At 39.8% G+C, this 72,089-nt stretch overlaps 3 protein-coding genes and 2 long non-coding RNA genes across 14 annotated transcripts; 2 read left to right on the forward strand and 3 right to left on the reverse strand.

Moving 5' to 3' along the window:
- Window positions 1–905: 905 nt before the first annotated feature.
- On the reverse strand, window positions 906–26,580 carry LOC103699329 (E3 ubiquitin ligase PQT3-like). Of its 10 annotated transcripts, XM_039120411.1 has the most exons (12): window positions 14,920–15,049; window positions 14,663–14,728; window positions 14,193–14,258; window positions 13,931–14,087; window positions 13,640–13,762; window positions 10,523–10,618; window positions 10,211–10,292; window positions 9,859–10,025; window positions 9,603–9,682; window positions 9,133–9,198; window positions 8,871–9,027; window positions 7,700–8,701 (listed from the first exon to the last, which is right to left on the reverse strand). In XM_039120411.1, exons 5-12 carry the CDS (start codon window positions 13,657–13,659, stop codon window positions 8,641–8,643), a joined length of 729 nt encoding a protein of 242 aa, XP_038976339.1. In that variant the 5' UTR covers window positions 13,660–13,762; window positions 13,931–14,087; window positions 14,193–14,258; window positions 14,663–14,728; window positions 14,920–15,049; the 3' UTR covers window positions 7,700–8,640. The 10 variants fall into 10 exon arrangements, 3 of the variants coding, with proteins under 3 accessions (XP_038976339.1, XP_038976341.1, XP_038976340.1); XR_005509125.1 differs by lacking the exons at window positions 7,700–8,701; window positions 8,871–9,027; window positions 9,133–9,198; ... (2 more) ...; window positions 10,211–10,292; window positions 10,523–10,618 and adding exons at window positions 906–924; window positions 15,274–15,355; window positions 15,582–15,681; ... (1 more) ...; window positions 25,179–25,306; window positions 25,423–26,580 and having other exon boundaries at window positions 14,663–14,742; window positions 14,920–15,086; XM_039120413.1 differs by lacking the exon at window positions 10,523–10,618.
- LOC120107226 lies at window positions 2,565–4,353 on the forward strand. The gene is made up of 3 exons (XR_005509128.1): window positions 2,565–2,777; window positions 3,533–3,849; window positions 3,966–4,353. It is a non-coding gene; the product is annotated as an uncharacterized LOC120107226 (long non-coding RNA).
- A 17,203-nt stretch (window positions 26,581–43,783) lies between the features above and the next one.
- LOC120107232 lies at window positions 43,784–44,326 on the reverse strand. Its single transcript, XM_039120423.1, has one exon. The coding sequence runs from the start codon at window positions 44,324–44,326 to the stop codon at window positions 43,784–43,786; it is 543 nt and encodes a 180-aa protein (XP_038976351.1).
- Window positions 44,327–49,309: 4,983 nt separating this feature from the next.
- LOC120107230 lies at window positions 49,310–51,033 on the forward strand. Its single transcript, XR_005509130.1, has 3 exons — window positions 49,310–49,522; window positions 50,278–50,594; window positions 50,711–51,033. It is a non-coding gene; the product is annotated as an uncharacterized LOC120107230 (long non-coding RNA).
- Window positions 51,034–54,902: 3,869 nt separating this feature from the next.
- Window positions 54,903–57,052, reverse strand: LOC120107233 (E3 ubiquitin ligase PQT3-like). Its single transcript, XM_039120424.1, has 6 exons — window positions 56,729–57,052; window positions 56,378–56,544; window positions 56,120–56,199; window positions 55,650–55,715; window positions 55,388–55,544; window positions 54,903–55,218 (listed from the first exon to the last, which is right to left on the reverse strand). The coding sequence occupies exons 1-6, from the start codon at window positions 56,735–56,737 to the stop codon at window positions 55,158–55,160; spliced, it is 540 nt and encodes a 179-aa protein (XP_038976352.1). The 5' UTR covers window positions 56,738–57,052; the 3' UTR covers window positions 54,903–55,157.
- Window positions 57,053–72,089: the final 15,037 nt, after the last annotated feature.

Consider the following 72,089-nt stretch of genomic DNA (forward strand, 5'->3'; position numbering starts at 1 on the left):
AAGTTTGGTTCATTATATATTGAATTTGAATACTTTTAGACATTTAATTAAATAGCCTAATACTGTGAATGAAGGTCTTAGGGGCTAAAAAGTTTGTCAGGGCAGTCCTTTGAGCGTGTTTTGAAAAGAAGTGGTCGTCATAGAAATAATTTAAAAGCAGCACTGGGTCTAAGGATGCCACGAAGCTCAAGTTCGTCTTGTTTTTCATATTGAATTTTGCAGGCATGGACTTCTTTGGGAATTGATAGCAATTGTTGGGCAAGGTTAAAATTTTGCAATCTTGAATGGAATCATATTTCATATTGAATACCAAGCAAATTGTACAATCCATCAGTGTTGGGTTGAGTTTTGGAGCTTTAGCCAAAAAGATTATGGAAAATCAACAAAAATAGAAAAAATAAGGAAAAATAAAGCAAGTATTTACTTAACATTTTTCTTTGTATTTTATAGTCTGGAATTTCTCGGTATTATATATAGTCTCAATGGATTCATGGCTTTTAAAATATAAGATTTATCAGAAATAAAAGTGTAAAATGTTTAAGAAATTAAAGTTGTAGCACAAAGTTTGAAAATTAAATCAGATACCATTTTAATGTTATAAGACGCTACTTAGAATCTTATCCCAAAATGTGTGTGTGGGCATCAATTTATAAATTTTTTAACTTTTATAAAAATATATCCATATTTGTGAATTTTTGGCCTTTTTGTGATACATGACAAAATGTAGATAAGGTTTACAAAACTCTGTCTAGTTTGAGTCAAATTTAAATCAATAACATTTTTGTTTTAGAAAAATTCATGTTTCCACCAAATGTTTTGCAACTAAACACCTGACTGCTTACAAGCGATTCAAAACTACAAGTTTTGAGTTCAATCTTGCAAATATTGCATTCTAGGGGCTTACTCTTTATCATCCAAAAGTACCTACATGAACAAAGAAGAAATTAAAGTGGCCATTTTTGTTCAAAATTAGGTTCCATAAGTTATTTTCTATCAAAACTTCAAAACTGACCCCAGATTCAGTTTTAGTTTTGGCTAAAAGTGTAGATTTTAATATCGAAGTTGCAGACAAAACTTCAAACGTTGTTTCCATCATCGCTGGATGATTAACTGAACATAGATTTCCCATTCCACTACCTTGCACATATCTTCAAAGTTGTGAATTGTGTGATCATGTCTAGTTGATGTTACCATTTCAGTTAGCATGCAAATGCACCATTTACTAGTACGCTCACTTCCGATAATTTCTCCACCATGATAAAGTTCAAGCTGCTCGAGTCTTTTTTATCATCCATTCCTCGAAAGATATTGCAAGAAGGGACATAACTTTTATTGGTGTGTTGTAGACCCCTATGTTTATGCACAGGTCAGATATATACTACAATTCTTTTTGTTTGCTATTCCGTGACTTCATTACTGGGTGATGCAGAAAGCCTATAACAAAGTCTATTGTGTGATTTTAGGAATTAAAGAAACTAAGATTTGCTATTCTGTGGCCTACAGCTAGCAGACCTAATGGTAAAGAGGAGTAATATTTGATGATTTTTGAGAGTGCTTCGAAGTCAAGATATCATAGAATAAGCCTAGAAAGGGTTACAGAATGGATGAATATTTTGATGCTGTTTCGGAGGATATAAGTTCAACTCAGATTAGACCTGTGGATTGGTTCGGGCACAAATATGATAGAGCTGAATCATTAGCGAAAATTAAGGTTAAAGTGGTGAGGTTGTTATTGGCATGGAGGCTGTCTTTTTCTAAGGAAAAAAATTCCTTTTGGGTTAAAAACATAACATATGGAGGCTGTGTTTATATGGGCTAAATGGAATAGTATTTGGCTGCTTAAAATTGTTTAGCGAGATTCTGGACGGATTCGTAATCAATCTAATGTTCAGATCTATTCTAGGTTGGTGCAAGCAGCTTCCCCTCATTTAAATAATTTGGCTAAGCTTAGTTTACTTATTTGACTTCATTTAAGGTTCTTAGGTTAAACAAAAGATGGAGGAGAAGAAATTAAGCAAGGAGATAGATATCTTGTAAAATCCTGTCTATGTTGGAAATGGACTTGTTCAACAGGCGAACCATGTAGGGTTCAGGTCGAGCTTACCCTTAAGGAATAACTAAAATCACTCATGCCCGGGCCTGGCTTCTGGGCCTACTTACTAGGTCCAAGCTCGGTTACTGGAGCTTTGGGCTAGCCCAATCTAAATAAACAGTTGTTCAATTCCTAAATCATGCTTTTTCTATAGCTGGATGGGGACAACGGTAATTTGAAAACTATACAGAGTTGAAAGATGCAGATCATGTAACCATCCTTTTGTAGGTCAAACCCCAATAAAGAATAAAAAATAATATAAAATTTATCTTTCAATGAACGGCCTTTCCTTGGGAGAATATCAAAATTATGAACGTGCCGTCACTTGGCCAATTGTCCTCCAAGTGGGTGCTGAGTGAGATAAGCTTCACTTGGCCATATGTCCCTTGCACTGATAAAGAATACCAAATTATCACGTTCTTATGCTGCTTGTCGTCGGATCAGGGACAAGAAAATAAATAAATAAAATTTTGATTCTTCCCCTCTCCCTGGGAGAGGGTACTCCCCTCTTTCCCTCTCCCCAGGGAGAGGGAATGGGGAAGGGAAAGCCCGATAAAATCTCATTATGCAATGGAAGCCATCATGCAATCACCTTCCACATGCACAAGCATTAGAGAAAGCCCGATTAGAAGAGTTCTTAGGCAGAAGCTCAGCTTGAGGGAGATCAGCATGGCTCAGAGGAAAGGTGAGTGAAGTTCATTCAGGAACTTTTGATCCACATTGGAGAGTCCTCATTGTGGTCATATGTATTTTTATTGCCATTTGATCTCTTCTTGAGTATGAGCATTTGTTAAAGTTCCTTTTTAACGTTACCTGTTCATTATTTGTCAGTCCGCTCGGCTTGCTAAAGCCCGAAATCCTTAGGACAAGTTCCAGACTCTGCGGGCTGAGCCATGCCCGGAAAACAAACCTGTTTAATAAATAGACCAGGCTCGGACATCAGGATTAAAGCCAGCTTGGCCTGAATATTTTTTATTTTTCTTGTATTGTTTGTTTCTATTTGATCTATTTATTTACTTATTTGACAATTGTTGCTGATACATGAACTTAATAGAACAATAAGCATGTTTAGATTGTCAGCAATATTTAATCATTCATACTTCAGCCAGAAAACCCGAGATCCAACTTAAGGCCTGAAGCTCGAGTAAGGATTTGACTTGGACTTGGAAGATAAGCCTGAATCTATATAAATTATGTTGATATGCGGGCAAAGCCAAGCCCAGCCCGATCCACAAACACATCCACATGTAACATAAGAAGCCATGATGCACAACATGTCACGATTCCTCCAGCACTTTCCATTTCACATTGCTACATCATTAAATTCATATTAAGATATGTATTTCTACAATGTACCATCAAGTATCCTCAAGCATTTTCCGTTTCATGCTGCTACATCATTGAATTCATATTAAGATATGTATTTCTACAATATATTAGAAAAATCCAATCTTCGAGGAGATGCTCCTAGTTCCGGTGACAAAATTCTTCAAGGATCTGCTAAAGAAACCCCTAGCAAGCATGAGCCAAGCCACTTGCCTCTTCCTAAAGTATAACTTGGAGATAAGATGCTTAAGTTAGATATAAAATCGAACGACAAAGGTAAATGTTCAACTACAACAAAGGAGCTTCATATCGTCGATCTGTCAAATGGAACTAAATGGATAATCGATGACAAGATTGTAGTCGATCTACTCAAAAAGTACAAGTCTGCACCTGATCAGAAGACGAAAGATGAAATTATAAAACTTCTTCAGGTCAGCCAAAAGAGAAATTACATTGGACACAAGCTATAAAATATTGCCCATCCTCCTTTATTTTATCCTGTTTTATGTTTATCTAACATTTATTTATTTCCTTGTCTCACTTGCAGTCAAGGGTTGCTTCGTTGAGCACCAAACGTCGAGGCCGGCCAATCCCATGAGATTTGCCAAGCATCAAAGGACAGAGCAGGAGGTGGTTTGGATGGAAATCGTTTGGACTCCGACAAGCCCAAAAATCAAAAATATCAAGAGAGCAAGATAACCAAGGGCCTTCAAAATTTGAAACTCGACACTAATAACAAGGCTGGCAAGGAAAAAGAAGTGGATAGATACAAAATGAAATAAATGATTCGTTAAATAATGTTTTTAGGACCTCAAAGATTTGTGGCTTGCGGTGATTGTGTAGCATGATAACACCACAACTTTTGAGAATCTTGTGGCATGTAGAAGCTTGATGTTATCGCATATAATGAGGCAATGTGGTCTTTTACCTTTGAAGTTTGGCATAACCGTTTATGGTAGGTTTGTGAAAATTAAATTATATGCTTTGGTTATAGGGTGGAAATGGCCTGACTTTGCACGCTTTGAAGATCTTAGATTGCTAATAGAGGATAACAGAACGAAGTGTTAGTTTGGAATTATCAAGGAAGTTTTAAGGAGCAAAATTTTTTGGAAAATCCAAACAAACTATGTGGAATATAGGCTCACTTGCAACATATGGAATGCCAATTACAACAAGAAAAACAAAATCAAGCTTAGAGCAAAATTGATATAGACAAGAAAACTAAAACAAATAATATAAAATTCTATTTTAGTGGGCAAATGAGGAAATATTAGTATTATCAGTAAGATATGGAGCTTGTTAGTTAAGGAGGGAGAAAATATATAAAAAAAAGGGCCTTTTGGCTCTTCGCTTTTTATAAAAAAAATATTAGTTAACATTTTCAATGCTCATTAGAGTAAGATATCTTTTTTAATCTCTAATTTTTATGTCAGCTGATTTTTTTTCCTAGATAAATAGTTGCTGAGCAATTTTTCCTAATATTCTTAATATAATTACAAATGGCCAATAATTTTAGCTAGGTGGATTAGGAAGCATCTTAATTGCAATGCGTGTAGCCTTTTTTTATTTACACGGAGTATAGATGCGTGTGCCTGCTCCCCAAATATTAGTATCTCTCTCAAAGAGAAATAAACCCTGCAGTAAAGAATACCTGGTGGATCATTTTGAAGTAATTTTTATTAAAAAAAATAGAACCCTCACGGAGTCCAAAATAATACTCAAATCTTTTCCTGCCGTGCATTATACGTTCAAATAAAATTAGATGGGAGAAACAATATGCTTCTATTTATTAAATTCACTCTCTTGACTAAGATGACCTTATGAATTTGTTATATGAAAATTGCCTTCAAGCCGAATCTTGTAGCAAAAATCTTCAACGCCACATGCTTTATATTAAAATTCTTGAAGGCAATTGGTGGAAGTACATAAGATTTCCAATCCGTGAAAAGGAGGAGCTATTATTGGCACGTGCTCAGGGCCGGCCCGTCCGTTAGGCGACCGAGGCGGTCACCTAAGGCCTAGGCCCGAAGAAAGGCCCTGCATCGCTGAGAAATAGCTGTCAACTGTAGCTTGTCCCAATCCCATCGCCATGGCTGTAAAGCTGGTAAGCCGTAAACCTATCACCTATGGCATGCGGCTACGGGCTATTCCCCTTGTCCTTGACGTCTCCTTGCCTCCTTGGTCCCAATTCCCACTTTCCAGTTCCCAAATCCCAGCAAGGCAGCACGACTATTCCTTTTTCCTCCTCGGAAGTCAGACCTCATTTCCTTCAGGTATCATCGTCGATCAGTTCTTGATCCGACCCTGTCTCTTGGTTTTCTTTTTTCGATCCGGGCTCTCTATGTGGCCGTAGATTTCTAATTGGTTCTGGCTTGCTTTGCTCTCGTGATCTCTGTTGGCGATGGTTTTGTTTTTCCTAGCTTGGGTTTTGTATTGGATGGATTTGGATGGGTTTTTGTTTCAATTCATTTCTCATAAAGTTTGGGGATTTCAGTCGATCTGGAATTTAGGGGCTGTGGTTGTTGAACCACCATTTCCCCATTTTTATTCGAGTTTGATGGGGCTTTGTTGTGGGGTTTGAATCTTGATGGGGCTTGCCGCGGAGAAAGCTGAATGGCTTTGATGTGGCGCATGAAATGCTCTGTTAATGAGAGCTTCCCCACACAGCAAACAGTATGGGTTGGGATTTATTTTTTTAATCTGTTGAGGGCCAGGTTCCCTGTAGGTATTTGTTGTTGTTGTTGGCTTGCTGCTGCTGTTGTTTTAAGAGCTTAGCCGGTTGCCTGTAGGCTGTGGGTAGAATTAAATCCACCCTGTGTTTCTCAGAAAATAGAGACTCCCTCTGATTAATAATAATTAGAGGCTCTGTCCCTCACCGCTCTTCCTCTCTGATTAACAATGATTAAATTTTGGTTTTATTCGAGTTTTACTAGAGATTTTCATTTTCTTTTTGATAATTATATCGTCTCACTTGCTTACATTATCAGATAACTAGAGCTTATGTTTTGGATGGTGAAATTTGTATTGTATTTTTCTCTTCTCACCGGTGATCATGTTTTAATTTGGACAATCAATGTTCTTTTTTGTAATAATCAGGTTAATGTTATCCTGGTTGTGTAGTTCTTTTATTTGAAACAGTCAATAATATTGCAACAAAAATGGGACTTGCATAGGTTGTCCAAGTTATAGCATGGCAAAAATGAGTTGTTTAAATCAGTTCCGATAGTTTCTATCTTTGTTTGACCTACCTATATACTTCTTATATAATGAAAATTAATATTGAGGATTCTTTAGCCCGAAAGTAGTACATCCAGTGGACCTTTGTGAATTTGATCTCAACTTTTCATGACTTATGTTAAAACTCTCTGACTCTTTAGCTAGTATTTAAACAGCCTAATTTTTTGTTTTTTCCAAAAAAAATAAATAGTCTGGTTTCTAAATATATGAAGTACTAACCACTGTTTCATATGATTATAATCTCTAAGATACATAAATGTCATCATAATACCTTTACAATTTCTCTGGGATTTCAATTCATAGTAATCATTATATGACTATTGTATAACAGTGCAGTAGGAATTTTCATTATTTCAAAAAATGACACCCTTATAATGACACTGGCAAGAAAATGGAAAGATCTTCAAAAGAAAATAAAATTACAATAGCCAGATAAATGTATTGCAAAGCTTATGCTATTTTATAGCACTTCATGAACCCCCAAAGTTAGAGCTATTGTGGCTTGTTGAGTCCTTTTTTCATCCATTCTTGAGCCCTAGCAATGAACCCCGTATGGAACTCCATTCTTAATTAGCTGAAAGGTGATGTCTTATTTCTTTTTGTGGACGTGGGCTTTCCCATAATTGTATTGAAAGATGACAGCATGTGGGAATGCATAGCTAGTACAAATAAAATTCTACCGTTAAGTTATTGAATTAAAGTCAAAGAATGAAACCCAGTGACAAGCTAGTACAAATAAAATTCTACCGTTAAGTTATTGAATTAAAGTCAAAGAATGAAACCCAGTGACAATGGTATGCACAATATAATAAAAATGTTTAGTTTTGGCTGGCACTCATGAGCTTAATGGTAAAGTTATTCCTTTTTCTTACTCTAGTTAAGTTTTCTTACTCATGAGCTATTCGTGACGTGCTCTCATATTTTCCTGGCAATAAATACAGATACCTGGCTACTTCAGTATGGGAGGCAAATACATGATGTATGGGAGGCAAATACATGATGTATGTACCAAGGCCATTTGCCCATTCTGAATCTGGACATCACTGAACTCTGAAGCTCTTGCAGTTTTAACTCATTATTAAAAATGTCAAGAAAAGGGTGGTAGGTCCCAACCAGAGAAGAAACCAACAAAGATAGGGGAAAGGAAATGATATTCAGTGGCTCTTCCCAAAGAGAAGAGAAGCCATGCAAAATAGCAAAGATACAGTTCCCTCTTCGGGTGAGAGAAACCCAATACAAGTTAACCAACAGAACAAAGACAAAAACTCCCCTCACTCCCCCTTCCACTTAATTACTCCCGTACAAGGCGAGCCATCGTCCATCACACCCTATCACGTCCCCCCTCTGCTTCGGAATCCATCAGTGCCCTTTTCCCCCACGTCGACGCGGACTACGGGCCATCACACATCGCTCCCATTTCCCCACGACCACTCCGAAGCCCCTCTGGCTCTCCATCCTTCGTCCGCGTGTGATCCGAGCCATCACGCGTCTCCCCGCCCCTCGTCTCGCGTTCGCTTCAATTGTACTTCTGCTCTTTGAACATGAAGGTCCTTTATCGGTTGAAGAAATCCGGATCCGACTGCTGACAATGAAAAACGGAGAAGATAGAGACAAATTATTAGAGCTTTACGAGATCCTTCACCTTCATCTGGCGAATGTCCGGCTGATAGATGCTGACAAAATCTATGAGGCATTCCTCTACAAGAAAAACAGAGCAGAAACAGATAATTACTGTTTCTGCTCTATTTTTCTTGTAGAGGAACGCCTCATAGATTTTGTCAGCATCTACCAGCCGGACATTCGCCAGATGAAGGTGAAGGATCTCGTAAAGCTCTAATAACTTGTCTCTGTCTTCTCCGTTTTCCATTGCCAGCAGCCGGACCCGGGTTTCTTCAACCGATGAAGGACCTTCAGAAGGAAGAGGGCAAAAACCCTTCTACCTTGTCACGCTTCCATCTTAGATCAGCTTTCTTAGCCTCAAATTCTTACCTGGTCAAATATCCATGCCCCTGGTTCATACCCACGATGCCTAAATCGGACAGATCCCTGCAAAATGTATATTTTTTTCAATTTATGCAGCTTTCCCATATGCTATAAGTGAACTATGCATATAAAATCAAGAGAACTATGACAAAAAAAAAGAGTTGGTCATCAGCTGTCATATCTATCACAATTCTGTAATAACAAGGAACATTGCATGAAGTCATCAACTTACTCATTTGGCTTAAGAACAGCAACAGCACCACCAGGCAATGCATAGGAACCATCAGGAGTTGCCATTAACATTGATTTAGGAATGCCAGTTGGGGGTCTCACCCTTTTAACATCATAACTTGGATCACCATTTGTGGGGCAGTGCTGGATAAAATTACCTGAATAAAATTAAAAAAAACTCTTAACATACATTAACTGGCGCTCGCAAATGCTGAAAACAATTAATTACAATGACCTCATTAGTCAACATATTATAAACGTACCTGGCACTTTGCATCTATGACAAACATAGCCTGCTGGAGGTGTCCTTCGCTCCAGCCCACCTCGGCCTTAATTTAATGAGAAAAATGAAAATGTCAGTATCCAGGAAAATGGGAAGATAAAATAAAGTGATACATGCAACATATATCATAAAACTAAGAATTTGACTGCTCTTGCAACAAAAAGTCTACAAAAGAATGGATAGCAAATGTTTTAATCCTAAAATGCATTTGTGGAATCCCTATCATCACAAACATATACAGGAACCAAGAGAGTATATGCTACTTTTAGAGGAATATACATATATAAAGATGCAATTAACCAAATCCTAGTTCAATTTAAAAAGTTAATGTTATTGTGAGGCTCTGAGTGTAAGACAGTCAAAGAAGGAAAATGACACAAGAATAAAAAGCTATACAAAGACGGGAAAAGAGACAAGCATGAAGAGTTCTACAAGTGTTCATGGGCTTACCAAAACCACGACCAGCCATCATCCTCCCACCCATTCCCCTACCAAAGCCTCTTCCAGCACCATAACCTTCTTGTGTTTGACTGCAAAGTTACATTGACCCAGTGAAAACATTATGTTATAAATGATTCCTCATTGGTAAACAAAATGTGACTGCTATTGCTACTCCATTCTCTCGAACTTCTCTAAACTTTTTAATTTTTAAAAAATAAAACCACTGAAATATAAGAAATATCAATGATCCAATTAAATGTCTCACTGATTCCAGTCAAGGGCAGGTGTGTCAATTAAAGCCTTAATCTTGCTATCCTCATCAACCTTATTTGCAGGAGAAACATCTACCACTGAACAGCTTGACTGAGCAGGAAGGACTTCTGGAATAGCATACAAATCATTACCAAACTCATCCCATTCAGATTCTTCAGGCTGCAAAATGTGATTGAATGTGTATTATCAATATCCTTGCCATCAATCAAAGATGAGAACGTTCAGGAAAGATACACCCATTATCCACTCAAGAATTAAGATAATGGTGGCTGGCACCAATTCAGAATGAAAAAAAAAAAAAATTAAGCACCTAGAGAATCATATTCAAAAATTATTAGTCTTACATATTTCATGGTAGATGGGTCGCCAACCAAAGTGTTACTTGCTGGTGGAAGATCTTCTAACTTATCCTCTACAACTTTTGTCCTGCAGATGGAATGCAAACTTTCAATATCAAAATCCAGTCAGGAAAGTCATCAACATTGTCTCAATTTTTATCTTACAAAATTTGATCCTAATAAAGTTTCAAAATATTTCAGTAACACTACATCCCTCCCACATAACCAAATCTAAAAATCATTAGCAAAAGCATAATGTAAATGCAAATAGAAGAGCTCATCAAATGCTCAAGATTCAGAGTGTGAGATAGTACTCATCTCGTTCCGTAACAATGGGCTTCCATGGCCGTCCTGGGATGCGACAAATCAATACTGATGTATTTTTGGGTATCATAGCAGCTTCGTCTGCATATTCTGAAACCGAAAATGGAAGAACACAGAGTCTATAAAAATCCAGAGTGAGATTAGAGCAACCCACAGTGCTCCCAGCAAAGTAACTCAACAGACACACTATCAATCGAACAGTAGCCACAATCTCACCCCAACTCCATTACCCCTTATCTCTTAATTTTTCAAGCACAATTATCTAAAAATACTCCAATCAATCCTTTTTTTTATTAGTTTTTAGTCTAATGACAATTAATTCTGAATGAACTAAACTATCCTCCTACAAGTAAACTGCATGAATAAACCAATCAAGAGAACCTAGTCTAGAAGAAGAACCAACCTTCATTAGTCTGCGCATTGGAGACCATGAGGTCAAAATCGGTACCCCTTCCCAAATGCTTGGATTCAAAAATTCGTTCTTTCAAATTGGCAACAGATATGAATTGACCCTCAATTAGAATAGATTCGTAATATTTTGCACTTTTAAACTTATAATACACAGCCATTATTTTTTTTTCCCTTTCCGGCCTTCCTCTGATCTAATTGCAGACCAGCTCGACCACAATGAACAAATTGCCCGGAAAAAAGCAGCAAACTGAATTTAAAAGGCCGAAAATTAAAAAGCAGGCCTGATATTAAGGCCTGATACAAGCAATCCTTGATGTCGATAACGCTCAATTATCCCATCAAGAAACGATCTTTCCGGAAGGGAAAAGAGGAAGAGCTCGAGATGAGTTCTCCGCCGACCCCTTTACGTTCCGAACGAATAGAACAGCGATCCCAACAGCAAAGAGCCACGATCCGCAGATAAATCCCCAAGATCGCCGAACGCCCCCAGCCGCTACAAGAGGAGAGAGGCTTCCGCGAAAAGAAAAACCCCTTCGATCAAAGGGATTCAGCCGGAGGAGGAGAGATTGGATCCGAGCTCACTAGACCGTCATCGCCAGAGCAGAATCGCCCGAAGCCGCGGCGCATCCGAGGATCCCCCGAACAACCACTCCAACCGGGAAAATCGAGAAGAGAACGAAGAAACGACGGCTTCTACGATCGAGAGAACCCCAAATCGAACGGCAGAGGGACCTGGATGGATCAACCGGGGAAGGATCCGTAGAGAACTCAAAGCGATGGACAGATTTAAGGGGTGGAATCGGATCGAAGAGAGAGGATGGGGAGTTAAAAAAAGGGGTTAGGGTTAGGGATTCCCCGATCCTCCCCCTCTATTTCTCCAGCGCTCGGAGATGAAGAGGTGGGGAGCGGAAAGAGGGAATCCGGTTTCCTTTATAGAGCATCCCGGCGGCAGGCTTACCTTAATTTTTCACCAAAAAAAAAATCCTTACTTTACCAAAGAGGTGGGGCCCAGAGCAAAATGGTAGAGAATAGAGGCCACTGGAATGGAGATGCAGGCCTCCTTGTCCTTTTCCATTTGGGCTGGGTCTTGCAGGAGTTTAGATGGGACTCTGAGATGATTAGGGTTTCAACTTTAGATTAGAAGAAGGAATAGAGGACTCATGTTGTCACTTGGTTTGGCAATCCATTATGTTCTATTGGATTGTAAGTATTTGTAGTTGTGTTATTGAATTGCATTTGGTTGTAAAGCCAATGACTATTATCTGCGACACCAAGTTTGGCAAAAAGTTGTGAACATCAAGGTCATGTATATTGGCATGACAACATTGCCTGCTTTGGTATTGCAAGAGTACTAGTTTCATGCAAGTCAAAAGTGTTGGATTAGTAAAGCACGACATCGGGTTATTGTAATGACTTGGTGGGTGAATGAGGCATTTCCCATACATAAAATAATTGCTCTTTTGATGCTTTCTAAGATCCATGCACACCGAGTCATATGAATTATGCATGTTGTGCATGACTAAATGTGGATGGCATGCCCTCACAAACAACAACAACAAAAACAAATGAATTATACATGTTTCTCAACATGCTTTGCTATGTATTATAAAACTTACCACAAAAGCATGTTGCCTCACACCATCACAAACCCCCCCCCCCCAACCAACAAAAATACGAAGAAGAAATCTCCTTCACCATTTTAAACTCGAAAAATAGTTTATCGAGCCTCAAAAGTATGCTTGGGCTTGGGTTGATCAACTTGGATTATAAGGCAAAACATAATGCATATTTAGATAGAGCCCCACATGTAGTGAATTTGCTGACCACTTATTATGTCTACAGAGATCATCTTTATCAAGTCATTCCACTCATAAAAAAAATTCAAAATTTAGAATCCTTCTTTATTGGTAGGTTTAGTTCAATTGGTTCGATATTGTAATCAAAAGTATGAGTTCATTATTTTATTGAGTCTAAACAATTTTGTCTAATCATGACTTGTACATAAAACAAGCCTATTTTAGCTTGAAGCAAGACATGTAAGAACTATTATAACTAATGAATGCTTGGAAGAATGAACATTTATAAAGAATCAATGGAACTGTAGACTAAACTATTGCATCTACCACATAATGTCATTTTATTTTTAACTGCCTTTCTTCTCTACATGTTGTAAATATTCACCCATGATTACATCCATCTACACTATGCCTATGAATATATGTGCATATTTTGGTCAACTATTTTATCTTATCTGATAAGTAATTATACTACTAGTTTCTCATGTAATATAGCAAATAAACCACTACGAGAAACTTAAAATTGAAAAAGAAAAAAAAAGATCAAGGAGTATCATGTGCATGTAATGTTATAGCTGTAACATTGTGTATATTAGCTTTCGCATAACACCATTAAAATTCTTATCTTTCAATTCCATTTAAACCACAAACAGCAAGCCTTGAACACATAAATTCCACAGCATAATTTTCATAAAATTACCAAACACCATTCTAGGACCTAGAAGCTGAAATCTCCTCAGCTGCCTAACACAGTTATCTTGTTCATGTGCGCAAATGCGTGTGCGTGCGTCCGTGTGTGTATATACACATTAAGCAACACTTCAGTTTGGCATTGCAAAAACATCAACAAATTCAGAAAAATGAAAAAAAAAAAACAGAACTAAAGAGTAACCATTTGAATTACCTTTCATTGAGTCGGCCCATTTCACGCTTCCATCTTAGATCAGCTTTCTTAGCCTCAAATTCTTACCTGGTCAAATATCCATGCCCCTGGTTCATACCCACGATGCCTAAATCGGACAGATCCCTGCAAAATGTATATTTTTTTCAATTTATGCAGCTTTCCCATATGCTATAAGTGAACTATGCATATAAAATCAAGAGAACTATGACAAAAAAAAGAGTTGGTCATCAGCTGTCATATCTATCACAATTCTGTAATAACAAGGAACATTGCATGAAGTCATCAACTTACTCATTTGGCTTAAGAACAGCAACAGCACCACCAGGCAATGCATAGGAACCATCAGGAGTTGCCATTAACATTGATTTAGGAATGCCAGTTGGGGGTCTCACCCTTTTAACATCATAACTTGGATCACCATTTGTGGGGCAGTGCTGGATAAAATTACCTGAATAAAATTAAAAAAAACTCTTAACATACATTAACTGGCGCTCGCAAATGCTGAAAACAATTAATTACAATGACCTCATTAGTCAACATATTATAAACGTACCTGGCACTTTGCATCTATGACAAACATAGCCTGCTGGAGGTGTCCTTCGCTCCAGCCCACCTCGGCCTTAATTTAATGAGAAAAATGAAAATGTCAGTATCCAGGAAAATGGGAAGATAAAATAAAGTGATACATGCAACATATATCATAAAACTAAGAATTTGACTGCTCTTGCAACAAAAAGTCTACAAAAGAATGGATAGCAAATGTTTTAATCCTAAAATGCATTTGTGGAATCCCTATCATCACAAACATATACAGGAACCAAGAGAGTATATGCTACTTTTAGAGGAATATACATATATAAAGATGCAATTAACCAAATCCTAGTTCAATTTAAAAAGTTAATGCTATTGTGAGGCTCTGAGTGTAAGACAGTCAAAGAAGGAAAATGACACAAGAATAAAAAGCTATACAAAGACGGGAAAAGAGACAAGCATGAAGAGTTCTACAAGTGTTCATGGGCTTACCAAAACCACGACCAGCCATCATCCTCCCACCCATTCCCCTACCAAAGCCTCTTCCAGCACCATAACCTTCTTGTGTTTGACTGCAAAGTTACATTGACCCAGTGAAAAACATTATGTTATAAATGATTCCTCATTGGTAAACAAAATGTGACTGCTATTGCTACTCCATTCTCTCGAACTTCTCTAAACTTTTTAATTTCTAAAAAATAAAACCACTGAAATATAAGAAATATCAATGATCCAATTAAATGTCTCACTGATTCCAGTCAAGGGCAGGTGTGTCAATTAAAGCCTTAATCTTGCTATCCTCATCAACCTTATTTGCAGGAGAAACATCTACCACTGAACAGCTTGACTGAGCAGGAAGGACTTCTGGAATAGCATACAAATCATTACCAAACTCATCCCATTCAGATTCTTCAGGCAGCAAAATGTGATTGAATGTGTATTATCAATATCCTTGCCATCAATCAAAGATGAGAACGTTCAGGAAAGATACACCCATTATCCACTCAAGAATTAAGATAATAATGGTGGCTGGCACCAATTCAGAATGAAAAAAAAAAAAATTAAGCACCTAGAGAATCATATTCAAAAATTATTAGTCTTACATATTTCATGGTAGATGGGTCGCCAACCAAAGTGTTACTTGCTGGTGGAAGATCTTCTAACTTATCCTCTACAACTTTTGTCCTGCAGATGGAATGCAAACTTTCAATATCAAAATCCAGTCAGGAAAGTCATCAACATTGTCTCAATTTTTATCTTACAAAATTTGATCCTAATAAAGTTTCAAAATATTTCAGTAACACTACATCCCTCCCACATAACCAAATCTACAAATCATTAGCAAAAGCATAATGTAAATGCAAATAGAAGAGCTCATCAAATGCTCAAGATTCAGAGTGTGAGATAGTACTCATCTCGTTCCGTAACAATGGGCTTCCATGGCCGTCCTGGGATGCGACAAATCAATACTGATGTATTTTTGGGTATCATAGCAGCTTCGTCTGCATATTCTGAAACCGAAAATGGAAGAACACAGAGTCTATAAAAATCCAGAGTGAGATTAGAGCAACCCACAGTGCTCCCAGCAAAGTAACTCAACAGACACACTATCAATCGAACAGTAGCCACAATCTCACCCCAACTCCATTACCCCTTATCTCTTAATTTTTCAAGCACAATTATCTAAAAATACTCCAATCAATCCTTTTTTTTATTAGTTTTTAGTCTAATGACAATTAATTCTGAATGAACTAAACTATCCTCCTACAAGTAAACTGCATGAATAAACCAATCAAGAGAACCTAGTCTAGAAGAAGAACCAACCTTCATTAGTCTGCGCATTGGAGACCATGAGGTCAAAATCGGTACCCCTTCCCAAATGCTTGGATTCAAAAATTCGTTCTTTCAAATTGGCAACAGATATGAATTGACCCTCAATTAGAATAGATTCGTAATATTTTGCACTTTTAAACTTATAATACACAACCATTATTTTTTTTTCCCTTTCCGGACTTCCTCTGATCTAATTGCAGACCAGCTCGACCACAATGAACAAATTGCCCGGAAAAAAGCAGCAAACTGAATTTAAAAGGCCGAAAATTAAAAAGCAGGCCTGATATTAAGGCCTGATACAAGCAATCCTTGATGTCGATAACGCTCAATTATCCCATCAAGAAACGATCTTTCCGGAAGGGAAAAGAGGAAGAGCTCGAGATGAGTTCTCCGCCGACCCCTTTACGTTCCGAACGAATAGAACAGCGATCCCAACAGCAAAGAGCCACGATCCGCAGATAAATCCCCAAGATCGCCGAACGCCCCCAGCCGCTACAAGAGGAGAGAGGCTTCCGCGAAAAGAAAAACCCCTTCGATCAAAGGGATTCAGCCGGAGGAGGAGAGATTGGATCCGAGCTCACTAGACCGTCATCGCCAGAGCAGAATCGCCCGAAGCCGCGGCGCATCCGAGGATCCCCCGAACAACCACTCCAACCGGGAAAATCGAGAAGAGAACGAAGAAACGACGGCTTCTACGATCGAGAGAACCCCAAATCGAACGGCAGAGGGACCTGGATGGATCAACCGGGGAAGGATCCGTAGAGAACTCAAAGCGATGGACAGATTTAAGGGGTGGAATCAGATCGAAGAGAGAGGATGGGGAGTTAAAAAAAGGGGTTAGGGTTAGGGATTCCCCGATCCTCCCCCTCTATTTCTCCAGCGCTCGGAGATGAAGAGGTGGGGAGCGGAAAGAGGGAATCCGGTTTCCTTTATAGAGCATCCCGGCGGCAGGCTTACCTTAATTTTTCACCAAAAAAAAAATCCTTACTTTACCAAAGAGGTGGGGCCCAGAGCAAAATGGTAGAGAATAGAGGCCACTGGAATGGAGATGCAGGCCTCCTTGTCCTTTTCCATTTGGGCTGGGTCTTGCAGGAGTTTAGATGGGACTCTGAGATGATTAGGGTTTCAACTTTAGATTAGAAGAAGGAATAGAGGACTCATGTTGTCACTTGGTTTGGCAATCCATTATGTTCTATTGGATTGTAAGTATTTGTAGTTGTGTTATTGAATTGCATTTGGTTGTAAAGCCAATGACTATTATCTGCGACACCAAGTTTGGCAAAAAGTTGTGAACATCAAGGTCATGTATATTGGCATGACAACATTGCATGCTTTGGTATTGCAAGAGTACTAGTTACATGCAAGTCAAAAGTGTTGGATTAGTAAAGCACGACATCGGGTTATTGTAATGACTTGGTGGGTGAATGAGGCATTTACCATACATAAAATAATTGCTCTTTTGATGCTTTCTAAGATCCATGCACACCGAGTCATATGAATTATGCATGTTGTGCATGACTAAATGTGGATGGCATGCCCTCACAAACAACAACAACAAAAACAAATGAATTATACATGTTTCTCAACATGCTTTGCTATGTATTATAAAACTTACCACAAAAGCATGTTGCCTCACACCATCACAAACCCCCCCCCCCAACCAACAAAAATACGAAGAAGAAATCTCCTTCACCATTTTAAACTCGAAAAATAGTTTATCGAGCCTCAAAAGTATGCTTGGGCTTGGGTTGATCAACTTGGATTATAAGGCAAAACATAATGCATATTTAGATAGAGCCCCACATGTAGTGAATTTGCTGACCACTTATTATGTCTACAGAGATCATCTTTATCAAGTCATTCCACTCATAAAAAAAATTCAAAATTTAGAATCCTTCTTTATTGGTAGGTTTAGTTCAATTGGTTAGATATTGTAATCAAAAGTATGAGTTCATTATTTTATTGAGTCTAAACAATTTTGTCTAATCATGACTTGTACATAAAACAAGCCTATTTTAGCTTGAAGCAAGACATGTAAGAACTATTATAACTAATAAATGCTTGGAAGAATGAACATTTATAAAGAATCAATGGAACTGTAGACCATGATGATAGAGATGAAAGAAGAAGAAGAAGAATTGTAGATTGAGTGTTTGTCTACTCTCCTTTTGAAAGGATCAAGATCTTTTGTTTTACCAACTCAAAGTCGATAATGGACATTCTAAATTAAGAATACATAACATTGATCATGATATACATTAAGAAACCAAAAATCATGTTTCTTTGAAACCTCCTAACCATTCATCAAATAGCACAACCATCAACAGTTATAATAGTATTAATGTAGCAATGATATATGTAATAACTTATCTAAGCGGCTCATAACCAAAGTCTATACTCATTATTATATTTTACTAGTGGCTTCATCAACAATGACAAATTCTTGATCGAATTATAAACCTAGATTTGAGTTTGCTTTAGCACATTCAATTGTCTCCAATAATTATGAAAAAGATTTAGTAGCCCAATCCAAACATAAAAATTCAAATTACTAGTGTTTTCCACCAATATGAATGCTCTATAACCTTAAAAATAAAATAAAATAAAATCTATTAATAGAAATATACCTATTTATAGTATCCAAAAATGCCAATTACCTATATAATCCACATATAGATTCAACCACGAAGAACACTCCTTTTTGAAAATCTTTCTTAGTTCACTTTAGTACTATGAAAGATCCACATACAAATTCCACTTTAATACTATGAAACTCTTTCTTAGGCGATAAACTAGAATACGTGATCTACATATAGTTTCATTAGAGGTTATTGCCTCACAACTTCTTGCTAATAAATCCAAAATTTGCAACCGAACAATTAATAATAGAACAAGAACGTTATCATGGTTTGCACCCGCATCAAGTTTGGGATTCCAAATCACTTAAATGACGATTGAATAAGTACATATGGCATAATTAACCTACTAATGTAACACTATAATCCATAGCCAAAACCTCTTGCACTCATCTTAGGTCAACCCACTTATTGAAATTAGAAACATATATCATCTAGCCCTTCAGTACTCATCGTTTGCCAAACCCCATGCATAAATGTTATCACAATACCTAGCGATCTTAAACCTAGGCTCTGAATCTATTCTGTTACTTTTGTCATATCCCTAGTGATCATAACCTTAAGCTCTAATACAACTTTTGTCACAGTCCCTAGTGATCTTAAATCTATGCTCTGACACCACTTCTATCATGCTCCAAACCTATCATCCAGGTCGACCACATGACACAACTTGCATACTCCTTAGGACAAGGCTCTTCAGAACATGTAAAGCTTGAAGATTCATTGCAACCTCAATATTAGTAAATAATAATGATCTCGATTCATAACAAGTAATAAACTTGTACAATTTCAAAATTCAATCATCTAACTGGTATCAACCTATTTATCATTTCACCCATGATCCTAACCATAACCAAGTACTAAGAATTCTGCAACTCTAAAAAGAAAAGAAAAAAGTTAGTGTGAGCTTTACAGCCTAGTAAGATTCTCTGCCCATCTGTACCAATATAATATTATAATTTGAGAATAGTAATAAACGATATCAAAATGAAAACATAAATTATGGTACCTCTTTTCAAACATTCAGTATCACTCAATTAAACTGACAAATATCTGCATAAACATACATCAAATATTTGGCTTATCAAAAGGGATATATATATCACAAATACCAACAACCAAAACATTTTATTTAGCATTGGTTTCATATGTCTTATCATCCATTTCTTATTATCTCAATTCTAGGTTCTATAATAATTTACTTTCCAGCTTTGGACTAACCAAGATCATGTCTGAGTCCATGACTGATAAACAAAGTTTTTATGCATAAGCTCGTGGAGGCTACCCCACGTATAAGCTTGTGGAGGCTGTTCTACGTATAAGCTTATGGAGGCCATCTCATGCATAAGCTCATTGAGGCCGTCCCACACATAACCCCGTGAAGGCTATCCACATGACGAGTTAGTCCAAACCGCTTCTTATCTATCTGATTTTATACGTTATTCTTGTCAAATCAACTCTAATTAAATAATGTATTTCTCATAATTTCAAAATAATATGAATTAGAATTTATATAATTATAACTTCAATAGCTGATATCCATATATAATAACACATAAATATGTTCATATCTGAAAATCAAATAAAACATATCTCATACAAAACAAAATTTGTTGATGCAAATCTCACGATATAAACCCAGCGATACAAACCAATCAATCAGTATAAATCCAACCCGTCCTTGACCAAACATTAATATAAGAAATAAATCAATCATTGTTAGTTTCCTATTTTGGAGCTCTAATATCTAAATTACTCTTAAATCTAATTTTTCTTTCCTACCTAATTTGAGATTAAATAAATAAATAAGAAATTAGGGTTCTACCTTGATTGAAGAACTAGAGTATAAAATTCTTTTGTTCTTCTTCTTGTTTGAATGACTGCACCCCCAATCAATCTGTATAAATCCAACCCGTCCTTGACCAAACATTAGTATAAGAAATAAATCAATCATTGTTAGTTTCCTATTTCGGAGCTCTAATATCTAAATTACAGTTAAATCTAATTTTTCTTTCCTACCTAATTTGAGATTAAATAAATAAATAAGAAATTAGGGTTCTACCTTGATTGAAGAACTAGAGTATAAAATTCTTTTGTTCTTCTTCTTGTTTGAATGACTGCACCCCCATACATAACCAAGGCTGACCATAAAGTAGATATGCATATGAAGAAAAATGAGGCCGGTCGGGTGGCGGTGGCGAGTAGTCAGATTCGGTCAGCATAATGTATCCCAATTCATCTGATCAAGAAATCGGTCTCTGATCAAAGCAAATGTAACATGTCATATTTTTAGATAACCGACGAAGGTCGGAGTGGAGGAAAGACATGGCCAGTTAGGTAGTAACATCAGACGACTCCGGTTGATCTGATCTAGGTAATCTCACTAGTCCAATTATAAACCTAGAGTCAGACTATAGTATAGATAGCTCAAGAAAGATTAATGATGATGAAATTAAACTGTGCTTGGCAAGTGCTGCGGTGGGGGCTGACATGCTGCATAGCTACTCAAGGCAATCACAACAATGGTGCTCTAAGACTGTCTACAAGGTTGACCAAAGAACATGGAGAGGAACAAAAGAGGGAGAAGGATTCTCTACTGGATCCGCTTAGAAGCAAACAAAAGAGAGAGGAAGACAAGAGAGAAAGGAAGAGATAGAAAAGAGAAAGAAAAGTGGAAACTCTTTCCTTCTTTCTCAAAATAGGGAGGTTAGAGGTTGATCTAGATGGAGGCGACACTGGCGATCGGCTGCATCATCGTTGGCCTAATGTCTGGCCACTGGTGACAACCACAACAACATCAACGACTGTGTTGGTCAGCAGTGAATGAAGTCTAAATAGGGAAGGTTTGGTAACTTGAACTAGGGTGGAAGAGAGCCGGCATCAGTGGCAACTAGCACCTGCCACAGGCTCAGCCTCCAGTGAGGCTGCGATGGCGGCAGAGACAGCGGTAATGACAAGGTGGAAGAAAGAGAATAGAAAAACAATACAATGGTCAGCCTAAAACATGAACCGGAGCCTCACTCAGCTCAAATCACTCGCCGGCGGTCGAAGTTCCACCATGCGGGTCAAGGAGAGTCCCATGAAGACTTGGCCGAAGGTCCGACTGGCCATCATAAAAAATATCAAAGTAAGAAGGGGTAGATCACAAAAATAGGGGATTTGCTCCCGTTTCCAAGTTCGATGATCTCATGATGAGATCTCGGCTGGCAACGATGGCTCGATGAACGATGAGGTCAGGAGAGGTAGGGGTGTGGTAGCACAACTCCGGCGAGGCCCTGAGAAGAATGACAGCGAGGAAAAATGATGGTTGAGCGAGAGCGAATCTTTTTTTTTCTTCTTTCTGGCAACGACGAACCACTGACCCCTCGAGAGGGTAGAAGCTCGGCTTATAGGCAATGGAGGCTCCCCCCTACTTTTTTTGTTGGACCTATTTTAGCAATGGGCCAGGCCTTACACTATATCTTTTTTATTGAATATTATTTTAAAATTTTCTACCAGGTATACTTTACAGATAGGAATTTATTTTTGTATGTTAGAGAGACTAATGTAATTAAGATGCCTCACAATCCACCCAACTAAAATTATTGGCCACTTGTACTTACATTAAAAAGTAATAGGAAAAATTCTTAGGGAATAACCTTACGCTTTAGGTTATGCTATAAGAAATTTTGGAATAGATCCTAGTAAGCTATAAGATACTACCATAAGACATAAGCTTGGGCATAACCTTGAATCTGCATTAAGATTTATTTAATGGAGAGTGGAAATAACCTTACACTTTAAGGTACCTTATGAAGCCCTTCGCCTGGAGACATTGACTAACCAGCAAGAAGCCAATTGATACTTCCACTGTATATCAGCTCTTTTCATACAGAAATGGAATTGTTATTCATCTGCGTAATTTGCTGGAAGACACCAAATGGTACTTCCACTGCATTTAGATAGGTTGGAGAAAAAGACCTATCTGAGAAAATCAGAAATCTACACTGGCAAGCAAGAAGTCCAACCATTCAATCTGGCCAAAAAGGAAGGTAGGTTGGTTTTCGCCACTCGAACACATTTCGCCACCAGCTTTTCCTTAATTTTCATTCAAGGGTAGCAGTAAGGGTCTGGTTGTCTGCTAGGATTGGAGAGCTTCTAATCTTCTACAGACACGAAATCATATGTAGCCTAGTTGTTTTATATATACAAGTTGTTTAATGGACTTATGGGGGGCTAGTTAGAGTAATCGACCTGAAAGATCATGCATATGGTTGCATATTGAACGCTTACGAGAAAAGTAACATTTGCATAAGAAAGTCACAAGAAAAGAAATAGTTCGTGAACCATGAACTGGAACTCATTCTGATCTAACAAGCTTGCACATCAAACTTCAACAACCACTCTATGAGGTCATACTTGCATCACTAGGTGCAAAGAAAATTAATCCTACTAGAAATTTCACAGTTGGGAAAGCACTTTTAACAATCTGCATCTCAAGAAATGTAAGTAATATGCTCGTCCTTTAAGATCATGTGTTAATGGTCTCATCTGATCCATCTCTACTGGGTTAGACAGTAGCCTACAACAATGAAAAACACGATTCCCCTTGAAATATATGTTTTCATGCTAACAGAAGTACAATTGAAGCAATTTGGCACAAAATTGCGATTTTCCAAGAGCAGGATTTCATGTTCAAAGAGACGTAGTGGGGAACTGGAGTGTCCCTTTTCTTGACATTTTTAATAATGAGTTAAAACTGCAAGAGCTTCAGAGTTCAGTGATGTCCAGATTCAGAATGGGCAAATGGCCTTGGTACATACATCATGTATTTGCCTCCCATACTAAAGTAGCCAGGTATCTGTATTTATTGCCAGGAAAATATGAGAGCACGTGCCAATAATAGCTCCTCCTTTTCACGGATTGGAAATCTTATGTACTTCCACCAATTGCCTTCAAGAATTTTAATATAAAGCATGTGGCGTTGAAGAGTTTTGCTACAAGATTCGGCTTGAAGGCAATTTTCATATAACAAATTCATAAGGTCATCTTAGTCAAGAGAGTGAATTTAATAAATAGAAGCATATTGTTTCTCCCATCTAATTTTATTTGAACGTATAATGCACGTCAGGAAAAGATTTGAGGATTATTTTGGACTCCGTGAGGGTTCTATGTTTTCTTAATAAATATTACTTCAAAATGATCCACCAGGTATTCTTAACTGCAGGGTTTATTTCTCTTTGGGAGAGATACTAATATTTGGGGAGCAGGCACACGCATCTATACTCCGTGTAAATAAAAAATGGCTACACGCATTGCAATTAAGATGCTTCCTAATCCACCTAGCTAAAATTATTGGCCATTTGTAATTATATTAAGAATATTAAGAAAAATTGCTCAGCTACTACTTATCGAGGAAAAAAAAATCTGCTGACATAAAAATTAGAGATTAAAAAAGATATCTTACTCTAATGAGCATTGAAAACGTTAAATAATATTTTTTTTAGAAAAACCGAAGAGCCAAAAGGCCCCTTTTTTTTATGTTTTCTCCCTCCTTAACTAACAAGCTACATATCTTACTGATAATACTAATATTTCCTCATTTGCCCACTAAAATAGAATTTTATATTATTTGTTTTAGTTTTCTTGTATATATCAATTTTGCTCTAAACTTGATTTTGTTTTTCTTGTTGTAATTGGCATTCCATATATTGCAAGTGAGCCTATATTCCACATAGTTTGTTTGGATTTTCCAAAATTTTTTGCTTCTTAAAACTTCCTTGATAATTCCAAACTAACACTTCGTTCTGCTATCCTCTATTAGCAATCTAAGATCTTCAAAGCGTGCAAAGTCAGGCCATTTCCACCCTATAACCAAAGCATATAATTTAATTTTCACAACCTACCATAAACGGTTATGCCAAACTTCAAAGATAAAGACCACATTGCCTCATTATATGCAGGGGCGGCCCAATGCATTTGGAGGCCTAAGGCGAACTTGCTAAGAAAGGCCTTTTTTTATTTTTTATTTTAAATAATAAAAAAATTTTAATAAGTGCAATATACTTTAGGAACCGTCTATTTACCAACCATTTGAAGTTACTAAGAAGGGTAGAAACTTATTTTTCTAATAAAAGCTTATGCTATCACTAGTGTTGGCGCCATCCTCACTTCACACCTCAACTCTCACATACAGGCACAGAATGAAAAACTAACAGCAGCAGCAAGGACAATAATCTTCAATTAATAAGCTATCAGAGAAAATACATACCTTATCCTGTGCAAGCAGAGGAAGATGTAGAAGAATTTCAAGTGGCTCTGTATCCACCGCCATCACAACAAACTCGGAGATGCCCCTGTTCAGAGTCTTCGTCACTGTGCAGTCAAAGAATTAAAACCCAAATATAGATGTTCAACATAAATATAAGTAGCCGAAAAAAATCAAAAATGCAAACTTTTTCCTTCCCGATGCATCAAAATTCAGACTTTTTAAAGAAAAGCAACAGAGAGAGAAGCAGAGGGATGTTTGTGTATATATATATATGGGCGAGAGTGGCAACCTTCATTAGTTTTCTTCTTGAGCTGCTTTTAGTTCGCTGCTTGCTGGACGAGATCGGAGATACAGTATGGTTATCATCAGCTGAGCATCGGCCAAAGGGTACGCCTTTGGATTCACAACCTCGACGCTCTATAAGTGATAGAAATAGAGAACGAATAGAAAAACTAAAACAATCTAATTTACAAAGGGAAACAATGATACATATAAAAACCAGTACAAAACAAAGACAGAAAAGAGAAGATTACAGGGAAGCGAGATCGTGCAGGTGAGGGCAGACCGCTGCTTCTGGACGTTCGCAGACTTCTGCAGGCGTGTGATACCTTCCAGGCTACACATGTTTACAGGGAAGCGAATTGTGCAGCTGATTGGGTCGCTTCCTATGCGGCTCATCACACCGGGGATTTTATCTTGAGGGATTCCGACACAGTGCCGGAATCCCTTTCAGCTTTACTTGCTTCAGATTTTGCAGGCCGTATCCACACCCGTAGGGTGTGAGCCGCCGTTGTACCAAAAAAAAAAAAAAAAAAAAAAAAAAAAGAGAAGATTAAAAGAGTTCTCAAGGAAGAAAAATACGACCGAAAACGCTAAAAAAATAGAAAGAAAACAACGGTCCAAGGGCGAGAAGGGAGAAGAGAGTGGAGGAACAGATCTATCACCATTTTTTTCATTGTGGATGGAGCCCCCCAAGAGAGAGGGATATTCGACTGTTGTCCTCTGCTCTCGGCGAAAGGGAGAGAGAGAGAGAGCATTGTATATCATGCGAGATAAATGCCATTTATTTTTCTATGAATAAACTTTCCCAACAGCTACCCACCTCTCTGAGCTCTCTCTCCCAGGAGAACGAGTATTAAAATGCCTCACATGGGCTCTCCAAAGCAAAAAAAATATTTCCGAACAAAACCATCAAGAAAGCTAAAGCTCGAACGATCTGAGGCTCTAAGCTATACTCCAAACACATCAGCTTTCCATTTTCCAACGAGACAAGATCTAAATCCACGGAGAGATCTTCCATTTCCAATATGTAACAGGATTAGGGATTTAGAATTTATGGTACAGAGTGGACTCACGACGAAGGCGAAGACGGTGCGGTGAAGCACAGAAGCAGAAGAGGAGGACGATGAGGTGAGGACTGAGGACTAGCCATGGTCGGCGGTACTCCTTGTAAGTTGTAACCCCGGTGGCCGGCCGGAGATGACCTCGCCCGCTCGCCGACGCCCTTGTTGATCACGACGAAGGTGAAGACGGTGAAGCAGAACTGCGGAAGAGGAGGACGATGAGGAGGCAAGGAGCAGAGGAGGAAGATACAGGAGAGCTGAAGAGGTAGAGGCGTAGAGCCAGAGGAGCCAGAGGCGTAGGTTTATAGCTTTTTGCCGTGGGCGATGGGATTGGGACTGGCGAACAGCGACTCCGGACTCACACCCTTTGACCCTCCTTTTCACACGTCTTTGTCGAGAGCCGTTGCTCTGCGACTGCAATTATAGCCGTTGCTCTGCGACTGCAATTCACTCATGTAGTGTAGATACGGGTTTGGGCGGGGGCCTTCCTATGGGCGGAGCCTTAGGCCTAGGTCGCTTAAGCTTGGGCCGGCCCTGGTTATGTGCGATTCTACATACCACAAGATTCTCAAAAGTTGTGGTGTTATCATGCTACACAATCACTGCAAGCCACAAATCTTTGAGATCCTAAAAACATTATTTATCGAATCATTTATTTCTCTTTGTATCTATCCACTTCTTTTTCCTTGCCAGCCTTGTTATCAGTGTCGAGTTTCAAATTTTGAAGGCCCTTGGTTATCTTGCTCTCTTGATATTTTTGATTTTTGGCAGGCAAAACTCCATGAGTGCGCTTGTCCATCCAAGCCACCTCCTAAACCACCTCCTGCTTTGTGCTTTGATACTCGGCAAATCTTATGGGACTGGCCGGCCTCCACTTTGGTGCTCAACGAAGCAACCCTTGACTGCAAGTGAGACGCGGAAATAAATAAATGCTAGATAAACATAAAATAGAATAAAATAAAGGAGGATGGGAAATATTTTATAGCTTGTGTAAACCAATGTAATCAGGGGCAGCCCAATACATTTGGAGGCCTAAGACAGATTCAGTGAATGAGGCCTTTTTTTTAATAATAATTTTTTTTAATAAATATAAAATACTTAGAAAAAAGATATAAAAATAGATAGTTATCAAGTACATTATTTCTAAAAAATGCATGTATGAAACAAAGACAGATAAAAAGCTTTTTTAGTTTAATATAATTTTTGAATGAAAGCACGAAAAAGTAATTATGCTTAAAGAAGGGCCATAAAATTGATTAAAAAACTGAGATAATGCTTGGGTTATCCCATGGCACTTCATGGTCAAGGTAAAGGAAAGAATTTGTCCCGGAAAGAATCTCTGTGAGAGAAAGTAGGGGCATTATGGGAAATTCACTCCATCTAATTAATAAAAGTCCCCCCCCCCCTCCTCCCCCCTCCCCCCTTTTCTTTCTCTACCCTCCAAGAAGTCCATCTCCAATCCCCCTATCTTTCTTCCTGATGGCCCGGCTGGATCAGGAGTAATGTGAGGGAAGGAAAACCAAGACCAAAACCAAAAAAGAGAAGGGATGAAAGATAAGAGTGGCTTCAGACGCGCGTGTATCAAGCCAACCAAATCCCTTCTCTCTCTTTCTCCCCACCCAGAACAAAACTACTGTCCCCAACTTCCCAAATTGCCCCTCTGCAGGCCAGGAAACTCTCCACCTCCCTTCCATCAAGAGAGAAGACTCGTAGCCAGCTCCTGTTCCCGTTTTATATGGGGCCTTTGCTTCCTTTTGGTCAGCCTCCCGGAGGCCTTCCATTGGCCCGAGGCCTTAGGCGACCGCCTCGGTCGCCTAGGACTCGGGCCGGCCCTGTCCAAAGCTATTTCTAGATACTTATGAATATAGGCTTAACCCAATCTATAATTCTATAATTTTGCTAGTTGTATTAACCCAATCCATAATTCTATAATTTTGCTAGTTGTATTAGCCCAATCCACGAATCCAATAAAATTTTCAGTCCAATTATTCAAACAAACCCTCAATTATAAGCTGTAGTAGGAAATTCTGGAAGACCAATAAATTCGTTGCGAGTCTTTATTTTCTCTGAACATAACACAGTTAGTTAATAAATTCAATATTCTCCAACTCGCATACATGAGGACTAGGGGCAATATCTCTTGTTACCGCGCTTGTGGCACTGCTCTATATAAATCCAGAAAATGCCTCTGACTTCTCTTGTTTGTGTCACTCATCTCGCTATCGCCAGACTACTCTAACTCAACTTTTGCATTATTGCTTTCCAAGCAGGCTTTGATATAAAAGCCATCCTCGAAAGAAACAATTGCATGTTTAGATCCTTTTTGTCCAGCTATCATCTTTGCAGTTTGTAATGCCTCAAACGCTGCATTCCTGCCAAATGGTATAAGATCACTTTGGCATTGCTCCATGACATGGACTACTTTACTAGAGGCTTTGGAGAGATACTCCTTGGATCCACACACTTCATCAAGAAGTTAATCATCTGAATGGTTGAGAGATGCTGCTGGGAGTTACTCTTTGCAGCACCAACAGATAATATCTATGAGCCAGATCGCATAAGCGACCTTGCATAAAGCTCGGTGATCATACCATTATGCTTCATCAAAGACATCGGCAAGCCCATATGAGTATTTACTTCGGTCACCTTCTCCACCTCCCACTCGATGTTGTGGATCATGCTGTCGGGGAGGACCACCATGTCCAGATGGACCATGGCGGTGAGGTCTACCTGGTTGGTTGCGCTCAAAGGTAAGGGCCTTCTCGATGAGCTCAACCAGCTTGCTACAATGAGAGTCAACGAGGGCAACAAGGATGGATTGGGTCGGCCTAGTCTTTCATCCCAGTTGGGTCAGGTCAACCTTATTGGGTTCTGGGCTAAGATAGGGCTGGGGCTCGGGTGAGATTTTGACAATTTTGAGTCATACTCAACTAAGGGCCTAGCCTGACCCAGCCTGCTTGATTCTAGCTCTAGCTAGTATCCTTGATGTTGGCATGATCGTCATTAATTAGCAAGCGAGATAGGCATCAAAGTAGAATCAAGTATGACATGTGAAGTTCATGTTATATTTTGCTACTGTAACCCTTTGGTTGATACCAATTAAGATGGTTCTTCAAATTTGTGCTCCTAAGGAATAAAGTTCTACATTTATCATGACCTCGCTAAATGTACACAAGTCCAATCATTATCTAGCCACTACCCCACCATAACAGTTCATAAATAACAACAAAAACAATTGCCATTCAAAATTTCTAGTGTTCAATAACATAAAATCTCTATATCTACCGGAAGATATTTATTTTCATCTTATCATGCAACACTTTTTTTTTGGTAATCATCCATTATTTTCAGTTATAATGGGCTGATTACAGTCGGATAGATAACAGCTGTTATTTCTATAACATCCACAATTAACTGTTCCGTAGGAGCCCGTTACGTAGAAATATCGGTGTTATTTGGGTTACGAAACCGTAAACCCTAAAAACCACCTCCCTCTCTCTTATCAGGCCTCCACATCACATAGAGGAGAAAAGAGATGTGGAGATCCACAGGAGCTAGGGTTTTCCTTCTGAGATCCTCCTCGATTCAGAGGCCTCTTCCGTTCCATCCCCAATGTCTTTCTGAAATTCTAACCCAAATCCCACCACCAAACCCGATTCCATCCAGATGGATTCTCCCCACTCCCACCACCAGAACCATAGATTCTTCTTGTCCGGCAGCGAGGCGGTATCCGGAGAGGAGGATGGCAAAAGCACTAGCTTTAATTTTGTGGAGCCGGACAGCGCGTCGATTTCTGAATCCGGTGAGGCTGCAATCGATAAAAAATTCCGGTTTTGGCGACAAATCTAATGCTTCTCCAATGGCGATGTTGCTGAATTTGGTGAAAAAGGCGACACCTCTGGTGAAAATCCAGGCTTGATTTTGGAGGAATCAGAAAGTTGTTCGTTGGATTTTGGTGATGATAAGAGGGAGGTTGAGGGAGAGAAATGAGTTCTTCGTGGGAAGAAGGTCTCCATGGTGATGTTGTGGCGGATATTTTGCGCTAGAGGACAGAAGTGCTTGATAGTCCCAAACATCTAAAAGTCTAAAACAACCTTATCTTGACTGCATTGCTACAATGCTCCAAAGGAATTGCAACAGAACGTTTGAGCTTGCTGATAACATTGATATTTCAGCGGCCGAGTCAGCTAGAGGTCTTCAAACAACTGTTGAGATACTCAGGTATCCTGACCTTCAAAAACCTCTGCTTTAGTGGGAATATTTTGTGACTTCTGAGTTTCTATTGAATAGAAGTGCTCTTTTCATCTTAGGGGTTCACTTCTATCGAATTATGAGTTGGTTCCTGTGTATGCTTTGCTTAGTGATGAAAAACACATGTTTAGGTACACTGTTGGAGAATAATTAGTATATAAATATATGCTTATCTGAAAAAGTTAGAAACTCCACTTCTTGCCCTTTCCAAACTTTACCATAATAGAATTCTGTGTTTACTTGTTAAATTAATTCAAAATTCGTCAGTGTGTTGATGATGTATCCTAGTGTGGACCATCCCCTAAGTTCATCTGGGAAGGATATTGTAAATTCTTTGAGAATTTCTAGATTATCCAAGTTTTAACTGCAATGTTGTTGATGATGTTTGGGATGGCATAAGGCCCTAAGAGTACATTTCTGAATAAAATGCAATTAATTTTACTTTTTCTCTTCCTTTTAGGAGAGTAAACTAATAACTGATGACATGTTAGGGATGTATTTATGCAATTAACTTTGCAGATGTTGGATTCTTTAAAAACACCTGGTATAGTTTATGTCTATTTTACAGGACAGGAAGTTTGTTTTCTCTATGCTTCTTGCTGAGAATGCATTGATACTAATGTGGATCCAACAAACCTGGTTCAAGTGATCTATGCTTCTGCCAGGAAGGCTTTTCAAGAAATGCATGTTCCTGCGACCGAAACTCAGAAGTAGAATTACACTGAAGCTCAAGAAAAAAAATGTGGTCATTTAAGACCTAATATTTTTAGCTAGTGATAGTTGTAAACATGACACACTATTTCTATTATTTTCATACCCAAAGCTTGATCTCATGTTAGGCCAGCTTGATAGGTCTCAGGCAGACTCATTTCTAGCTTTATTTTCTGTTACTAATTCAATGATCCTAAGTTGTGAGGACCTGGCCCTCTCATTAATTTGGCTCACCGGCCCATCTTGAGATAGGCTCATGTGGCCCGCATGTATGCATGTATGCCAATTTATGACCACATGCAGACTGAAAAAAAATAGCAAATCTTTCAATAATCTTCGTAGAGATACACTATAAAGGGTTTCCATTCTGTAACTACCAAAAATGGATTTCTATTATGTCACCATTAATAGTTTTCCTTTTTACGACCTATTCCAAAGAGCCCTTCATCCTTAAATCCCAATGCCAGCACCAAAAAGCCAAAGGCCCAAAACACCTTATATTTTTCCCCCCCTCATTTTTCTCTAAAGATGGCGGCCAAGCAGTCCTTGTTCATCGTCAGCATTCTCCTACTAGCTCTCGTTGTATCAGCCCACGACGGTCAGTATCACAAAAAATCCTCTCTCTCTCTCTCTCTCTCTCTCTCTCTCTCTCTCTCTCTCTCTCTCTCTCTCTCTATATATATATATATATATATATATATATATATATATATATATGTACATATATATCGATCTCTATTTTTTTTATATAAAAGTTTGTTTCTTTCAGCTTAGAGTTTTTGGAAAGCCTAATGGCGTCTTTGCATGCTTTTGGTTGGCAATGTCGAGCATTTGCAATTTCGCTGGGACGTGCAACTACTCGGACGAGTGCCCCAAAGTGTGCATTTGTTATCATAACAATGAATTCATATATGTATATATATAGTATATATGTAAAACCTCATCCTCAAATCCAGAACCAAACTAAAATTTGTTTACAATTTCCGATATTGTATGGATGCCCTTCACCAAGGCACATGTCTATCGTCCCCATCTAGAACGGCAACTACTCTTTTTCGATATTGTAGGGATGCACCTCATTAAGCCCTGTATGTTATAAGACTTCATTGGAGGAATGGGAAAGTTCTGGGAAACTAGTATAAAAATAATGCCTAGCCTAAAGCTCGACTGCTTCTGGAACCGAGGAAACTTAATTGTATGCGCGCGATCAAGTCAATGGAGGCCTCATTTGGTATCTGGGTTCTGGATTCAGCAACCACAAGCGACCCCCAAGACCACGTGCTTTGCCTTAAATGTCTCTAGGTACGCAGAGAAATTTTTATATCACGTTATAGGCAGAAATTCAGGCTTGTGTCAGCGCGTGGGATGGCTTTGGGCTCCCAGGAACCTAGAATGTACCTCAACTAATTCCCGTCTCCATGATGAAGGTCCTTCATCAGTTGAAGTAACCCAAGTCCGGCTGATGGCAATGCGGGACATCAATTCTATCCCCGAGTTATCCTTGCTTTACGAGATTTTTGACCGTAACCTGACCGACCAGCTGGAACATGCAGACTAGATAACTGAGAAATCCTCTACAAGGGAAACAGAGCAGAAACAGGTGTAATTATCAGTCTAGTTTGATCTAGCTTGCCCTAAACCCTATGTGGTGGTAGTGGTTCTTGCTCGGCTTCTACTATAATTAGCGGTTCATGTGGTGGTGGTGGTACTGGTTCTTGTGCGACTGCTACAATGTATTATTAGAACCGATATTTTTTTTTATACTTTTTATTTTTATTAGAGTAAAAAACAGATTTACACCATACCTTATCAACATGAGAGGGTATCAGAAAACTTTATAAGTGAGCAGGATAAATGATATAGTTAAACAAGATTGCCAATCATCTCGTAGTGATTTTCTCGATGCGAAAAAAAAAAACACACACATTATCTACTTTTGCCCATATTGGTTTGATTATGTAGTGCTTCACAACATATATATATATACAGCCAGGTGCCTGCTCGTTCTTTGGACTGCAAGATTTTACTTTTAGTGAGCCCACATTTATAGATGATTCCTATATGTAGATTCTAAGGAAGAATTATTCGATTCCACTGGACAAGCTCCTGTCAACAGTGCAATGGGATACTGGTGCTACACCCCTCTCTTTTATGATAAACATTCGAAGGCGATACGGAAAGTGCCGGTGGGCAGAGGCAGCTGGAATCTGCGCGTGACAAAGACCATGGGCAGCGGGGGTGGAGAAAAGTGGTGCAAGCAAAATTCGAGGTATGACAAGAATAAAGTTGGCACACTCAAATTCAAGATGACACAATATTCGCTTGGAGGAGAAGATGATCAGGTTAGAACTAAGAAAAGCTCAGAAGATAGTTTAGCTCTCGACCCTTTTTCACTTTTTTTCTAGTAGAGATCTTATTTTGAGTTTGGCTTGAAAGTAAATGCCAGCTTGCCCAGACTCTCATTGACCCCGAGTGACGCATCTAATAAGATTGATGGTTTCTCTTGCCATCGTTATTGCAGCCCAAGTACGCTATCTGTCTGATTTTTCAGATCGCTCACACGACGGCTAGATTTCAGGGCGCTGCAACGGACTCTCGTCCTCCAGGCATAGGTTAGAGGGATCTCTCCCAAAACGGCGTTGTACCATCAGGTATTGGGGAAAAAAATATAGACTGGTCAAGATTTTTAATTTGATAAGTAAAATACAACATGCATGCGCACACGAGAGAAAATTTAACATTATCTAGAAATAATAATCACTTGAGCAAGATATATTCGACTCGAGAATAAATCAAAATGCTTGCATTCTGTGTCTTACTTTTTTCTAATTCATGCATCTGAATTTTCTTTTCTCGTTTGTTGTTGCATCAAGCAAGGTAATTTGTTTCATTAACCGTACGGCATACTATAGAACACATGTTTCATGCATACAAAAAGATATATATATATATATAAATATATATATATGAGTTTATTAGGATGTTTATTGAGAAATATGTATATAACATTTTATATTTTTAATACATAAAAATTTAAAAATAATATTTAAAAGTATAAATTAGTTAGAATTAAATTTATCCTATAGTCTTTGTATCTCTTTCTTTGCACCAGGGCCGGCCCGAGCCCAAGGTGATCGAGGCGGTCGCCTAAGGCCTTGGGCCAATGGAAGGCCTCCGGGAGGCTGACCAAAAGGAAGCAAAGGCCCCATATAAAACGGGAACAGGAGCTGGCTATGAGTCTTCTCTCTTGATGGAAGGGAGGTGGAGAGTTTCCTGGCCTGCAGAGGGGCAATTTGGGAAGTTGGGGACAGTAGTTTTGTTCTTTTTTTTTTTTGCTGAAAACGGATTTTCATACAATACGTGTACGAATACACCCAATAAAGTCAAAAAATACTAACTCACGGAGTGCCAGTGGCAGCTCCCCTTCCCCCACCCAAAGGGTGTATCCTAAATGATGAGCCGCAAAGGCAGCCACCCAATCGGCCGCCCCATTGGCTTCTCTGAATACATGTTTGGCCTGGACGGCCACCCCAACTCCGCACATCATCCCTATATCCCGAACCAAGGGGTGGTCTGTGCCCTCACCCCTCAGCCTCTCCTGGATCCAACTGATGACTGTGGTTGAGTCGCCCTTCAGGACAACCGAGCCAGCCTGCAATACTTGCCTCGCATATCGAAGACCCGCCCAGGCAGCTCGTAGCTCTGCCCTGGGAACCGACGTGCCGAACAACTGACAGCCACCTGCTGCCACCACTCTGGAGTGCGGGTCCCGTATCACAAAGCTCGCACCACCTTACGCGCCTCCATCCAGAACCGATCCGTCGAAGTCGACCTTGAGGAAACTCGGGGGTGGGGGTTCTTAGGTGAAGAACACCGTCTGAGAAGCTTCTGGAGTAGAGAGGGAACCCCTGGTGTCCCGAGCTATTAAATGTCCATCTGAAGAAGGTCTGATCTCCAATGCATGTACTCACGCGAACTCCGCTACAAACCTCGGTGACACCCTGCGCTCACCGAAGGTGCGGGCATTCCTGGCCAGCCAGATCTGATGAGCTGTGCAGGTCGCTCTCATAGCCGCCTAACATGTCCGAGGGTTGGCCAACCACTGCTGTATCATCTGTAAAAACTGAAGCCTCCCACACCAGACCTCCCGCGGGATCCCTGCCCACTGTCATGCCGACCCCGCCCACGTACACTAGAAGAGCACGTGGTTGACCGACTTCTCAACACTGCATGTCGCGCACTCCGCTGGGATCCCCCAGCCTCGCCTGCTCAGCACTGCTCTCGTCGAAAGGCGGTCCCACGCCACCTTCCATAGAAAGACTGCCGCCCTCAGATGAAGCCCCTGTTGGGATTTGTATCCTAAATGTCATTCGTCAGCATATTGATGATTAAATTTTGAAAATGAATTGACAAATTAATAAAGTGTTATTTGGCATTATTCATCATTTCATCTTCAAATGAACTCTTATATGATAAAGTCCTTAGGACTTATGTTATAATAAAGGAGGATTTATCTTTGAGTCCTTAAACTTGTTCGTAACCAAATGATATGTTGTTACTAGGACGACAACATTATCGAGATTAGATCATTGTGTGACATATACGTTGGTTGTCCTCTTAACCAAAGAGTGTGGAGACACTGGTATGCCACACAGGTGAAGTGTAGGAGTACATTTTACTGAACGTGACCAATTCCGGAATGCTCTACTGTCGAGAGATGTTCCGAGTAGATATGGATATAAGTTTGGCTCTCTGACCTGAGACCGCAATCTGTGACTACCAAGCAATTCACTGTACTTTGGTACCGGACTACCTAAATTTCTAATTCAGTGACGGAAGGTCACTGGGTACAGTCAAGTACTTGCGTAGTCAGTTATGAGTCAAGATGGAATTGACCCCTCCTGAAAGCAAGAGATAATGTCTTATGATTAATTTAGCAAAACCTTGGCCAGGGTAATTCTAGTGAGGAGTCATGGGATATCTAAAGTTAATCACATAATGGATGTACTAATTATAGGGTTGACAGTGAGCTCTAAGTTATCCTGGCATTAGGAGTCAAAGGGATTGAATTATACAGTAACCATAGTCTAGGGTTTCAGAATATTTGCTTCGCATATATTCAGCCTATCCGGACGTCGGGTACCATTGCTAGATGGTTACATCGATTAGTGTAGGAAGTCGTTCCTATACTACCGGCCTAAGTTCGAACCTATGAGGTCACACACATAGAAGATTTCTGATTGATCAAGAAGGCTGATGAATTATTAAGAATTATTCAGGGATAATTTGGTCAATTTGATTGGCAAATTATCTTATAAAATAATTAAAGTAATTATTGGAGGATTAATTAGTAATTAAATTACTAATAAACTCAATTTGATTGAGTAATTGTGCTAAGGATGAGCCAAATAGAATTGGATTCAACTTTGGGCTCAATCAGAGTTTTGACCTGATTGGATTAGGTCGGAACCAAAAAGGACTTAAGCTGATCAAATTAATTTTAAATTAATTTGCGCTTAATTGGGGATTGACCTAATTGGATTAGGTCCAACACAAAGTAATTAATTCAATTTGATTGAGTTTGGATGAGCCAAAAATTGAATTGGATTCAATTTGAGCTCAATCAGGGTCTGACCTCATTAGATTGGGTTCAACCAAATTGCTTTGTTTTAATCCGGGTTTGACCAAATTTGATTAGGTGCAACCCAAGAGGATTAGGCTCAGATGATGTGGCAATTAGTGGCGACATGGAATTGGATTTCATGAATTTTAAATAAACCAAAATTATTGCATGGCGCATGGACCCATTGCTTGACACATGGCGACATTGTTTGTTGTTTGAATTTGAATTCAAATATTAAGCAATATATTAAATGATTTCATACATCAAATAACTTCCCTAGCTGGCGTGTGAACCTCTGAATCATTTAAATTCGAATTTCAAATGAAATATATGCGACAAGAGGAAGGAAAATTATGCTGCATGGATTTCAAATTCCTCCCCTCTTGCACATGTGTTTAAAATTTGAATTTAAATCAGATTTGGTTGAGATCTGATTTGGGTTGTTCCTATTCCTTTGCATGCGGCAACTAAAGGAAGTTTTCTGAAGATAAATTTTGAATTTCGAATGAAAATTCGGAGGCCATTAAAAGGGGTCAAACATGGGCACCCAAAATATCTATTGCAGCCTTCTTCCTCACACGCCTCCTCCTCCTCTTCTTCTCCATTTTAGATAGAGTTTTCAGGTTGAATATCTAGAAGATTCAAGATCAGATCTGAGTCCTCTACTTTTCTTACAAACCTCATCTCCATCTGCTTCAAGACGATTGATCAAGAGTTGATTGAATCCCGACAAGTAGATTTCAGCTTTCAAGTGTTCTGCAACTATTAGCACTGCTGCGGAGAAGATCCTTCAGGGCTTCGCGTGTACTTCTCGTAGAGGCCATTCGTGTGCATGGCTACGAAGTCAAGGATCAGATCCACAACTTTTATCCATCATAAAAGGTATTAATCTAGCATTAATCATTTATTATGGTGTCAAGGTCTAGGTCCGATTTTCCGAGATTTTACCCTCTTTTGGGACTCCTCACGGAGATATCTCCAGAATTCATTCAATGGATATTTAGAGATTAATTGGAATAGAGTTCTTAAGTTTCAGATCTGATAGTTAATCATGCATAAAAGTTTTAGCATAATTGTTTAAACGATTTCGGTATAATCCTATGTGTTCTTAATGTGCTGATTTCTAGATTTGATCTTGTAAGCATGCATGAATTAAATTATTTGATTCATTTTTTCGTTGTGTTTTTGAAACTTAAAAAGAACTACATGTGCTTGATCCCCCTTATGAAGGGGTACATAGGCAACCCGATCAGGTTCAGCCATGGTTTTTTAAAAAAAAAAATTCAGCATGCTAAACACCGAAGAACCTAGGATGCACTTTCAGCCCCGACCTCCAGATCCAGGTGCAGTCCTGCCCCGGTTCATGCTCCTGCTGGATAACACGGGAAAGGTCTCCCAGTCTGATGCTGGACTAGCAAGAGGTGCCCCAAACCCCGATATCGGGTCCCCCACATCTGGGCACCAGAAGGGATCGGATCCTCTTAGCTAGGTATCCTTTGAATAACTATCGTAGCCTGGCGTCATCCCACGCAGACTCTCCCGAGGCAAGAAGATCGAAAACCAGCAACCCCTCCACTGCCTCCGTATCGACCATGGTCGGCCAGCACCTCAGCGGGGCGGTATCCACCCATGGGTCCGCAGTCACATCAATATTCTGCCCATCGCCTATCAGCCACCTGGTGTTTGCTGACACCATCGGCAAGTACCTTCCAATCTCATGCCACATGAAGGAGACTCGCTGCCCACTCCATGCCACCCCTGAGCCCTTGCGGCCATATCTGGCTGCCATCACCTGACTCCACAGCCCATGTGGCTCTAGCAGGAACCGAGCTGCATGCCGAGCGATGAAAGCCTCGTGCCGCTCCAGTAGGGACTGCACCCCGAGACCGCCCTCACTGGTAGGCCGGCAAACATGCTCCCAGGCCACCAAATGCACCCCGCGGCCTCCGCCATGTGACCCCCATAGGAAGCATCACCGCAGTCGCTCGACTCTCAGCAATGTCGTCTTCGGAACCACGGTGTTGGCCATGAGATATACTGGCATGGACCCCAACATCGATCTGATCAAAGTCAGTCTCCCCATCATAGACAAGAAAGCCGCTCTCCATCCCTCCAACCTGCTCTCTATCCGCTGCACCAGACTAGAGCACTCTGCCACCTGTAGTCTGCAGCCTGTGATGGAAACTCCTAGGTAGGTCAATGTCTCTTCCTGCTTAGGTATCTGCAGAATCCCTCGGATCTCCTGTATGACCCTGCTCTCCGTGCTCGGGCTGAAGTGAACAGCTGACTTTTGGAAATTAACTCTCTGACCTGACATCGTGCAGTAATCCGCCACCACCCTACGAAGGACCCGTGCATCAGAAACTCGCGCCCTGGCCAAAAGAAGACAATTGTCAGCGAAGAGTAAGTGAGAAAGAGGGCTAGCCCCGGGGCAGGGACATAGGCCTCCAGCTCCCTAAGGGCACACACTCTCTGCAAGTAACGAGACAAAATGTCAACATAAATAATAAACAAATAAGGTGATAGAGGGCATCCCTGATGCAGCCCCATGGTAGACTCGAAGAAAGGTGATGGTGTGTCGTTGACCAAGATAGAAAACTTTGGCCTCCTGACACACCCCAGAACCCAACCGATCCATCACATGTGGAACCCATACGTCTCCAGTGCCTGCTGAAGAAAACTCCATCTGATCCTTTCGTAAGCTCTCTCCATATCCAGCTTAATAGCCATCAAGCTACATCGCTTCGATACTCGCTGAAGATCCCACATCATCTTCTGGGCCAACAGAACACTATAGGAAATATTTCTGCCAGCTACAAACACCCCTGCTCCTGGCTGATGATGCCAGGCAGAAGGGGCTTCATCCTTCCGACCATTATTCTTGCCACAACCTTATACAAGGTTGTGCACAAACTTATGGGCCTAAAGTGACCAGGCTCAGCCGCCTCCTGACGCTTCGAAATGAGCGTGATGAAGGTAGCCTTCCAATCCTCCGACATCACCGCCTGAGAGAAGAAGCACTGAATAGCCTCTACCACCGCTGTCTGAATGATACCCCAATACTGTCGGAAAAAGAACGGGGGGAAATCGTCCAGTCCCGGGGGCCTTATCTGGAGCCAAAGCCCAGACTACCTTCTGTACCTCCTATGCCGACATCAGTCGGACCAGGGCTACATTCTCATCATCCTTGATTCCCGCATCCACCCTCGGGGGGTGGTCTCTGTCGCCGGAATCCGCATCCTCCGTCCATCTGGCACGAAAGAAATCCAACAGGATCTGTCGAATGGCAGGCTCCCCTGCCACCCGATGTCCAGACCCATCTCGCAACGAATGGATCGTGCTCCGCTGCCTCCGGATAACCGTAGTCCAGTGGAAGAAACTAGTGTTGCGGTCACCCTCACGTACCCACTGAATTCGGGATTTCGGTCGCCAGAAGATCTCGTGCTGCCGTAGTAGTGAGTGGTGAGTCGCTAGAAGCCCCCAGAGGTCACCCATGTCATCCACCAAGAGCGCACCTTCTAGATCTTCTTTCCTCTGCAACGTAACGATCACAGTCTCGACCCCCTCAACTCTCCGAAAAAATATCATCCACAACCTCACAGTTCCATTGCCGGAGATGCCTCTTAGCCAACTCTAGTTTGCGCGACACCCTGTGCATAGCATCCCCACGCACCAGGATGCGCCATGCATCACGGACAATATCCCAGGACTCGGGGTACGATAGCCAAACCTTCTCAAAACGGAAGGGGCTGTGATGACTAGGTCCCGATGATGTGGAAATCAGCAGGGGACAATGGTCCGAAGCAATCCGAGGTAAGTGACTAACCCTGCAGGTGGGAAAATAGAGGATCCAGTCAGAGGACGCAAAGGCCCTGTCTAGACGCTCCTAAACCTTAGCACTGTCAAGCTAATTATTGCACCAAGTAAATTGAGGTCCGGAGAACCCTAAGTCCACCAGGCCAATACGTGACACAAAATCGCGAAACTTCCTCCTGTCCGCTCTATCCATGAAGGCTGCCCCCCCTCTTGTCACTCGAACTCAAGATGCAATTGAAGTCACCAACTACAACTGTCGAGACACCCTGGGCGGTAAGACTGGTGATCTCCCGCCAGAGGACTCTCCTGATCCTGTAGTTCCTGATCCTGTAGGTGTCACTGGTGGATGGTGGGACTCACAGGGATTATCTCGATGATCAATAAACCCTAATGAGTTGAGTTGGAATCGTTCCAACCCATTAAAAGGAGTTTTCAATGATATTGTGATAGAGATCCCAATATATCTCACTACCAGTCAGAGTAGAACCTATGGGGTCACACACACCAGAAGTATTGACCGATCCGATGGTTGAAAAGTGATTATGAATCACAAATAATCAATTCGATTGATAAGAAGCTGAAGAAGGAACAAAGGGAATTAATTAATTGGACTTGAAACAAGAGTCTTACTTCGAGTAGGATTCCTAGAGTCCTAATTAGATTAGGACTGGAAATCCTAGTTGGAGTAGGACTGGGATTCCTACTTGGAATAGGATTCCTGCAATCCTAATGAGATTAGGAGTTTTGAATCAAAATTGGATTCCTACTTGGAATAGGATTCCTAGAGTCCTAATCGGAATAGGACTTCGGATTCAAATAGAGTCCTAATTGGATTAGGACTAAAATTAAACAAATCCTAATTGGATTAGGATTCCTTAAGTCCTAATTAATTATTAATCTAATGAATCAACATGACTCCTAATTGGATTAGGATTGAAGAGTTCAATTGAGTCATGGTTCATTCAAGTCCTAATTGGATTAGGACTAGCATAGATTGAACCCAATTGATTCATGATTTGGTTAAAGCCTAATAGGATTAGGACTTAGCCATAAGAGGGACACCTAATCCTCCTTAGAGGAGGATTAGGGCAACACAATAAAGAAGGATCACGCCCCTCCTTTGCTCTTCCTTAGTGCGGCATGAAGAGAGGGGCCGGCGCCCCTCTTTGGAAGAAAATAAGGAGCTCCTAAAAGTTAGGAGCTCCACACCTTTAAAAGGAGAGGCCTTGGCGGAACCCTAGGTGGGTGAATAACCTCCTTCCAGCCGTGGCCTCCTCTCTCCTTGGTTCAGCCGCCATCAGCAAAGGGAAAAGAAGAGGAGGCGTCTCCCTCCTCTTGGTCTTCTTCCTTGGCTCCAACGCATGAAAAGAGAAGAAGGCTGCAGGGGCTTTTGATCTTCTTCCCATCTTCATCCTTCTTCTTCCTCCTCTCAAGCACAATCAAGGATTGATTGAAAGAGAGGAGATCAGCCATCAAAAGCTATCTCTGCAAGGGAGATAGCACCCCGGTGAGATAGAGAGCTTGGATCGGTTCCTGCTTCGTGTGGACACCCGTAGAGGCCGGACACTTGAACGGCTTCAAGCGAACCTTCATCCTAAAACCACGAACTTCAGTTTGCGGTGATCATCTACCCGCACAAGGTGAAGATCTGATCTTCCTAAAGGTTTTAAAAGTTTTAATTCTTATCTAACTACGAACGGTTCATGAAACAACGTTCATGCGATGAACGTCGATCCCGCACATGCCTCTTCCGCTGCCATCTGAAAAATTTTTGAAATATCAGCGTCGTGTGCGGGTTCCCAACACGGCCACCCCCCGGCGGCTGGCGGCGATGAACGCGCGACGGCGACGAGCTTACGGGCCGAAACCCCGTTTTGGACCCAAGTCTGGCGCTAGGCCGGCTCAAAACCACAGTAAATCATGGCTAAATATCACGGAAGGAAGGAGATGAAAGTTAGAAGCCCTTACCTTAGCCTCCGACGAAGACCGGCGATCCTCTTTCTCTTCGGCGGTAATGGAGGAAGAGGAAGACCCGTGCCGAAGAAGACACACCTTTTTAATGTTTCTCTCTCTCTCTCTCTCTCTCTCTCTCTCTCTCTCCCCCTCTCTCTCGGCCGGCAGCAACTCCTCTTCCAATCTCTTTAATGAGAGGAGAAGCCCTAAAAAAGAACAGGGGAGCCGGCTTCTTCGAGATGGCTCCCCCCCCCTCTCACCCGCCCTCACGTGCGCCGCACGTGAGGTCGAAATCCTTGGGCTGGGCCGGTCAATGGACCGGGCCCAGTTTCAGGGTCTCACATCCTTCCTCCCTTAAAAGAAATTTCGTCCACGAAATTTTCATACATGCAGTTCAAGAGTAGATTATACTTCTTCCAAACTAAGTCATAACACTCTTCAAATCAAAGTCGTCTTGTCTGACCAATTTCAAATAATTCTATTCACCACATTTTCTCTGCACATTCTGATTTAAACCTCAACATACCCGTGTCAAGTCTAGATTTTTTTTTCCTAGAATTACTTGCTTGTTGGTACATTCATTACTATGTCTTAATCTAGGTGAACACTTTCAAAATTTAAAAGTTCATATTCTTCTTTTGATAATTAATCAAAAAAATGTTATGTAACTATTGAATCTTTTCTAGTAGCATAATGAGTTGTCTAACAAAGAGAAGTGGGCATGGCAAAACAATAAATAGAAATAAATATTGGGACTAGATTAATACCTATCGTCAACACATCAGAAGCCTGTGCATCTTGTTGTGTAAGTGCAAATACTCTTCCTTGAGTCTTTGGCCCCTGGCTTCCTTCCATTGCCTGAGTAGATCTATTCTCGTTTCTTTGTGGGCAGTCTGCAATTTTATGACCTATCTTACCACATCTAAAACAGGCACCGGTGTTTCAATGGCAATCCTTGTTAGCATGAGCCTTACCACATCTAGAACATTTATTGATATTCACCTGCTTAGTGTTGTCACTCGTTGATTTCCTGTTCGAACTTTCGGCGTTTTCATTGCTCTGCCCCTGAAATTCATTCGATTTGTTCCTCTTCTTTTGATTTCTTTTCCTTTCCAACCGTTCATCATTAACTTCCCTTTCAATTATTAAAGTCTTATTTACCACAGCTGCATAGGTAGTCAATTCATAAGGTATCACTTATTTTCTACTTTCAGTCTTTAGTCCCATCTCAAATTTATGCACTCGATCTAGCTCATCCTCGACTAACTTTGGAACAAATTTGGCTAGCTCGGTAAATTTAGCTTCGTATTCTGCAACAGTCATATTCCTTTGCTTTAGATGAATAAACTCCTGCTCTTTTTGCATCCTTACACTCCGAGGAAAATACTTATCATAAAATGCTCCTCGAAATTTTTCCCAAGTGAGTGGCTCCCTATCCTGCTCATATTTATGTTCCAACATCCGCCACCAGTTGAATGCCTCACCTTGCATCATGTACGATGCAAACAAAATCTTTTCATCATCCTGGCATCTCAAGACAGCAAATGCTTTTTCCATCTCTATAAGCCAATTGTCTGCTTCCAACGGTTCTGTAGTCCCCTTGAAAGCTGGAGGAGCCAGCCTCTTAAATTCAGCTATACTGCTACGTTGTTCACATTGTTCCCCTCTTCCTTGCTGTGGTTGTGTCTGGGCCAACTGTGCTTGTTGTTGGAGCAACTGCTGTTGCACTTGCTGTTGCATCTGCATAAGGCCCACTCTGGTCTGCATAACTTGGCCTAGGCCTGGCTCTTGTTGTCCTGTCTGAGTATCACTAGCAGGATTGACGACTCTCTCCTGCTGAGGGGTGTTACCAGCTTATTGGGGTGTACTGTCATTTTGCGGGTTGGGTGCCTTATTAGTAGCTCTGCGAGTAGTCTTTCTCGTCCGACGTGGAGGCATCCTGATCTATGTCTATCAGATAGCAGCATACCAATAATAAGCTTACCAGTTCATTACAAGTACATAGAATGGTTATTACAATCATCATAAACTAACGTCCCAATGTCCCTAGTGTCTACCCACCTACACTCATGTCATGTCAGAGTTTTTTTTTTTTTTTAGAATTTATCCATTCATGCTCTCATACCATAAAAGTTGTCACGCCCCCGGCTCGCGATCTCACGCCCCGGGGGTCCACGCCAACCGCCGCACACCCGTAGGAAACTCTCCCCACGAGCATGCAAGGCATCTTAACCAAACATCTTAATTATATAAATAAAATAATTCAGCTGAAATAAATGCAATCTTATTCCATTGACTGACACAATTTATATAGTCTCACAGTTCTAAATACACAGCGGAACAATAAATATAAAACATCAATTTAAATAAAGCCTAATCTAGGATAACTTGTGCTTCAGTTCTTCTAGTCGCTCTCCCATTTTAAATCCCCGATAGGTTAGTTCTCAGAATCTGTAAAACAACAAGAAATTGTATAATGAGCTAGACAGCCCAGTAAGTAATAAACACCTTAACTAGTCAATTCATATAATAACATAAAATATAAATACAAATTACGATGAATCAACATAATAACATAATCAATTCCTTTTCAAGCATAAATTCTTTAAAATTCGTATTTTTCAAATATCTATATACATAATCATAAATCTGATTCGAAACAAATCATATTCATCTCATCAGCCTTTAGCTACGACCACACTTATACCCTATGGCTAGGCCAGAAACAGAGCCGCACTTATACCCTGCGGAGTGGGCCAGAATACCGCACTTATACCCTGCAGAGTGGGCCAGAATACTGCACTTATACCCTGCGGAGTGGGCCAGAATACCACACTTATACCCTGTGGTGGGGCCAGAATTGCCAATGCATAACCCCCTATTGGCAGGATCCAGAACATAGCCAGGCTGAGAGTTCTAAATCTAATGCACATCAAAATTCTTTTGTAACATAATAGATATATCATAATCCGATCTAAATATGCATATACAATGCAAGAACAGTAATATAACAATAGTCTGAAAAATATTATTCCAATTTATATATCTATTTTTCATTCAAAGCATCATCTCGTAAAATTCATAAATCACATATAAATTTATTAACAATTTATTCGATACAAAAATAATATTATATAAATAAGAGTCTAGCGAAGGCAGTTCATTACTTACTTTGAACGCGATCCACAACAAATCCAATTAATCTCACAAATTCCTCGCAGGACCTAATATCCAAAAATCATATTTTCTTTTAAAACTAATCACAATATATATAAAAACTTAAATTTTAACATGCTCCCAGGGCCGATCCTGCCGAAGTGTCTAGCACCTCGGGTTCGAGTTCGGATTCAGATTCATACCCATAGACCACCCTCCTTTTATTTTATTATCATTATTTTTTTTTCTTTCTCTCTTTCTTTTCTTTTCTTTTCTTTTTCTTTTCTTTTCTTTTCTTTTCTTTTTCTTCTTTCTTCTTTTCTCTTTCTTCTTTCTTCTTTTCTCTCTCGACTCCCTTCCTCTCTTTCGGCGAAACAGGGATTCATCACCCCCTGCCGCCCCCTCCTCTTTGCTCTCGATCGAACCCAAGGGCGGCCGCGGCAGCCGGCCTTGGCAGCGGCAGGTGGTGGCGGAGCAAGCCCGGCCACCCCCCGGCGGCTGGCGGCGATGAACGCGCAACGGCGACGAGCTTACGGGCCGAAACCCCGTTTTGGACCCAAGTCCGGCGCTTGGCCGGCTCAAAACCACAGTAAATCATGGCTAAATATCACGGAAGGAAGGAGATGAAAGTTAGAAGCCCTTACCTTAGCCTCCGACGAAGACCGGCGATCCTCTTTCTCTTCGGCGGTAATGGAGGAAGAGGAAGACCCGTGCCGAAGAAGACCCACCTTTTTAATGGTTCTCTCTCTCTCTCTCTCTCTCTCTCTCCCCCCCCCCTCTCTCTCGGCCGGCAGCGGCTCCTCTTCCAATCTCTTCAATGAGAGGAGAAGCCCTAAAAAAGAACAGGGGAGCCGGCTTCTTCGGGATGGCTCCCCCCCTCTCACCCGCCCTCACGTGCGCCGCACGTGAGGTCGAAATCCTTGGGCTGGGCCGGTCAATGGACCGGGCCCAGTTTCAGGGTCTCACAATATCCTTATTAAATGGCTTATTCTTTTGTTCTTGTTTTTACTGGATCTTAAGTACAAAGTCAATATATATTTGCGGTCAAGAATGAAATGAGAAATAGAAAAAACTAAAGTGAAGAAACAAGTAGAATAGAACGGAGCCATGGAGAAAGTTTGGTTCATTATATATTGAATTTGAATACTTTTAGACATTTAATTAAATAGCCTAATACTGTGAATGAAGGTCTTAGGGGCTAAAAAGTTTGTCAGGGCAGTCCTTTGAGCGTGTTTTGAAAAGAAGCGGTCGTCATTGAAATAATTTAAAAGCAGCACTGGGTCTAAGGATGCCACGAAGCTCAAGTTCGTCTTGTTTTTCATATTGAATTTTGCAGGCATGGACTTCTTTGGGAATTGATAGCAATTGTTGGGCAAGGTTAAAATTTTGCAATCTTGAATGGAATCATATTTCATATTGAATACCAAGCAAATTGTACAATCCATCAGTGTTGGGTTGAGTTTTGGAGCTTTAGCCAAAAAGATTATGGAAAATCAACAAAAATAGAAAAAATAAGGAAAAATAAAGCAAGTATTTACTTAACATTTTTCTTTGTATTTTATAGTCTGGAATTTCTCGGTATTATATATAGTCTCAATGGATTCATGGCTTTTAAAATATAAGATTTATCAGAAATAAAAGTGTAAAATGTTTAAAAAATTAAAGTTGTAGCACAAAGTTTGAAAATTAAATCAGATACCATTTTAATGTTATAAGACGCTACTTAGAATCTTATCCCAAAATGTGTGTGTGGGCATCAATTTATAAATTTTTTAACTTTTATAAAAATATATCCATATTTGTGAATTTTTGGCCTTTTTGTGATACATGACAAAATGTAGATAAGGTTTACAAAACTCTGTCTAGTTTGAGTCAAATTTAAATCAATAACATTTTTGTTTTAGAAAAATTCATGTTTCCACCAAATGTTTTGCAACTAAACACCTGACTGCTTACAAGCGATTCAAAACTACAAGTTTTGAGTTCAATCTTGCAAATATTGCATTCTAGGGGCTTACTCTTTATCATCCAAAAGTACCTACATGAACAAAGAAGAAATTAAAGTGGCCATTTTTGTTCAAAATTAGGTTCCATAAGTTATTTTCTATCAAAACTTCAAAACTGACCCCAGATTCAGTTTTAGTTTTGGCTAAAAGTGTAGATTTTAATATCGAAGTTGCAGACAAAACTTCAAACGTTGTTTCCATCATCGCTGGATGATTAACTGAACATAGATTTCCCATTCCACTACCTTGCACATATCTTCAAAGTTGTGAATTGTGTGATCATGTCTAGTTGATGTTACCATTTCAGTTAGCATGCAAATGCACCATTTACTAGTACGCTCACTTCCGATAATTTCTCCACCATGATAAAGTTCAAGCTGCTCGAGTCTTTTTTATCATCCATTCCTCGAAAGATATTGCAAGAAGGGACATAACTTTTATTGGTGTGTTGTAGACCCCTATGTTTATGCACAGGTCAGATATATACTACAATTCTTTTTGTTTGCTATTCCGTGACTTCATTACTGGGTGATGCAGAAAGCCTATAACAAAGTCTATTGTGTGATTTTAGGAATTAAAGAAACTGAGATTTGCTATTCTGTGGCCTACAGCTAGCAGACCTAATGGTAAAGAGGAGTAATATTTGATGATTTTTGAGAGTGCTTCGAAGTCAAGATATCATAGAATAAGCCTAGAAAGGGTTACAGAATGGATGAATATTTTGATGCTGTTTCGGAGGATATAAGTTCAACTCAGATTAGACCTGTGGATTGGTTCGGGCACAAATATGATAGAGCTGAATCATTAGCGAAAATTAAGGTTAAGGTGGTGAGGTTGTTAATATTGTTTAGCGAGAATCTGGACGGATTCGTAATCAATCTAGGTTCAGGTCTATTCTAGGTTGGTGCAAGCAGCTTCCCCTCATTTAAATAATTTGGCTAAGCTTAGTTTACTTATTTGACTTCATTTAAGGTTCTTAGGTTAAACAAAAGATGGAGGAGAAGAAATTAAGCAAGGAGATAGATATCTTGTAAAATCCTGTCTATGTTGGAAATGGACTTGTTCAACAGGCGAACCATGTAGGGTTCAGGTCGAGCTTACCCTTAAGGAATAACTAAAATCACTCATGCCCGGGCCTGGCTTCTGGGCCTACTTACTAGGTCCAAGCTCGGTTACTGGAGCTTTGGGCTAGCCCAATCTAAATAAACAGTTGTTCAATTCCTAAATCATGCTTTTTCTATAGCTGGATGGGGACAACGGTAATTTGAAAACTATACAGAGTTGAAAGATGCAGATCATGTAACCATCCTTTTGTAGGTCAAACCCCAATAAAGAATAAAAAATAATATAAAATTTATCTTTCAATGAACGGCCTTTCCTTGGGAGAATATCAAAATTATGAACGTGCCGTCACTTGGCCAATTGTCCTCCAAGTGGGTGCTGAGTGAGATAAGCTTCACTTGGCCATATGTCCCTTGCACTGATAAAGAATACCAAATTATCACGTTCTTATGCTGCTTGTCGTCGGATCAGGGACAAGAAAATAAATAAATAAAATTTTGATTCTTCCCCTCTCCCTGGGAGAGGGTACTCCCCTCTTTCCCTCTCCCCAGGGAGAGGGAATGGGGAAGGGAAAGCCCGATAAAATCTCATTATGCAATGGAAGCCATCATGCAATCACCTTCCACATGCACAAGCATTAGAGAAAGCCCGATTAGAAGAGTTCTTAGGCAGAAGCTCAGCTTGAGGGAGATCAGCATGGCTCAGAGGAAAGGTGAGTGAAGTTCATTCAGGAACTTTTGATCCACATTGGAGAGTCCTCATTGTGGTCATATGTATTTTTATTGCCATTTGATCTCTTCTTGAGTATGAGCATTTGTTAAAGTTCCTTTTTAACGTTACCTGTTCATTATTTGTCAGTCCGCTCGGCTTGCTAAAGCCCGAAATCCTTAGGACAAGTTCCAGACTCTGCGGGCTGAGCCATGCCCGGAAAACAAACCTGTTTAATAAATAGACCAGGCTCGGACATCAGGATTAAAGCCAGCTTGGCCTGAATATTTTTTATTTTTCTTGTATTGTTTGTTTCTATTTGATCTATTTATTTACTTATTTGACAATTGTTGCTGATACATGAACTTAATAGAACAATAAGCATGTTTAGATTGTCAGCAATATTTAATCATTCATACTTCAGCCAGAAAACCCGAGATCCAACTTAAGGCCTGAAGCTCGAGTAAGGATTTGACTTGGACTTGGAAGATAAGCCTGAATCTATATAAATTATGTTGATATGCGGGCAAAGCCAAGCCCAGCCCGATCCACAAACACATCCACATGTAACATAAGAAGCCATGATGCACAACATGTCACGATTCCTCCAGCACTTTCCATTTCACATTGCTACATCATTAAATTCATATTAAGATATGTATTTCTACAATGTACCATCAAGTATCCTCAAGCATTTTCCGTTTCATGCTGCTACATCATTGAATTCATATTAAGATATGTATTTCTACAATATATTAGAAAAATCCAATCTTCGAGGAGATGCTCCTAGTTCCGGTGACAAAATTCTTCAAGGATCTGCTAAAGAAACCCCTAGCAAGCATGAGCCAAGCCACTTGCCTCTTCCTAAAGTATAACTTGGAGATAAGATGCTTAAGTTAGATATAAAATCGAACGACAAAGGTAAATGTTCAACTACAACAAAGGAGCTTCATATCGTCGATCTGTCAAATGGAACTAAATGGATAATCGATGACAAGATTGTAGTCGATCTACTCAAAAAGTACAAGTCTGCACCTGATCAGAAGACGAAAGATGAAATTATAAAACTTCTTCAGGTCAGCCAAAAGAGAAATTACATTGGACACAAGCTATAAAATATTGCCCATCCTCCTTTATTTTATCCTGTTTTATGTTTATCTAACATTTATTTATTTCCTTGTCTCACTTGCAGTCAAGGGTTGCTTCGTTGAGCACCAAACGTCGAGGCCGGCCAATCCCATGAGATTTGCCAAGCATCAAAGGACAGAGCAGGAGGTGGTTTGGATGGAAATCGTTTGGCTTGATGTTATTGCATATAATGAGGCAATGTGGTCTTTTACCTTTGAAGTTTGGCATAACCGTTTATGGTAGGTTTGTGAAAATTAAATTATATGCTTTGGTTATAGGGTCGAAATGGCCTGACTTTGCACGCTTTGAAGATCTTAGATTGCTAATAGAGGATAACAGAACGAAGTGTTAGTTTGGAATTATCAAGGAAGTTTTAAGGAGCAAAAATTTTTGGAAAATCCAAACAAACTATGTGGAATATAGGCTCACTTGCAATATATGGAATGCCAATTACAACAAGAAAAACAAAATCAAGCTTAGAGCAAAATTGATATAGACAAGAAAACTAAAACAAATAATATAAAATTCTATTTTAGTGGGCAAATGAGGAAATATTAGTATTATCAGTAAGATATGGAGCTTGTTAGTTAAGGAGGGAGAAAATATATAAAAAAAAGGGCCTTTTGGCTCTTCGCTTTTTATAAAAAAATATTAGTTAACATTTTCAATGCTCATTAGAGTAAGATATCTTTTTTAATCTCTAATTTTTATGTCAGCTGATTTTTTTCCTAGATAAATAGTTGCTGAGCAATTTTTCCTAATATTCTTAATATAATTACAAATGGCCAATAATTTTAGCTAGGTGGATTAGGAAGCATCTTAATTGCAATGCGTGTAGCCTTTTTTTATTTACACGGAGTATAGATGCATGTGCCTGCTCCCCAAATATTAGTATCTCTCTCAAAGAGAAATAAACCCTGCAGTAAAGAATACCTGGTGGATCATTTTGAAGTAATTTTTATTAAAAAAATAGAACCCTCACGGAGTCCAAAATAATACTCAAATCTTTTCCTGCCGTGCATTATACGTTCAAATAAAATTAGATGGGAGAAACAATATGCTTCTATTTATTAAATTCACTCTCTTGACTAAGATGACCTTATGAATTTGTTATATGAAAATTGCCTTCAAGCCGAATCTTGTAGCAAAAATCTTCAACGCCACATGCTTTATATTAAAATTCTTGAAGGCAATTGGTGGAAGTACATAAGATTTCCAATCCGTGAAAAGGAGGAGCTATTATTGGCACGTGCTCAGGGCCGGCCCGTCCGTTAGGCGACCGAGGCGGTCACCTAAGGCCTAGGCCCGAAGAAAGGCCCTGCATCGCTGAGAAATAGCTGTCAACTGTAGCTTGTCCCAATCCCATCGCCATGGCTGTAAAGCTGGTAAGCCGTAAACCTATCACCTATGGCATGCGGCTACGGGCTATTCCCCTTGTCCTTGACGTCTCCTTGCCTCCTTGGTCCCAATTCCCACTTTCCAGTTCCCAAATCCCAGCAAGGCAGCACGACTATTCCTTTTTCCTCCTCGGAAGTCAGACCTCATTTCCTTCAGGTATCATCGTCGATCAGTTCTTGATCCGACCCTGTCTCTTGGTTTTCTTTTTTCGATCCGGGCTCTCTATGTGGCCGTAGATTTCTAATTGGTTCTGGCTTGCTTTGCTCTCGTGATCTCTGTTGGCGATGGTTTTGTTTTTCCTAGCTTGGGTTTTGTATTGGATGGATTTGGATGGGTTTTTGTTTCAATTCATTTTTCATAAAGTTTGGGGATTTCAGTCGATCTGGAATTTAGGGGCTGTGGTTGTTGAACCACCATTTCCCCATTTTTATTCGAGTTTGATGGGGCTTTGTTGTGGGGTTTGAATCTTGATGGGGCTTGCCGCGGAGAAAGTTGAATGGCTTTGATGTGGCGCATGAAATGCTCTGTTAATGAGAGCTTCCCCACACAGCAAACAGTATGGGTTGGGATTTATTTTTTTAATCTGTTGAGGGCCAGGTTCCCTGTAGGTATTTGTTGTTGTTGTTGGCTTGCTGCTGCTGTTGTTTTAAGAGCTTAGCCGGTTGCCTGTAGGCTGTGGGTAGAATTAAATCCACCCTGTGTTTCTCAGAAAATAGAGACTCCCTCTGATTAATAATAATTAGAGGCTCTGTCCCTCACCGCTCTTCCTCTCTGATTAACAATGATTAAATTTTGGTTTTATTCGAGTTTTACTAGAGATTTTCATTTTCTTTTTGATAATTATATCGTCTCACTTGCTTACATTATCAGATAACTAGAGCTTATGTTTTGGATGGTGAAATTTGTATTGTATTTTTCTCTTCTCACCGGTGATCATGTTTTAATTTGGACAATCAATGTTCTTTTTTGTAATAATCAGGTTAATGTTATCCTGGTTGTGTAGTTCTTTTGTTTGAAACAGTCAATAATATTGCAACAAAAATGGGACTTGCATAGGTTGTCCAAGTTATAGCATGGCAAAAATGAGTTGTCTTTAAATCAGTTCCGATAGTTTCTATCTTTGTTTGACCTACCTATATACTTCTTAGATAATGAAAATTAATATTGAGGATTCTTTAGCCCGAAAGTAGTACATCCAGTGGACCTTTGTGAATTTGATCTCAACTTTTCATGACTTATGTTAAAACTCTCTGACTCTTTAGCTAGTATTTAAACAGCCTAATTTTTTGTTTTTTCCAAAAAAATAAATAGTCTGGTTTCTAAATATATGAAGTACTAACCTCTGTTTCATATGATTATAATCTCTAAGATACATAAATGTCATCATAATACCTTTACAATTTCTCTGGGATTTCAATTCATAGTAATCATTATATGACTATTGTATAACAGTGCAGTAGGAATTTTCATTATTTCAAAAAATGACACCCTTATAATGACACTGGCAAGAAAATGGAAAGATCTTCAAAAGAAAATAAAATTACAATAGCCAGATAAATGTATTGCAAAGCTTATGCTATTTTATAGCACTTCATGAACCCCCAAAGTTAGAGCTATTGTGGCTTGTTGAGTCCTTTTTTCATCCATTCTTGAGCCCTAGCAATGAACCCCGTATGGAACTCCATTCTTAATTAGCTGAAAGGTGATGTCTTATTTCTTTTTGTGGACGTGGGCTTTCCCATAATTGTATTGAAAGATGACAGCATGTGGGAATGCATAGCTAGTACAAATAAAATTCTACCGTTAAGTTATTGAATTAAAGTCAAAGAATGAAACCCAGTGACAAGCTAGTACAAATAAAATTCTACCGTTAAGTTATTGAATTAAAGTCAAAGAATGAAACCCAGTGACAATGGTATGCACAATATAATAAAAATGTTTAGTTTTGGCTGGCACTCATGAGCTTAATGGTAAAGTTATTCCTTTTTCTTACTCTAGTTAAGTTTTCTTACTCATGAGCTATTCGTGACGTGCTCTCATATTTTCCTGGCAATAAATACAGATACCTGGCTACTTCAGTATGGGAGGCAAATACATGATGTATGGGAGGCAAATACATGATGTATGTACCAAGGCCATTTGCCCATTCTGAATCTGGACATCACTGAACTCTGAAGCTCTTGCAGTTTTAACTCATTATTAAAAATGTCAAGAAAAGGGTGGTAGGTCCCAACCAGAGAAGAAACCAACAAAGATAGGGGAAAGGAAATGATATTCAGTGGCTCTTCCCAAAGAGAAGAGAAGCCATGCAAAATAGCAAAGATACAGTTCCCTCTTCGGGTGAGAGAAACCCAATACAAGTTAACCAACAGAACAAAGACAAAAACTCCCCTCACTCCCCCTTCCACTTAATTACTCCCGTACAAGGCGAGCCATCGTCCATCACACCCTATCACGTCCCCCCTCTGCTTCGGAATCCATCAGTGCCCTTTTCCCCCACGTCGACGCGGACTACGGGCCATCACACATCGCTCCCATTTCCCCACGACCACTCCGAAGCCCCTCTGGCTCTCCATCCTTCGTCCGCGTGTGATCCGAGCCATCACGCGTCTCCGCCCCTCGTCTCGCGTTCGCTTCAATTGTACTTCTGCTCTTTGAACATGAAGGTCCTTTATCGGTTGAAGAAATCCGGATCCGACTGCTGACAATGAAAAACGGAGAAGATAGAGACAAATTATTAGAGCTTTACGAGATCCTTCACCTTCATCTGGCGAATGTCCGGCTGATAGATGCTGACAAAATCTATGAGGCATTCCTCTACAAGAAAAACAGAGCAGAAACAGATAATACAGATAATTACTGTTTCTGCTCTATTTTTCTTGTAGAGGAACGCCTCATAGATTTTGTCAGCATCTACCAGCCGGACATTCGCCAGATGAAGGTGAAGGATCTCGTAAAGCTCTAATAACTTGTCTCTGTCTTCTCCGTTTTCCATTGCCAGCAGCCGGACCCGGGTTTCTTCAACCGATGAAGGACCTTCAGAAGGAAGAGGGCAAAAACCCTTCTACCTTGTCACGCTTCCATCTTAGATCAGTTTTCTTAGCCTCAAATTCTTACCTGGTCAAATATCCATGCCCCTGGTTCATACCCACGATGCCTAAATCGGACAGATCCCTGCAAAATGTATATTTTTTTCAATTTATGCAGCTTTCCCATATGCTATAAGTGAACTATGCATATAAAATCAAGAGAACTATGACAAAAAAAAAGAGTTGGTCATCAGCTGTCATATCTATCACAATTCTGTAATAACAAGGAACATTGCATGAAGTCATCAACTTACTCATTTGGCTTAAGAACAGCAACAGCACCACCAGGCAATGCATAGGAACCATCAGGAGTTGCCATTAACATTGATTTAGGAATGCCAGTTGGGGGTCTCACCCTTTTAACATCATAACTTGGATCACCATTTGTGGGGCAGTGCTGGATAAAATTACCTGAATAAAATTAAAAAAAACTCTTAACATACATTAACTGGCGCTCGCAAATGCTGAAAACAATTAATTACAATGACCTCATTAGTCAACATATTATAAACGTACCTGGCACTTTGCATCTATGACAAACATAGCCTGCTGGAGGTGTCCTTCGCTCCAGCCCACCTCGGCCTTAATTTAATGAGAAAAATGAAAATGTCAGTATCCAGGAAAATGGGAAGATAAAATAAAGTGATACATGCAACATATATCATAAAACTAAGAATTTGACTGCTCTTGCAACAAAAAGTCTACAAAAGAATGGATAGCAAATGTTTTAATCCTAAAATGCATTTGTGGAATCCCTATCATCACAAACATATACAGGAACCAAGAGAGTATATGCTACTTTTAGAGGAATATACATATATAAAGATGCAATTAACCAAATCCTAGTTCAATTTAAAAAGTTAATGTTATTGTGAGGCTCTGAGTGTAAGACAGTCAAAGAAGGAAAATGACACAAGAATAAAAAGCTATACAAAGACGGGAAAAGAGACAAGCATGAAGAGTTCTACAAGTGTTCAAGGGCTTACCAAAACCACGACCAGCCATCATCCTCCCACCCATTCCCCTACCAAAGCCTCTTCCAGCACCATAACCTTCTTGTGTTTGACTGCAAAGTTACATTTGACCCAGTGAAAAACATTATGTTATAAATGATTCCTCATTGGTAAACAAAATGTGACTGCTATTGCTACTCCATTCTCTCGAACTTCTCTAAACTTTTTAATTTCTAAAAAATAAAACCACTGAAATATAAGAAATATCAATGATCCAATTAAATGTCTCACTGATTCCAGTCAAGGGCAGGTGTGTCAATTAAAGCCTTAATCTTGCTATCCTCATCAACCTTATTTGCAGGAGAAACATCTACCACTGAACTGCTTGACTGAGCAGGAAGGACTTCTGGAATAGCATACAAATCATTACCAAACTCATCCCATTCAGATTCTTCAGGCTGCAAAATGTGATTGAATGTGTATTATCAATATCCTTGCCATCAATCAAAGATGAGAACGGTCAGGAAAGATACACCCATTATCCACTCAAGAATTAAGATAATGGTGGCTGGCACCAATTCAGAATGAAAAAAAAAAAATTTAAGCACCTAGAGAATCATATTCAAAAATTATTAGTCTTACATATTTCATGGTAGATGGGTCGCCAACCAAAGTGTTACTTGCTGGTGGAAGATCTTCTATCTTATCCTCTACAACTTTTGTCCTGCAGATGGAATGCAAACTTTCAAAATCAAAATCCAGTCAGGAAAGTCATCAACATTGTCTCAATTTTATCTTACAAAATTTGATCCTAATAAAGTTTCAAAATATTTCAGTAACACTACATCCCTCCCACATAACCAAATCTAAAAATCATTAGCAAAAGCATAATGTAAATGCAAATAGAAGAGCTCATCAAATGCTCAAGATTCAGAGTGTGAGATAGTACTCATCTCGTTCTGTAACAATAGGCTTCCATGGCCGTCCTGGGATGCGACAAATCAATACTGATGTATTTTTGGGTATCATAGCAGCTTCGTCTGCATATTCTGAAATCGAAAATGGAAGAACACAGAGTCCATAAAAATTCAAAGTGAGATTAGAGCAACCCACAGTGCTCCCAGCAAAGTAACTCAACAGACACACTATCAATCGAACAGTAGCCACAATCTCACCCCAACTCCATTACCCCTTATCTCTTAATTTTTCAAGCACAATTATCTAAAAATACTCCAATCAATCCCTTTTTTTATTAGTTTTTAGTCTAATGACAATTAATTCTGAATGAACTGAACTATCCTCCTACAAGTAAACTGCATGAATAAACCAATCAAGAGAACCTAATCTAGAAGAAGAACCAACCTTCATTAGTCTGCGCATTGGAGACCATGAGGTCAAAATCGGTACCCCTTCCCAAATGCTTGGATTCAAAAATTCGTTCTTTCAAATTGGCAACAGATATGAATTGACCCTCAATTAGAATAGATTCGTAATCTTTTGCACTTTTAAACTTATAATACACAGCCATTATTTTTTTCCCTTTCCGGCCTTCCTCTGATCTAATTGCAGACCAGCTCGACCACAATGAACAAATTGCCCGGAAAAAAGCAGCAAACTGAATTTAAAAGGCCGAAAATTAAAAAGCAGGCCTGATATTAAGGCCTGATACAAGCAATCCTTGATGTCGATAACGCTCAATTATCCCATCAAGAAACAATCTTTCCGAAAGGGAAAAGAGGAAGAGCTCGAGATGGGTTCTCCGCCGACCCCTTTACATTCCGAACGAATAGAACAGCGATCCCAACAGCAAAGAGCCACGATCCGCAGATAAATCCCCAAGATCGCCGAACGCCCCCGGCCGCTACAAGAGGAGAGAGGCTTCCGTGAAAAGAAAAACCCCTTCGATCAAAGGGATTCAGCCGGAGGAGGAGAGATTGGATCCGAGCTCACTAGACCGTTATCGCCAGAGCAGAATCGCCCGAAGCCGCGGCGCATCCGAGGATCCCCCGAACAACCACTCCAATCGGGAAAATCGAGAAGAGAACGAAGAAACGACGGCTTCTACGATCGAGAGAACTCCAAATCGAACAGCAGAGGGACCTGGATGGATCAACCGAGGAAAGATCCGTAGAGAACTCAAAGCGATGGACAGATTTAAGGGGTGGAATCGGATCCTCCCCGATCCTCCCCCTCTATTTCTCCAGCGCTCGGAGATGAAGAGGTGGGGAGCGGAAAGAGGGAATCCGGTTTCCTTTATAGAGCATCCCGGTGGCAGGCTTACCTTAATTTTTCACCAAAAAAAAAATCCTTACTTTACCAAAGAGGTGGAGCCCAGAGCAAAACGGTAGATGCAGGCCACTGGAATGGAGATGCAGGCCTCCTTGTCCTTTTCCATTTGGGCTGGGTCTTGCAGGAGTTTAGATGGGACTCTGAGATGATTAGGGTTTCAACTTTAGATTAGAAGAAGGAATAGAGGACTCATGTTGTCACTTGGTTTGGCAATCCATTATGTTCTATTGGATTGTAAGTATTTGTAGTTGTGTTATTGAATTGCATTAGGTTGTAAAGCCAATGACTATTATCTGCGACACCAAGTTTGGCAAAAAGTTGTGAACATCAAGGTCATGTATATTGGCATGACAACATTGCATGCTTTGGTATTGCAAGAGTACTAGTTTCATGCAAGTCAAAAGTGTTGGATTCAAGGTCCGCCGTACCGGTACCGGTCGGCGTACCGGTGGCGGTACGGGCCGGTACCGACCGGTACGGGCTCCGTACCGGCCGGTTCGCACAAGAAATCCGGTACCGGTCTAGGACCAGACCGATACGGGCCGGTACGACATTCCATGGTTGGATTAGTAAAGCACGACATCGGATTATTGTAATGACTTGGTGGGTGAATGAGGCATTTCCCATACATAAAATAATTGCTCTTTTGATGCTTTCTAAGATCCATGCACACCGAGTCATATGAATTATGCATGTTGTGCATGACTAAATGTGGATGGCACAACAACAAAAACAAATGAATTATACATGTTTCTCAACATGCTTTGCTATGTATTATAAAAACTTACCACAAAAGCATGTTGCCTCACACCATCACAACCCCCCCCCCCCAACCAACAAAAAAACGAAGAAGAAATCTCCTTCACCATTTTAAACTCGAAAAATAGTTTATCGAGCCTCAAATGTATGCTTGGGCTTGGGTTGATCAACTTGGATTATAAGGCAAAACATAATGCATATTTAGATAGAGCCCCACATGTAGTGAATTTGCTGACCACTTATTATGTCTACAGAGCTCATCTTTATCAAGTCATTCCACTCATAAAAAAAATTCAAAATTTAGAATCCTTCTTTATTGGTAGGTTTAGTTCAATTGGTTAGATATTGTAATCAAAAGTATGAGTTCATTATTTTATTGAGTCTAAACAATTTTGTCTAATGATGACTTGTACATAAAACAAGCCTATTTTAGCTTGAAGCAAGACATGTCAGAACTATTATAACTAATGAATGCTTTGAAGAATGAACATTTATAAAGAATCAATGGAACTGTAGACCATGATGATAGAGATGGAAGAAGAAGAAGAAGAATTGTAGATTGAGTGTTTGTCTACTCTCCTTTTGAAAGGATCAAGATCTTTTATTTTACCAACTCAAAGTCGATAATGGACATTCTAAATTAAGAATACATAACATTGATCATGATATACATTAAGAAACCAAAAATCATGTTTCTTTGAAACCTCCTAACCATTCATCAAATAGCAGAACCATCAACAGTTATAATAGTATTAATGTAGCAATGATATATGTAATAACTTATCTAAGCGGCTTATAACCAAAGTCTATACTCATTATTATATTTTACTAGTGGCTTCATCAACAATGACAAATTCTTGATCGAATTATAAACCTAGATTTGAGTTTGCTTTAGCACATTCAATTGTCTCCAATAATTATGAAAAAGATTTAGTAGCCCAATCCAAACATAAAAATTCAAATTACTAGTGTTTTCCACAAATATGAATGCTCTATAACCTTAAAAATAAAATAAAATAAAATCTATTAATAGAAATATACCTATTTATAGTATCCAAAAATGCCAATTACCTATATAATCCACATATAGATTCAACCAAGAAGTACACTCCTTTTTGAAAATCTTTCTTAGTTCACTTTAGTACTATGAAAGATCCACATACAAATTCCATTTTAATACTATGAAACTCTTTCTTAGGCGATAAACTAGAATACATGATCTACATATAGTTTCATTAGAGGTTATTGCCTCACAACTTCTTGCTAATAAATCCAAAATTTGCAACCAAACAATTAATAATAGAACAAGAACGTTATCATGGTTTGCACCCGCATCAAGTTTGGGATTCCAAATCACTTAAATGACGATTGAATAAGTACATATGGCATAATTAACCTACTAATGTAACACTATAATCCATAGCCAAAACCTCTTGCACTCATCTTAGGTCAACCCACTTATTGAAATTAGAAACATATATCATCTAGCCCTTCAGTACTCATCGTTTGCCAAAACCCATGCATAAATGTTAACACAATACCTAGCGATCTTAAACCTAGGCTCTGAATCTATTCTGTTACTTTTGTCATATCCCTAGTGATCATAACCTTAAGCTCTAATACAACTTTTGTCACAGTCCCTAGTGATCTTAAATCTATGCTCTGACACCACTTCTATCATGCTCCAAACCTATCATCCAGGTCGACCACATGACACAACTTGCATACTCTTGCACTCATCTTAGGTCAACCCACTTATCGAAATTAGAAACATATATCATCTAGCCCTTCAGTACTCATCGTTTGCCAAACCCCATGCATAAATGTTATCACAATACCTAGCGATCTTAAACCTAGGCTCTGAATCTATTCTGTTACTTTTGTCATATCCCTAGTGATCATAACCTTAAGCTCTAATACAACTTTTGTCACAGTCCCTAGTGATCTTAAATCTATGCTCTGACACCACTTCTATCATGCTCCAAACCTATCATCCAGGTCGACCACATGACACAACTTGCATACTCCTTAGGACAAGGCTCTTCAGAACATGTAAAGCTTGAAGATTCATTGCAACCTCAATCTTAGTAAATAATAATGATCTCGATTCATAACAAGTAATAAACTTGTACAATTTCAAAATTCAATCATCTAACTGGTATCAACCTATTTATCATTTCACCATGATCCTAACCATAACCAAGTACTAAGAATTCTGCAGCTCTAAAAAGAAAAGAAAAAAGTTAGTGTGAGCTTTACAGCCTAGTAAGATTCTCTGCCCATCTGTACCAATATAATATTATAATTTGAGAATAGTAATAAACGATATCAAAATGAAAACATAAATTATGGTACCTCTTTTCAAACATTCAGTATCACTCAATTAAACTGACAAATATCTGCATAAACATACATCAAATATTTGGCTTATCAGGATATATATATTACAAATACCAACAACCAAAACATTTTATTTAGCATTGGTTTCATATGTCTTATCATCCATTTCTTATTATCTCAATTCTAGGTTCTATAATAATTTACTTTTCAGCTTTGGACTAACCAAGATCATGTCTGAGTCCATGACTGATAAACAAAGTTTTTATGCATAAGCTCGTGGAGGCTACCCCACGTATAAGCTTGTGGAAGCTGTTCTACGTATTGGTTTCATATGTCTTATCATCCATTTCTTATTATCTCAATTCTAGGTTCTATAATAATTTACTTTTCAGCTTTGGACTAACCAAGATCATGTCTGAGTCCATGACTGATAAACAAAGTTTTTATGCATAAGCTCGTGGAGGCTACCCCACGTATAAGCTTGTGGAAGCTGTTCTACGTATAAGCTTATGGAGGCCATCTCATGCATAAGCTCATTGAGGCCGTCCCACACATAACCCCGTGAAGGCTATCCACATGACGAGTTAGTCCAAACCGCTTCTTATCTATCTGATTTTATATGTTATTCTTGTCAAATCAACTCTAATTAAATAATGTATTTCTCATAATTTCAAAATAATATGAATTAGAATTTATATAGTTATAACTTCAATAGCTGATATCCATATATAATAACACATAAATATGTTCATATCTGAAAATCAAATAAAACATATCTCATACAAAACTAAATCTATTGATGCAAATCTCACGATATAAACCCAGCGATACAAACCAATCAATCAGTATAAATCCAACCCATCCTTGACCAAACATTAGTATAAGAAATAAATCAATCATTGTTAGTTTCCTATTTCGGAGCTCTAATATCTAAATTACTCTTAAATCTAATTTTTCTTTCCTACCTAATTTGAGATTAAATAAATAAATAAGAAATTAGGGTTCTACCTTGATTGAAGAACTAGAGTATAAAATTCTTTTGTTCTTCTTCTTGTTTGAATGACTGCACCCCCATACACCAAGGCTGACCATAAAGTAGATATGCATATGAAGAAAAATGAGGCCGGTCGGGTGGCGGTGGCGAGTAGTCAGATTCGGTCAGCATAATGTATCAAGAAATCGGTCTCTGATCAAAGCAAATGTAACATGTCATATTTTTAGATAACCGACGAAGGTCGGAGTGGAGGAAAGACATGGCCAGTTAGGTAGTAACATCAGACGGCGCCGGTTGATCTGATCTAGGTAATCTCACTAGTCCAATTATAAACCTAGAGTCAGACTATAGTATAGATAGCTCAAGAAAGATTAATGATGATGAAATTAAACTGTGCTTGGCAAGTGCTGCGGTGGGGGCTGCCATGCTGCATAGCTACTCAAGGCAATCACAACAATGGTGCTCTAAGACCGTCTACGAGGTTGACCAAAGAACATGGAGAGGAACAAAAGAGGGAGAAGGCTTCTCTACTGGATCCGCTTAGAAGCAAACAAAAGAGAGAGGAAGACAAGAGAGAAAGGAAGAGATAGAAAAGAGAAAGAAAAGTGGAAACTCTTTCCTTCTTTCTCAAAATAGGGAGGTTAGAGGTTGATCTAGATGGAGGCGACACTGGCGATCGGCTGCATCATCGTTGGCCTAATGTCTGGCCACTGGTGACAACCACAACAACATCAACGACTGTGTTGGTCAGCAGTGAATGAAGTCTAAATAGGGAAGGTTTGGTATCTTGAACTAGGGTGGAGGAGAGCCGGCATCAGTGGCAACTAGCCCCTGCCACAGGCTCAGCCTCCAGTGAGGCTGCGATGGCGGCAGAGACAGCGGTAATGACAAGGTGGAAGAAAGAGAATAGAAAAATAATACAATGGTCAGCCTAAAACATGAACCAGAGCCTCACTCAGCTCGAATCACTCGCCTATTCTTCCTTACAGAAAAAAAGAAATCTCATTCGTACTCATAACTCAAGTTGGGTAATTCTGACAGAGTTCGAAGGGAAACCCTTAGACATTTATTGAGCCGTCTCTAACCTCTTTTGTTTGTCTCATCTCGAATCTATTTTTATTCCTCATTCTGATTCAATTGTTGAGACAATTGAAAATAGTGTTTACTTGTTCCGGAATCCTTTATCTTTGCTTTGTGAAATCATTGGGTTTAGACATTACTTCGGTGATCCTTACTCCTTTTGAGCGGTCGAAGTTCCACCATGCGGGTCAAGGAGAGTCCCATGAAGACTTGGCCGAAGGTCCGACTGGCCATCATAAAAAATATCAAAGTAAGAAGGGGTAGATCACAAAAATAGGGGATTTGCTCCCATTTCCAAGTTCGATGATCTCACGATGAGATCTCGGCTGGCAACGATGGCTCGATGAAAGATGAGGTCAGGAGAGGTAGGGGTGTGGTAGCACAACTCCGGCGAGGCCCTGAGAAGAATGACAGCGAGGAAAAATGATGGTTGAGCGAGAGCGAATCTTTTTTTTTCTTCTTTCTGACAACGACGAACCACTGACCCCTCGGCTTATAGGCAATGGAGGCTCCCCCCTACTTTTTTTGTTGGACCTATTTTAGCAATGGGCCCGGCCTTACACTATATCTTTTTTATTGAATATTATTTTAAAATTTTCTACCAGGTATACTTTACAAATAGGAATTTATTTTTGTATGTCAGAGAGACTAATGTAATTAAGATGCCTCACAATCCACCCAACTAAAATTATTGGCCACTTGTACTTACATTAAAAAGTAATAGGAAATATTCTTAGCAGGATAAATGATTTAGTTAAACAAGAGATTACCAATCATCTCGTAGTGATTTCTCGATGCGGAAAAAAAAACACACATTATCTACTTTTGCCCACATTAGTTTGATTATGTAGTGCTTCACAACATATATATACAGCCAGGTGCCTGCCCGTTCTTTGGACTGCAAGATTTTGCTTTTAGTGAGCCCACATTTAAAGATGATTCCTATATGCAGATTCTCAGGAAGAATTATTCGATCCCATTTACAGAAACATTTTCTTCTTTTAACAGCCCTGGAAGGACTGATGCATAAGTGTACCATTTAACAGGGACTGAATTAAAATAATTCCTTCTTCTAACATCCCTAAAAGGACTATCTGCACAAATAAAATGTTTCAGAGGGGCTTAACTAAAAGTTCCCCTTTTATTGGCCAAACGAATTCAGGTTTCGGGTCGAAACCCAAAAACCCAAACCCGTTATGCCCCTTTTTTTTAAATGCAGACGGGTTAACGATTACGAGTTCGGGTCGAAACCCAAAACCCGGACCCGTTATGCCATAAATTAGTTTTTTTTTAAAAAAAGAACCGAAGACGGGTCGGGAGCCCGACCCATCTTCCTCCTCTTTCAGCGGCGGGTTAGGGTTCCGCCGAACCCAGCCCGCCTGCCTCCGATCTCCGGGCAGCGAGCACCTGCCTCCGGTGGACTCGCCGCCCGATGGCGAGCCCTCCGGCGATCGCACGCCACCAGGGGCAACGCCGGCGGGCTGAGATTTCGCCGAACCCAGCCCGTCGGCCCTTAGGAGCGGCGATCGGCGTTCATGTCGTCTGCTGCCGGATGCAACGCCGCCCGACGCCCGACAGCAATCATCCACAGAAATCCGCCGCCCGACAGCAATCATCCTGTAAGTTTTTTTTTATAATCTACGAAGTGTGTGATGGAGGCCATGGCCAGTAGCTACGTCGGATCCTTTGATGGCTCTTGGCGCCATATGCCGGCCAGATCCGACATTGGGATGGGATGAAAGCCATGGCCGAGAGACGATGCCGGATCCCGTGTCGGTTCTCAATGCCATATGCCGGCCAGATCCGGCATTGTGATGGTCCAACCCTGTGATGGCCGGCCAAGCCATTGCCTTGTCCCTGCTGTCGTGGAGGACTGTCCATGGCTTGATGGACTATCAAATAATAGGCCTTTTACCATGATCTAGTTCTACCCTTTTACTATGATCTAGTTCTAGAATGAATCTGGCTCTGATACCACATGTAAACATGTGTAAATAGGATCATAAACAGAACTATGAAGGGTAGCATACCTGGATCCATGGATTTGCTGAACGATCAACATTTGTTTAAACACCCGATGATGGAGACCGATTTTGTGTTCTCGTTATAGGCAGAGGGTGAGACCCCTTTGTATATCCTACCATCAAGGATATTATGCTTCCACTTCTCTAGAAGTCAGTTACGATAATCGTTGTGGTCATATGGGTCAAAACTAACAGTAATTATCAGTCTAGTTTGATCTAGGTTGCCCTAAACCCTATGTGGTGGTCGTGGTTCTTGCTCGGCTTCCGCTATAATTAGCGGTTCATGTGGTGGTGGTGGTACTAGTTCTTTTATGACTGCTACTATATATTATTAGAACAGAGGTGTTTTTTTGTGCTTTGTTATTTTTATTAGAGTAAAAAAGCAAATTTCATAGCTTATCAACATGAGAGGTTATCGGAAAACTTCTTAATGAGCACGATAAACGATATAGTTAAACAAGAGATTACCAATAATCTTGTAGTAATTTCTCGAAGAAAACACACAATATATATCTACTTTTGCCCACAAATGGGAAAAAAGAAAGATCACTCCCTATATTGATTTGAGTATGTGGTGCTTCACAACATATACAGATGCCGGTCCGTTCTTCGGACTGCAAGATTTTCCTTTTATGTACAGATGATTCTTATATGCAGGTTCTCAAGAACAATGTTTCGATCCCATCGGACAGCCTCCTGTCAACAGCGCAGAGGGATATTGGTGCTTCACACGTCTCTTTTATTATAGAAAAGGAAAGCCGATACGGAAAGTGCCGGTGGGCAAAGGCAGCTGGAATCTGCGCCTCACAGAGTCCATGAAGAAAGGAGATGGACAAAAATGGTGCAAGCAAAAATTGAAGTATGACAAGAATGAAGTTGACACACTCAAGTTCAAGATGACACAATATTCGCTTGGAGGAAAAGATGATAAGGTGAGAACTAAGAAAAGCTCAGAGGGAAGTTTAGCTCTCGACCATTTTCTGCTTTTTCTGGTAAAATCTTTAAGTTTGGCTTGAAAGTAATTGCCAGTTTGCCCAGACTTACTCATTGATCCCAAGTGACGCATCTAATAAGATTGATGGTCTCTCTTGCCATCGCTATTGCAGCCCAACTATGCTATCTGTCAGATTTCTCGGATCACTAACACGGCGGCTGGATTTCAGGGCGCCGCAGGGGACTCTCGTCCTCCAGGCACAGGTTAGAGAGATCTCCCCCAAAACGACATTGTACCACCAGGTATAGGGAGAAAAAAAAATAGATTGGTCAAGATTTTTAATTTGATAAGTAAAATACCACATGCATGCAAGTAAGAGAGAAAATTTAATATTACCTAGAAATAACAGTCACTTGAGCAAGATATATTCCACTCGAGAATAAATCAAAATGCTTGCATTCTATGTGCCTTACTTTTTTCCAATTCATGCATCTGAATTTTCTTTTCCAGTTCGTTGTTGCTATAAGCAAGCTAATTTGTTTCATTAATTGTGCGGCATACTATGGAACACATGTTTCATGCATACAAAAAGTTCTCGTAATGTGAGCATTTTCTGTGACTTGTGAAAATTAGTGGAATAAATGGACGTTTAGGTGATGACTTGTTTTTTAATAAGCGTGGTTCGATGATGAGTTGCCAGGCCCGCATCTCATACACCCGGTGAACTTTGTGAGCTTGCACTAAAAGGCACCCCCAAAAATTTTTCTTTAATTAATTATGTTTTAAGTTTTAGGAGGATCGCTAGTTTCATGATTTGTCGCTCCTTTGATTAATATGTTTCTAATTATTGAGATGCTTGGATGTTTGAAATATTTTTAGTTGCCATTTTCAAAACTTGAAAGAGAGTTGGCTGCTTGGGTACTCACTTGAAGGGGAGATGGTGGGATGGGACTTTTATTAATTAGATGGAGTGAATTTCCCATAATGCCCCTACTTTCTCTCACAGAGAGGTTCCTTTCTAGACAAATTCTTTCCTTTACCTTGACCATGAAGTGCCATGGGATAACCTTTTCCTACTCTTCTCTTGCTTGACATGGTAAACAGTACTGCCAAGCATTATCTCAGTTATTTAATCAGTTTTATGGGCCCTTCCATCAAGAGAGAAGACTCGTAGCCAGCTCCTGTTCCCGTTTTATATGGGGGCTTTGCTTCCTTCTGGTCAGCCTCCTGGAGCCCTTCCATTGGCCCGAGGCCTTAAGCGACTGCCTCGGTCGCCTAGGGCTCGGGCCGGCCCTGGTGCAAAGAAAGAGATACAAAGACTATAGGATAAATTTAATTTTAACTAATTTATACTTTTAAATATTATTTTTAAATTTATGTATTAAAAATATAAAATGTTATATACATATTTCTCAACAAACTTCCTAATAAACTATATATATATATCTTAATATCTTTTTGTATGCATGAAACATGTGTTCCATAGTATGCCGCACAATTAATGAAACAAATTAGCTTGCTTATAGCAACAACGAACTGGAAAAGAAAATTCAGATGCATGAATTGGAAAAAAGTAAGGCACATAGAATGCAAGCATTTTGATTTATTCTCGAGTGGAATATATCTTGCTCAAGTGACTGTTATTTCTAGGTAATATTAAATTTTCTCTCTTACTTGCATGCATGTGGTACTTTACTTATCAAATTAAAAACCTTGACCAATCTATTTTTTTTTCTCCCTATACCTGGTGGTACAACGTCGTTTTGGGGGAGATCTCTCTAACCTGTGCCTGGAGGACGAGAGTCCCCTGCGGCGTCCTGAAATCCAGCCGCCATGTTAGTGATCCGAGAAATCTGACAGATAGCATAGTTGGGCTGCAATAGCGATGGCAAGAGAGACCATCAATCTTATTAGATGCGTCACTTGGGATCAATGAGTAAGTCTGGGCAAACTGGCAATTACTTTCAAGCCAAACTTAAAGATTTTACCAGAAAAAGCAGAAAATGGTCGAGAGCTAAACTTCCCTCTGAGCTTTTCTTATTTCTCACCTTATCATCTTTTTCTCCAAGCGAATATTGTGTTATCTTGAACTTGAGTGTGTCAACTTCATTATTGTCATACTTCAATTTTCGCTTGCACCATTTTTTTCCATCTCCTTTCTTCATGGAATCTGTGAGGCGCAGATTCCAGCTGCCTTTGCCCACCGGCACTTTCCGTATCGGCTTTCCTTTTCTATAATAAAAGAGACGTGTGAAGCACCAATATCCCTCTGCGCTGTTGACAGGAGGTTGTCCGATGGGATCGAAACATTGTTCTTGAGAACCTGCATATAAGAATCATCTGTACATAAAAGGAAAATCTTGCAGTCCGAAGAACGGACCGGCATCTGTATATGTTGTGAAGCACCACATACTCAAATCAATATAGGGAGTGATCTTTCTTTTTTCCCATTTGTGGGCAAAAGTAGATATATATTGTGTGTTTTCTTCGAGAAATTACTACAAGATTATTGGTAATCTTTTGTTTAACTATATCGTTTATCGTGCTCATTAAGAAGTTTTTCGATAACCTCTCATGTTGATAAGCTATGAAATTTGCTTTTTTACTCTAATAAAAATAACAAAGCACAAAAAAACACCTCTGTTCTAATAATATATAGTAGCAGTCATAAAAGAACCAGTACCACCACCACCACATGAACCGCTAATTATAGCGGAAGCCGAGCAAGAACCACGACCACCACATAGGGTTTAGGGCAACCTAGATCAAACTAGACTGATAATTACTGTTAGTTTTGACCCATATGACCACAACGATTATCGTAACTGACTTCTAGAGAAGTGGAAGCATAATATCCTTGATGGTAGGATATACAAAGGGGTCTCACCCTCTGCCTATAACGAGAACACAAAATTGGTCTCCATCACCGGGTGTTTAAACAGGGGTCATGAGGGAGAAAAGAACCGTTGATCGTTCAGCAAATCCATGGATCCAGGTACGCTACCCTTCATGGTTCTATTTATGATCCTATTTACACATGTTTATATGTGGTATCAGAGCCAGATTCATTCTAGAACTAGATCATAGTAAAAGGGTAGAACTAGATCACGGTAAAAGGCCTATTATTTGATAGTCCATCAAGCCATGGACAGTCCTCCACGACAGCAGGGACAAGGCAATGGTTGCTTGGCCGGCCATCACAGGGTTGGACCATCACAATGCCGGATCTGGCCGGCATATGGCACTGAGAGCCGACACGGGTCCGGCATCGACTCTCGGCCATGGCTTTCATCCCATCCCAATGTCGGATCTGGCCGGCATATGGCGCCAAGAGCCATCAAAGGATCCGGCGTAGCTGCTGGCCATGGCCGCCATCACACACTTCGTAGATTATAAAAAAAAACTTACAGGATGATCGCTGTCGGGCGGCGGATTTCTGCCCGAGTAGTCGCCGTCGGGCGGCATTGCATCCGGCAGCAAACGACATGAACGCGCTCGCCGGCAGAATCTCAGCCCGCCGGCGTTGCCCCTGGTGGCGTGCGATCGCCGGAGGGCTCGCCATCTGGCGGCGAGTCCACCGGAGGCAGGTGCTCGCCGCCCGGAGATCGGAGGCAGGCGGGCTGGGTCGGAAGACGGGTCGGGGGCCCGACCCGTCTTCGGTTCTTTTTTTTAAAAAAAACTAATTTATGGCATAACGGATCCGGATTTTGGGTTTCGACCCGAACCCATAATCGTTAACCCGTCTGCATTTAAAAAAAAGGGGCATAATGGGTTTGGGTTTTTGGGTTTCGATCCGAAACCTGAATTCGTTTGGCCAATAAAAGGGGAACTTTTAGTTAAGCCCCTCTGAAACATTTTATTTGTGCAGATAGTCCTTTCAGGGATGTTAGAAGAAGAAATTATTTTAATTCAGTCCCTGTTAAATGGTACACTTATGCATCAGTCCTTCCAGGGCTGTTAAAAGAAGAAAATGTTTCTGTTAAGCCCTTGTGAAACGTTTTATTATGTTGACATCCTTCCTGTTGGAAATTGTATCCTAAATGTCAATCGTCAGCATGTTGATTGAATTTTATAAATGAATTGACAAATCAATAAAGTATTTATTGGCATTATTTATCATTTTACATCTTCAAATGAACTCTTATATAATGAATTCCTTAGGATTTATTAATGATAAACGAGGATTTATCTTTGAATCCTTAAACTAGTTCGCGACCAAATGATATGTTATAAGGACGACAACATTATCGAGATTAGGTCGTTGTGTGACATATACGTTGGTTGTCCTCTTAACCAAGAAGTGTGGAGACACTGGTATGCTACATAGGTGAAGTGTAGGAGTACATTTCACTGAACGTGACCAATTCCGGAACGCTCTACTGTTGAGAGATGTTCCGAGTGGATATGGGTATAAGTTTGGCCCTCTGACCTAAGACCGCAACCTGTAACTAGAAAGCAACTCACTGTACTTTGGTACCAGACTACCTAGATTTTTAATTCAGTGACGGAAGGTCACTGGGTGCAGTCAAGTACTTGCGTAGTCAGTTGTGAGTCAAGATGGAATTGACCCCTCCTGAAAAACAGGAGATAATGCCTTGTGATTAATTTAGCAAAACTTTGGCCAGGATAATTTCAGTGAGGAGTCACGGGATATCTAAAGTTAATCACATAATGGATGTACTAATTTTAGGGTTGACAGTGAGCTTTAAGTCATTCTGGCATTAGGAGTCAAAGGGATTGAATTATACAGTAACCATAGTCTAGGGTTTCAGAATATTTGCTTCACATATATTCGGCCTATCCGGACATCGGGTACCATTGCTAGATGGTTACATCGATTAGTATAGAAAGTCGTTCCTATACTACCGGCTTAGGTTCGAACCTATGAGGTCACACGCATACAAGATTTCTGATTGATCAAGAAGGCTGATGAATGATTAAGAATCATTCAGAGGTAATTTGGTAAATTCGATTGGCAAATTATCTTATAAAATAATTAAAGTAATTATCGGAGGATTATTTAATAATTAGATTGCTAATGAACTCAATTTGATTGAGTAATTGAGCTAAGGATGAGCCAAATTGAATTGGATTCAACTTTGGGCTCAATCAGGGTTTTTACCTTTTTGGATTAGGTTAGAACCAAAAAGGACTTAAGCTGATCAAATTAATTTTAAATTAATTTGCGATTGGGGATTGACCTAATTGGATTAGGTCCAACACAAAGTAATTAATTCAATTTGATTGAGTTTGGATGAGCCAAAAATTGAATTGGATTCAATTTGGGCTTAATTAGGATCTGACCTGATTAGATTGGGTTCAACCAAAATGCTTTGTTTTAATCCGGGTTTGATCAAATTTGATTAGGTGCAACCCAAGGGGATTAGGCTCAGATGATGTGGCAATTAGTGGTGACATGGAATTGGATTTCATGAATTTTAAATAAATCAAAATTATTGCATGGCGCATGGACCCATTGCTTGACACATGGCAACATTGTTTGTTGTTTGAATTTGAATTCAAATATTAAGCAATATATTAAATAATTTCATACATCAAATAACTTTCCAAGCTGGCGTGTGA

The sequence above is a fragment of the Phoenix dactylifera genome, unplaced genomic scaffold, assembly GCF_009389715.1.
Source record: "Phoenix dactylifera cultivar Barhee BC4 unplaced genomic scaffold, palm_55x_up_171113_PBpolish2nd_filt_p 000801F, whole genome shotgun sequence".
NCBI classification, from domain to species: Eukaryota; Viridiplantae; Streptophyta; class Magnoliopsida; order Arecales; family Arecaceae; genus Phoenix; species Phoenix dactylifera.

Excerpts from the sequence above, each read along its gene's own strand:
- LOC120107232 (XM_039120423.1), bottom strand. The coding sequence starts at position 44,326 with ATGCAACAGCAAGTGCAACAGCAGTTGCTCCAACAACAAGCACAGTTG.
- LOC120107233 (XM_039120424.1), bottom strand. Across the intron at positions 56,200-56,377 it reads CCTGCCCTTGACTGGAATCA|TCAAACACAAGAAGGTTATG; the intron begins GTGAGACATTTA and ends GTAACTTTGCAG. Across the intron at positions 55,219-55,387 it reads GCTGTTCTTAAGCCAAATGA|GGATCTGTCCGATTTAGGCA; the intron begins GTAAGTTGATGA and ends TACATTTTGCAG.
- LOC103699329 (XM_039120411.1), bottom strand. The coding sequence starts at position 13,659 with ATGGGCCGACTCAATGAAAG. Across the intron at positions 10,293-10,522 it reads GCCCATTGTTACGGAACGAG|GACAAAAGTTGTAGAGGATA; the intron begins ATGAGTACTATC and ends TTCCATCTGCAG. Across the intron at positions 9,028-9,132 it reads TCATAGATGCAAAGTGCCAG|GTAATTTTATCCAGCACTGC; the intron begins GTACGTTTATAA and ends AATTTTATTCAG.